Source organism: Melopsittacus undulatus, chromosome 4 (assembly GCF_012275295.1).
Source record: "Melopsittacus undulatus isolate bMelUnd1 chromosome 4, bMelUnd1.mat.Z, whole genome shotgun sequence".
Lineage (NCBI taxonomy): Eukaryota > Metazoa > Chordata > Aves > Psittaciformes > Psittaculidae > Melopsittacus > Melopsittacus undulatus.
In genome coordinates this window covers 2,799,932-2,869,549 of record NC_047530.1, presented here as the reverse complement: position 1 = coordinate 2,869,549, position 69,618 = coordinate 2,799,932, and the positions used below count along the sequence as shown (strand labels likewise).

The 69,618-nt window shown below is 48.4% G+C and overlaps 4 protein-coding genes across 7 annotated transcripts; 1 reads left to right on the top strand and 3 right to left on the bottom strand.

Moving 5' to 3' along the window:
• Positions 1-10,787: 10,787 nt before the first annotated feature.
• RAB3IL1 (RAB3A interacting protein like 1) lies at positions 10,788-27,985 on the bottom strand. Of its 4 annotated transcripts, none has more exons than XM_034061973.1 (12): positions 27,861-27,985; positions 26,044-26,095; positions 23,558-23,792; positions 22,976-23,071; positions 21,380-21,457; positions 20,852-21,067; positions 17,610-17,738; positions 17,398-17,510; positions 16,309-16,332; positions 14,572-14,671; positions 13,370-13,436; positions 10,788-12,975 (listed from the first exon to the last, which is right to left on the bottom strand). In XM_034061973.1, the coding sequence occupies exons 2-12, from the start codon at positions 26,055-26,057 to the stop codon at positions 12,893-12,895; spliced, it is 1,155 nt and encodes a 384-aa protein (XP_033917864.1). In that variant the 5' UTR covers positions 26,058-26,095; positions 27,861-27,985; the 3' UTR covers positions 10,788-12,892. The 4 variants fall into 4 exon arrangements, with proteins under 4 accessions (XP_033917864.1, XP_033917865.1, XP_033917867.1 ...); XM_034061974.1 differs by having other exon boundaries at positions 27,857-27,979; XM_034061976.1 differs by lacking the exon at positions 16,309-16,332.
• A 9,845-nt stretch (positions 27,986-37,830) lies between these two features.
• LOC101871705 (bestrophin-1) lies at positions 37,831-46,493 on the top strand. Its single transcript, XM_005154249.2, has 9 exons — positions 37,831-37,982; positions 39,178-39,272; positions 39,848-40,081; positions 41,091-41,245; positions 42,016-42,093; positions 43,679-43,831; positions 44,022-44,102; positions 44,821-44,972; positions 45,311-46,493. Exons 1-9 carry the CDS (start codon positions 37,831-37,833, stop codon positions 46,491-46,493), a joined length of 2,283 nt encoding a protein of 760 aa, XP_005154306.1.
• Positions 46,494-48,146: 1,653 nt separating this feature from the next.
• On the bottom strand, positions 48,147-52,746 carry FTH1 (ferritin heavy chain 1). The gene is made up of 4 exons (XM_005154173.4): positions 52,430-52,746; positions 50,506-50,652; positions 49,435-49,560; positions 48,147-48,492 (listed from the first exon to the last, which is right to left on the bottom strand). The coding sequence occupies exons 1-4, from the start codon at positions 52,538-52,540 to the stop codon at positions 48,328-48,330; spliced, it is 549 nt and encodes a 182-aa protein (XP_005154230.1). The 5' UTR covers positions 52,541-52,746; the 3' UTR covers positions 48,147-48,327.
• On the bottom strand, positions 52,747-68,550 carry LOC117436152 (olfactory receptor 5V1-like). Its single transcript, XM_034062425.1, has 2 exons — positions 67,974-68,550; positions 52,747-52,871 (listed from the first exon to the last, which is right to left on the bottom strand). The coding sequence occupies exons 1-2, from the start codon at positions 68,488-68,490 to the stop codon at positions 52,747-52,749; spliced, it is 642 nt and encodes a 213-aa protein (XP_033918316.1). The 5' UTR covers positions 68,491-68,550.
• Positions 68,551-69,618: the final 1,068 nt, after the last annotated feature.

Sequence of the window (69,618 nt, the reverse complement as noted above, 5' to 3'; positions counted from 1 at the left end):
GAGCCACCCTTGCCTCAAGCATCAGTTCTTTAGCACAATTAGACAGCTATGCAACTTACCGGCCAGGTGCAGAATTAGTATCTGACAATGAGAAGATGACTCTCAGTAATTGCTTGTGATTGCACACAGCCCAGTTGAAATGGGTGAGGCCTCTTGACTTGTCTCATTCACTTATTTCATTTCATCTTCAGCTTCATTGCATTAAGCAGTGACCTGCTTATATAAAACATAGGAATCAGACTGCACTTTCTCTTCTGTGATTCCCTCTCTCACCTTATTTCCATAACAACCAGAACAAAGCCAAAGCCAAAGCCAGCGTGCATGGTTCTAATTATAAAGAATGCTTGATAGCTTTTGGGTCCAGCCCAAATCAACCTGCTTCACTGGGAGCCTCCGTGGGTTTCATGTCTGCCCTTGTCTGCATTTCACCACCCTTCTGACAGAAGTCTTTTGTAGCAGCTTCTGAAATTGTTTCAGGTCCTTTCTGTGCCAAACATCATCCCAGATCAGGAAAGCACCTCTGGTGAAGAGATCTGTGAGTGATCTGGGGAGACACTATGCATGGAGATGTAAAAGTGTCAGCTGAGACCAGAAGAACATGCTTAGCAGAGTGTCATTATACTGATATCAACATTAGGATTAGTCTAGGAAAACGATACATATAAAAATAATAATCCTTGCTTAAAGATGCCTGATGAACCTGAAAATTTGTTTTTTGAATCTGCAGAAGATGCTGTTCATTTCTCAGCTAGAGAAACCAATAGCATCTCAGGTGGATTCTTCTAGCTGGTCCTATAAGCATCTCCAGATAAATCATTCTGAGTTGATATGATCACCCATTAAGCCAATGGACCTTTAGGCCATACTCATGATCCTAAATGGACCTAAGCAGCAAAGCCTGTTCTTCACTATCACCTGGGGAGGGGGGAATAAAACGTGAACAGAAATAAAGGTGCTGCTTCCAAATCCAATCCCAGTCCCAATCCCTTGCTCATTCTTGTCTCCTGATGAGAGAGATATGATACAAATTCTGAAGCTCACAACATGCTATAACCAAACATCTGATTTGGTAAAGGTATGTAACTGAAATGCAATCCAACATCACTAGAGGGCAAGGATGACTTTAGAGCTCCAGTGTTCATTGCAACATTCCAGCTCCATGACTTCTTCCACATCCCTGAAAAAAATCAACAATTTGCCTCATAACAAAATGTCTGGGCTTGAATGAGATCCTGTCTCTCACCTTGGGCAAGTCAGGAACTAGATGATCCTTAAAGGACCCTTCCAAGCCAAACCATTCTATGGCTCTATGAACATTTCTGTCTAACTGAATATCCATAAGTAAGAAGCAAAGAAACATTGCATCAGTCTGTGATGCACAAATGAGTCACATACAAATATCCACACAAATGGATAGAGATTAAGAAACAATTTCCTTTCTGCAGTGTTTCTGGGACCATTGCTAAACAGAAAGGGACAGTTTTAAGGTATCTATTAAATACTTTGTAAATGCACCTCAGAAAGGCTGCCACAGATGTGTTAAGATAAATCACGGCGTGGTAGTGTACATGCTGCAGAAAGAGAGCTTAAGGTACGTGTGCATTTACAGTGTGTAAAGCCAGGCCTTTAAAATCAATGTAATGAAGAGAAGGTAGTGACAGTGCGCCTGACAACAGCAACATTACTCCTAGGTTTTTAAACCTCAGTTGGACAAAGCATTGACTAAGCCTGACCTAAAACAAGACTAAGCCTGACCTAAAACAAGTGTAACCCAGAGACGAGCAGGGCTCAATTACCTCTGGAGTTTTCTTCCCTCTGTGTAAACATCCTGTGATGTTTGCATCCCATGTGAAATGAAAGAACCATCTGCTGCAAGGAGGGAAGCTTTAGCTCATCACTCAGTCATGGACCCAGCAGCACCAGCCCAAGGGAAAAGAAATGGAGGACTATGAGCCACAGGGAAACTTCCAGGGCTCCACAGTGACACTGAGGGTTTAAAGAGCTGTAGTGACTGATATGTCTAAATTAGTTGTGGCATCTCGTGGTGAATTCTGCTTCACAATGATAGGAAGAGCCAACATTGAAGGATCAAAAAGCAACGTTGCTATGAACACTTGGCTGCCACAAGCCAGTTATCCCTGTGGTAACATTTCTGACACCTCCTGCTTAAACCCCAAAAGCCAGAAGGATCGTGAGGCCCCGCTTTCACAGTCTGTACTCGTACTGAAGATCAAGATCAAGTGAGCTTTTACCCTTCTGCTCCGCCGGAGGTTTCCGTCCTTCCTGATCTCACCCCAGGACACCTGCATTACGCTTGGACAGGTGGTACTGCCCCATTCAAACTCCCCACCTGCCGCTGTCCATGGAGTGAGTTGCACCCAGTGCATGCCGGGTGCTTGGTGCCAGAAGCTAGAGCCCCCCCAGGGCTTGCCCCCCGCCTCAGCAGGTAAGAGACAGAATGATCAGAGCAGGGGTATTTCACCGACGGCCGGGATGCCCTCAGGTGGGTCTCCCCACGCTGCTGAGCACGCACCCGGCCTCCCACTTATTCTACACCTCTCATGTGTCTTCACAGCGCCAGAGTAGAGTCAAGCTCAACAGGGTCTTCTTTCCCCACTGATACCATCAAGCCCATTCCCTTGGCTGTGGTTTCGCTGGATAGTAGGTAGGGACAGTGGGAATCTTGTTCATCCATTAATGTGCGTCACTAATTAGGTGATGAGGCATTTGGCTGCCTTAGACCATCGTGAGACAGGTTAGTTTTACCCTACTGATGCTGTGTTGTTGCAATAGTAATCCCGCTTGGTACAAGAGGAACTGCAGGTTCAGACCCTGGTGCGTGCGCTTGGCTGAGGAGCCACTAGCGTGAGACTCCCATCTGCGGGCTTATGACTGAGTGCCTCTAAGTCAGAATCCCACCTAGACGTAGTGATACTGCAGCACCGCCTGTGCCTCAGTGGGCTCACGATAGCGGTCACTGATTGAGATTGACCCAGGAAATGACAGTCTTGCTCAGAACGTAGGGGAAGGAAAACTCCCATCTTCAAACCCAGGCTGATGGAGCTCATCCAACCTTGCATGGTCTGTCATCTAAGAGAAGGACACTCTTATAAAACCTATGACCTGCGGACTTTGCTGTCACCGTCCTAGCTTGCTAGGCCATGGCAGTTAAACCTCAAGTGTAACAGGTGGAGCCAGTTCTGCACAAGCTGAGCCTCACCTAAAACATCCACTGCAGAGGCTGGAAGGGCTTGCTCTTACTTGTTGGTATGGACGGGTGAGGGTCGAATCGGTAGGTCACAAGGTGCATGGGTAGCAGTAGATTCAACCTTGCATGCGGGTGGACCAGCGTATGGGTAGCTTGAGTTTACTCAGGAGATGACAGTCCTGGTGGGACACTCCCAGATTGCCTAAGCACCCTTTTCCAACCAGATTTGCATATCCCACTCGCCCTTGGTCATTGTGCTTGTAGTAAGCGTGGTTAAAGCCCTTCCCAAAATCTTCGCTCACAAAGCCAAGCCATCAGTTGTTACATCAGGAATCTGCAAAGTACTTCAGGAGTGAAGTATAACTAAACCCATGGACATACGATGGTCTGGTCAGAAGAACAGGGGGGCTGGAAAGACTATCTAAACAGTAAATGATGTCTTCTCTCAGGGCAATGAATATCATTTCAGTGTTATTGAACAGATTTGGTCCTCACACCCCTTCTGTTAGTTTTCCTGGTGTAGAAGAGTCTTTAAACCTGATGTTAACTTAATGAAGAAGTTCTTTACTGTGAGTGTGCTGAGGCAGAGGAACAGGTTGCCCAAAGCTTCTGTAAATGCTCCATCCCCAGCAGTGTTCAAGGCCAGGTTGGACAGAGCCTTGGGTGACAGGGTCTAGTGTGAGGTGTCACTGCCAATGGCAGGGGGTTGGAACTGGATGATCTTAAGGTCCTTTCCAACCTAAACCATTCTACAATTCTATGTAAGCCAGAGCTGTCAAGCTTTTTGGGTAGTCCCAACACTTTACCTGTCCAAAAGCACTCCTGTCATCCACTCCTGAGACCTTTGGGTCCTGCTGCAATTGCCCCTGAAACATTTGTCAAGCTCACTGCACCATCACCAGTTTCACTGAAAGTTGGATTAATGCCTCATTTCTTATCATTTTCACCCACTGACATTTAGGAGGTGGCCTGACAAAGGGTAAGGTCATCAAAGGCAATGGATAAGTCACCTCTTCCAGCCGCAGCTGAAACTCTGATGCAGAAAGAGCAAAGGTGTCTTTCAACCGTGACTAACTTACGTGTCTGTTGGCATGAGGCACCTTAAATGGCCACTAAGGTGATTAACAGAGCAGAATTAGCACAGTGAGCCAGGGGAATTAAGGGCAAAGAGCTGTCCTTAAGTAAATACCATGTCTACATTTGCCAGAGGAAAACCTGCAGACCCAGAACTCAAGTGGAAGCATAAGTAGGAAAGATTAACAAAGTCTCTGGTGCTGTACATTGAGTTAAAAAGCTCATAAGGTTCTATGTGCCCACATGGAGATCATTGGAAGCTCTCTGAGTAGCACAGGAACAAGTGCTAGAGTTCGTACTGCCAAGCTTTCTAGGGACCACCTCCAACATCTATTTCAGCTTCCTTTTCACAGCTCCCTCTGAAAGAGTCACACCTAAAAATCTGTTTCAGGGCTTACTACTACTCCTGTGCAAATTGCTGTGGACCACTTCCATCCTACAAGTAACTTCAGTAACCAGGCACGTATCAAAGAATCAGCTTTTCCTGTGCAGCTCAGTCCCATACCTTCACCTACAAGAGGAATAATTTCACACATAGAATATACTATTACTTGATAAGTAAGGGGGGGTTGATCTCTTTGGACACTTGGAATGAAGAGGATGCTGAAGATCCTTTTCTGCTTTCCAAGCTCCTCAGTGCACAGTCTTTGTGGCTGCTTTACCACATGTCCTTGTGGCATATATCAGCCCTTCTGGATGGGACCTCAATATCCACTGAGCCCTGTCAACCTCACCACAAAGTCAATAATGGCACACTGGAACCTCCTGCTTGACCTAGTCACTCCAGCAGCAGGGGCTAGGTCAAACAGCAGCTGTAGCATTGGTTATCAAGCACTGGAACAGGCTGCCCTGGGAAGTGGTGGAGTCACCATCCCTGGAGGTCTGTAAAAGACGTGTAGATGTGGCACTTAGGGACATGGCTTAGTGGTGGCCTTGTGTCGTGGTTTAAAACCAAGTCCGCACAGCTCATTCACTCACTCCCCCCCTCGCTCCCCCAACTCCCGGAGAGTTAGGAAGGAGAATCCAAAGAATGTAGCCCCCATGGATTGAGATAAGCACAGTTTAATAGCTAAGGTATAACGTAAATCACTACTGCTACTACTACAAATAATAATGATAAAGCCAATAACAAGTGAAGAGAATACAACACGTCACCAGCCACCGACCCATAACTCACCCCACCCTGCCTGACCGAGCACCGATCGATACCTCTTCCATCCCCCCAGAGCTCCAGCCCTTCCGGCTCTCTCCCGGTTACATCCTGGGCATGACGTGCTATGGTATGGAATACCTCTTTGGCTAGCCTGGGTCAGGTGTCCTGTCTCTCCTTCCTCCCGGCCTCCCTCCTTCCCTGGCAGAGCATGAGCTCAGAAAAAGGCCTTGAACAAAGCAAATATTTGAGCAGTAACTCAAAACATACTTGCTATCAGCAACCGTTCCCAGCCCAAAAGCCAAAACACAGCACTGCACCAGCTACCAAGAAGGAGAAAAAATGACTGCTACTACTCAGACCAGGACATCTGGGCAGTGTTAGGTTTATGGTTGGACTCAATGGTCTTGAAAGTCTTTTCTAACTTAAATGATTCTATCTCACTGTTTGTTGAGATAGAATATTTGTTACTTAGCTTAAATAAGTAGGTTTAAATAGTTTGAGTAACTTAGAGTTACAGTATAATGTACTGTTTGCTCAGCTTTACTTGCTTAGAATAAGCAGATAGATTTACTGAAGCCTTAGGCCCTAAGCTGTGACTTTCACCCAGATATGATTTCAGCTGGAATAGAGTTTGCTTTCATAATAATTTCCCTATAAGCTGCTGCAGTGCTGTGGTTTGTCTTCAGTGGGAGAAGAATGTTGTTAATACACTGATGTTTGAGTTGTTGCTAAGTCGCATTCCTCCTAGGTCTAAGACTTTAGTGTCCCATGCTCTGGTGATAAGTTAGTGCACAAGAAGCACAAACCAGAATATAAGAAAGCTACAGGCATCAGCAGAAGCTGCATCTCAACATGATAAGAACAAATAACAACCTGCCTGTATGAAGATACAGAAAAAAATCCAAGAAGGAGTTAGAAGATCCCAGACCAAAAAATCACTGTTGGACTAAAAAGTTGTGTGTGGTATAGGAGCATAAGGGTATAATTGCCCAGGGATTTCTTTCTTGAATCATGTAATAGTTTGGGTTGGAAGGGGCCTACTAGTCCAACCCTCCTGCAATGAGCAGGGACATCTGGAACTAAATGGAAAGCTTGGGCAGCAGCTTCTCCCCTAACACTGCTGAACTGAATTCAGTTCCAGCCACAGAGCAAGCAGGAAGGCATCTTGCTATTCAATTTCTCTCTTAAAAATACAAATGACCCCCTCTGGGGACTTCTTCTGGCTTCTGACAGTCCTGCAGATGTTATGCAAACAGTCACAAAGTCCATCTGCCTTAACAGGTTGGCTAAGGTCAACCTTCCATCTTAGTTAGCCCCATAACCCTTGCACAAACATGGACATATTGACATGATAAACAGCAAAACAGACCTCTTGGCTTCCAGCACCAGTGGCACCACAGGGATTGCTCCTATAAGGAATATCTGCCTTGGCAGGGCTGACCAGCCCTCAGTGCCACGTGCATGTTTATAGTTGTGCCAGGACATTGACTTCTTTCTGGTAGGGCCATGCTCCCTGAATGTCCAACATAAATGGAATTTCCCCATAGCTGACACAGAGCTGTAGTAATCCTCCCTGGTTTGGTAGGTTCACCATACAGGAAGCTTATTAGTTATCATGAAAGCTTTGAAATAGCTGACTTTTTTGAAGCCGTCTGCTTACCTTGTACCTACTCCCTGACTGCACCTGAAGCAAACAGAAATGTTTCACTTGCTGGTTCCTGGAACCATCCATCTCTCTGTGCATGAGGGGACAGCCTGACCTACCATGCAATGACAGCCTGATTTACAGCCCTCTGCAAACCTGGAGTAACTTTGAGGGCAGGGTAAAGGATAGGACCAGCAGACCCAGGAACTGCCATGAGCAACCAAATCTCTAGGTCCCTTGAGCTGGTTTCTCTCTTCTTGCTATTCAAAACTCTCCTAGATTCCGCATTAAGTGTGTATTAACTTCTAAGTATCTAAAAGCATCTCACTGTGCACAATACTAACCTCCATCAGAGGTATGAAACATCCCTTTTCTCTTCCAAATGCAAACTCCTTTGCAGTCCAGGTTAAGACGCCTCATCCTGGACCTGCAGACCCTTATCCTCCCAGCTATGAATACACTCACAAATGCTCAGAGCCCCACATACAGGTAGAACAAATATATCATGTACACACACACCCCTTGTCAGTCCTACTCAAGATAGAAGTGGTGGGCTTCAAATATCCATTTCATGGTGGAAACTAATCATTTCCCATTTTAATGGATAGGAGAATTGAAGCTCCAAGACAGGCAGCTGAACTGGCACCCACCAGGATAATCTACACTAAAACTGGGGCAGGAAACAGCCACAGGAAGATCTCTGGTTCCTTTTGCTGTAACTGCCAGGTTATCTGTGTTTTGGTGCCAAGCCAAATGCCTCACATCCTGCAAATTTGGTTACTGACAATACTAACAAGCAGCAGAAGCTGCTCATGAAGATGCTGGTTGCACAATGGATATACTATCAAGCTATATGTCCATTTGTTCTGGTGCATCTACAGTACTACTGCAAACCATCGTTTCTCAAGTTGGCCAAACCTCTCTGCATGAATTGTCACAGGGATGACTGAGCAGTACTGTCCTACACAGCACAGCCTTGCCTGGTCCTACTGTTAGCAGTTATTAAGGCATCTCCAGGGCAAACAGGCACTCTGCTCTCATTTGCTCTTTCCCTTATCAACTCCAGAAGGAGGTCAAGGTCACACAGATAGGCTTTTATGCTTACAGAGCCTGAGAACTCAAGGGGGATTGCATAAAGACTAGTTTATGGGCACAGAACTCCAGACATGTAAAATCACCTTTAGACTTTATGGCAGAGAAAGGGATATAGAAAGGAGAGAGGAAGGGAAGAAAATCTTCTCAAGAGGTTTTGCTCATTGTTTTTCAAGCAAGTCAAACACATTACAATGTTTTTTGAAACTCTTTGACACTCTTTTTTGGCCCAGGACAGGCTGGCAGACCCTACACTGTGAGGGAAACCGGCACAAGGAGGAATGCTGTTTGTACAGCTGCACATACAGGAGGACCCAAAGGCTCTGTTCAATGGACATGGACAGGGTCTGGCAACTGGACCATGGTTTATTTCTGAGAGGTAAAACAGCAGGGAGGCTCTGGTGGAAGAGGTGGGCAGGTGGGGATATGGGACAGGGTGATGTCTGCTTAGATCATAGCGGCTTAGGAGCCAACCTCATGGTTCAGCTCCCAGCCACAGGAAAGTTTCTCAACAGCAATCCCTACTGACTCCAGTGAGGACATTACACCTAAAGACCCAGAGAGCAAAACATTCACAGTCTCTTACCTGGTCACTGCTTTTTAATGTTGCTCTGGCCTATCCAAGCATCCCTTAAAGAAATCCAAATCCTTTCTTTCCACATCACAGACACATTCTTCAGTTACCTAAGGAAAACGGCACTCATCTAAGACCAGCTTCGTTTGCCAGCAGTGGAGGCAGGCTGCAGAAATACACGTATTAAGCCCCTGCAGAAGACAGGCCAGCGGGACTGATGCTTCCATAAAGGCAGGAGCAGAAGCAAAGCAGGTCCATGGAGATGCTCCATTCTAGCAGGGTGAATAGGTGGGGAGGATAAGCCTTGCCTGGTCTGCCTGCGCCCTCTTGTGGCTATATGGCCACGCTGCACAGGGTAGGACCAAACCAGAGAAGCCGGTCTCTTTCTTAAAGAACCAGAAAATCCCAGACTGGTTTGTGTTGAAAGGGACCTTAAAGCTCATCCAGCTCCAAACCAGGAACACCTTCCACTAGAGCAGGTTACTTCAAGCCCCGTCCAACCTGGCCTAGAACACTGCCAGCGATGGGGCAGCCACAGCTTCTCTGGGCACCCTGTGCCAGCGCCTCAACACCATCAAATGAATCATTTCTTAAACACTGTAAACAACTATGCTACCTTCAGTGAATGATGTTTCTCTAGCAACAGCTATTTGAAGCATCAGAGCTCCCTCTGTATCCATTCATGATTACCAGAAGTGGAGTTACCTAGCTTTCCTCAGTTCCTCCTCATCAGAGTAGTGAGGAAATTTATCACAAAAACCCAAGGGTTGGAAGGGACCTCAAAAGATCATCTAGTCCAACCCCCCTGCAAGAGCAGGGTAACCTAGAGTACATCACACAGGAACTTGTCCAGGTGGGCCTTGAATATCTCCAACGTAGGAGACTCCACAACCTCCCTGGGCAACCTGTTCCAGTGCTCTGTCACTCCTACAGTAAAGAAGTTCTTCCTGATGTTAACCTCCTATGCTCCAGTTTACACCCATTGTCCCTTGTCCTGTCACTGGATATCACTGAAAAAAGCCTAGCTCCATCATCCTGACACCCACCCTTTACATATTTGTAAACACTGATGAGGTCACCCCTCAGTCTCCTCCAAGCTAAAGAGACCCAGCTCCCTCAGCCTCTCCTCATAAGGGAGGTGTTCCACTCACTCAATCATCTTTGTATGTATCCTGGAGATTCTTGTATTACTTGTTAATAATAGACTCTGTAGGATTAAAATAAAATAAAAACAAAATAAAATCTATAAAGAAAAATAAAAATAAATAAAACCAATATGTAATAAACCCATTTCTGAACACAGCTCCCAATTCACAACCCAGCTGCTTAACAGAGTACAGCTCAGGAGCCGAAAAGCACAGAACAACTTTAGTTACCTGAGCACAGCAGCAGCCCATTCTAGACCCACCAGGGAAGGAATGTGCAGACACAGCTCTGAGCTTGGCAGAACAACCCTTCCAATAACTCTGTTCTATCAGCTGCTGGTCCTGGTGGCTGCCACCTCCTCCCTGAAGCCCCCCATCCATACAGGGTGCTCTGGCCCTCCTGGTGGCTCTGCTCACAGGTGGGATGAGCATACACCACCAGAGCTGTCCCTGCTCCACAATGACCAGTTGGTTTCCTCTTTCATGTCTGGATGACTTGGTTGCCCCATCCCTGCAGTGTTCAAGGGCAGGTTGGACACAGGGGCTTGGAGCAAGCTGCTTGAGTGCAAGGTGTCCCTGCCTGCGGCAGTGGGTTGGTGTGAAATGAGCTTTAAGGTCCCTTCCAACCCAAACCATTCCATGATTCTATGTAGAAATACCTGTAGAACTCTGCTCACTACCAAAACAATCACTTATTCCCTGGGTGAAGTCAGGGAGCAACCAGCTACAGAAGGGGCAAACAGATGAAGAGAAGCATTAAAACCCCAGTTCCTTGAGACAAATGGTGGCAGAAGTACAGAGCACAGTACCAGCAAACCTGACTCTTCTCTTGGCAACCAAACACAGGTGCCCCAACCAACCCAACCAAACCCTAGAACTGCAACCAGACTTTTAAAGAGGTTAATAGCAAAAGTTTATTTTTCCTGTAACAAAGAGCAGGGTGCAACCATCCCGCTGTTAACGGAGTGACTTCATATTAATCTACAAATTGCTCTGTTTTGTTTCAAATGGAAGACAACCTTATACAATGCTTTTCTTCAACTCCTTTCATCTCAAAGTGCTTTACAAAGTAACACCGTGGGCAGCAGGAACAGCCCTCAAACCAAAACATCTACACAGAAAGATCATCTCATTCCCAGGGCCGCAATGCAGCCACATCGGTGGTGCAATGCAGCAGTGAATGGCACAGGACACATAGAGATCAGATCAGGGGGAACAGATACAAGGAGAAACTGCCAGGGATAGGATTTACCTGAGCTGGAATCTGCAGTATAGCTCTAAGGTAGAACCCAGTACCATCCTGAGAGTGTGCTCAGTGACAGCAAAACTTGTGCTCATGGGGGTCTTCTGCAGGGAGGTTTTCTCAGCTCTGCTGTGAAGCCGTCCTCGTATTAGATTCCAAACAAGAACTTTCACCTTCCCTATTAATTCCTCCCTTTACTGAGCAGAAACACAGCAGCTCAGTTTTTCTCCACTGATGATACAGAGTTCCTACTGTAGCATCTCTCAGGAGAGGATGAAACTTACTGGAGCTGAGGATGGTGATGCGGTTCTGGACATCAACTTGCTAAGGTAAGAGTTATAATGATGGCAGAGGAAACAGTCAAGACTGCAAAAATGCCACATGAGATGAAAACCCCAGGGTAGGTGGTGGCTGAGCAGATTCCTGAGTCACTGACAAAAAAAAGCTAAACTGGCTACAAAACATTGTCATGGGCTTTAACACATCCCTGCATAAACAAGCCTAGGTCTGAGCTCAAGCTGTAGTAGGCCTCCAACAGCTTTAATGACATCCCTCCCAGAACATTGTGAGGCACACAGGAACCACAGCCACATCCCTCATGTGCACACAAAGATGTCTCAGTTTTCCTCATTGGGGATGGCAGCCCAGAAGCTGGGTTTCTCAGTGGACATGCATTTCTAGGTATTATGCCATACAAGGGAGGCCTCAGGACTGCCCAGCCTGGGCATGCTACTTCTGGAAACATGAAGAACCCAGCCCGGACCACAGGTTTTATCTAAACAGTGGGAACAGCACTGCCCAAAGCTCCCTCAGAGCAGGAACACCTCAAAGGCATGTTTGTGAGTGAGGTTTCTAAGAGCACCATGGGGGTACTTCTGCACCAAGGACTGACACCAACACATCAAGGTCTGCATCTGCCTGTGGCAACTGCAGCAGATTTTCTAGAGCAGGAGAAAACATCCTGCACTAACTGCAGCCAAGCTGAGTTATGGCTTTCCAAGCTCACTTTCTTCTGCTGAAGACCACAGGTGCACAGCTCTGGCCCCTGCTCTGGCTGTTCCCCCTGCCTGGATCACCCTGTGCCAAATCGCAAGCTAAAACCAGGAACAAATCCCTCTTTGTGACTCAGCTGGCAGAAAGCTTCTCTTGCAGGCTCCTTTCAAAGGAGCAAGGAAGTACTTGGAAACAGGCTGTTCATGGCTCTCCTTAAGATTATTTTGTGCTGCTGGCATTTACAAGGCCATTAGGGGAGTAAGTGGTCAGTAGGACTTAAGTATATGGCTGGGAACAGTACCCTCCACCCCAAGGAATAACTGGATCAGATGGACAGACAGCCAGCATCTGTCCTGAAAGACTTGCTTACAAAGAAGGTCCAGGACTCCTGACTTGCCCAGGGCTGGCCTTGGGTTATGCCAAAGCAGCTTGCATATAGAAATAAAAGTTTAAAAAAAACATATGGATATACACTGCATATAGGAGACTCCATAGAGGACAGTCTATAGGCAGCCACCCCAGAGCAGCCAGGCCCAGCCCAGCTCTGAGATGGTAGCATGGCAGCTACAGTCCGCTCACAGTTGGAGACGTGGGACAGCTGAAGGTGGAACTTGTGCTTCTTGCTCCTTGATCAGCTTCATGCAGAGAAAGATGGGGAGCAAGTAAGGCCTGCTGCAGGAGAGGCATTGCATTCTTCTGTTTGGCAGACTACGTTTGACAAGCTGTTCATGCAGGACCAGTTTCCTTCCATGCTTAGGCCTCTGCTTACATCTCGCTGGGATAAAACCCAAGCTTGGCCAGAGACATCTCCCTCCGGAGCCGCATGACCTCCCAGTACATCAGCTCCACTGCAAAGTAAAAAAAGTGTGGGGAAGAGAAGGAAAATCAACACCAAACACCAGTAAGCAATGCACAGCTGGACACCAGCTCATGTTATGCTGTGCAGCCCAGCCAGGCTCACCCCCAGAGTGAGGGAAGCAAACACCCAGCAGCACAGGCCCATCAGGTCACCCCCCCACCAACTCCACCCCAGGGCAAAGATCCCAACAAGCTGATGAGCAAGGAATAGGTGAATCTATTCCCACTCATGCTTTTGTCATTTAACTATTTCCAAAGACACAGGGAGATAAGAGTACCCCAAGTGGTCCCAGTTCCTGTCACACCTCTTAATAATAGGACCCAATTCTTCCCAATGGCCCACAGTAGGCACCCCCCCCATAGCCGGCTATTATCCCTTCTTACCATCTTGCCTCACCAAGCCCTGCTGGATGTAGCGAATGTATGTGAAGAAGTTGCACACTGCTGTGATCTGAGGGAGAGAAGGGAAAGAAGAGTCAGCTATAGAAGGAGAGCTCTTAGTGTTGAGCACGTGAGAAATAGTACTATGTACTACCAGATGGCAAGAGATAGGAAGAAAGCTGGCTTTAAACAAACCAAAACAAAAACTCTGGGCATCTGCAATCCCAAGCCAAGATAATACACTATCCATGAGATACACTGTGGAAGAACTCCAAATTACTGATGTAAAACATCAGTAATCACTAAATGTGGCAGCAAAGTCCATGACTTTCCTTCAGAGAGGACTTATCTGACTGCAGAAAAATCTTTGGAGTTAAAGGATTGTGCAGGGAGGTAAGGACATTAGAGACACATTATGTGAGGCACTGGTGCATGCTTCCCAAGGAAACTGTGGATGTCCCATCCCTACAGTGTTCAAGGTCAGGTTGGATGGGACTGGAGCAACCTGCTGTAGTGGAAGGTGTTCCTGACCATGGTAGTGGGTTGGAACTGGATGACCTTCAAGACCCTTTCTGATCCAAACCATTCCATGATTTTATGATTCTATGACTGCTAGTCTCTTTAGTGCAACAAAAATCATTCAACTGAAGTCCATGCACAAACCTGACTTTTTGACTCAGAAATAATCACATGTTGCAGGATCTCTGATATGTAACTGAAGAAAGAATAAACTTCCAAAATGCTCCATTGAATCAGAGCCTCAGCAGTAATATTAACAAATCATTCATCTTCTTCCTTCCCTCCAGAGAAAGGACAGCTTGTTCTCCCAACTATTTGAGTCACTGATCTGTACTGGAACAGTAACAAGGGCCAGCATTTAAAGAGCAGAAAATTACTGCGTTTTATAAAGGAGAATTAAAACAATAATAAAGCAAAACAATCAAAGCCCTGTACTGAATCAAACCATGGAAAGTGAACACACTGAAGGCAGATTGCCTGAAGGAACATAAGGCAGAGCACCGGAGTGTGAGGCAGGGCTGAAACCTGCACCCTTGTCATTGATCAAGAGCCACCTTGACTTCAGGAACAAATTCAGTTCCCACAGGTGTCTGCCAGTTTGAGGGCTGACCCTCAAGTGCATCTTCATTTCAGGGCTTGGAACACTGTTGGAGGGCTGAGGCACACTGGGAATGTGGAGGACTTACCCTGGCCCTGCAGGATGGTGAAATGTAGTAGTAATTCCCAGAATCCCCCAGCATGATGCGGTGCTTGCAGGTCCTTGGGAGGCCACTCAGAGCACATTTCCTGCAAGCAAAGGAAGAAACACTTCAGCCTTCACCAATCCACTGCACAGCAATTCAACAGCCCCATGACTATCCACAAGAGGAGGAAGTGGCAGCTCAGAAGCCAGATCTGTGTCAGTCAACTGAAGAAATAAAATCCCATGGTTGATACGAGCCTTTGGCTCCTAGAAAGATTCCATAAACGGCAAGTTTAGGAGGCCGTAGGCTAAATATCTGGAACCATGAATCATTCCACACCCAAGCAAAGGCTGTATCCTTTCCCTGGCAGACAGCCCAAGACAAAACCACAGAAAACATTAAAGAGATGAGGCTGGAGCAGAGTATAACAAGTGTCCTCCAGTCTTTGCACATCTCTGTGTTCCAGACAAGACGTTTGCTGAAGCAGCTCCACTCAGGTGCTTCAGCTTTCCTGATGGGGCACAAACATGCTGGCTGAGGACCAAACCTAGTCCCAAAACAGGTAAATCCAGCATCTGAGCAGAAAATGCTCATGCTGAGAGCTCAAAACAAGCCACACTACAGTTGTTATGCCAGACTCCTCTTTACTAACTTGGGCCTGATTTGAACCTGTTCTAGTTGAAGCCACATAAAGTGATTTTTCTACTGACTTCATGGAGACTTTCACTGAGGCTTGTAGTTCCTATGAACAAGCAATCCCTCCCTTCTTGCACAGACAGGGAAGAAGCTTAGCTTCACAACTGTAAGGAGATTTCAGACAGCAAAGAAAAGTCTTTTCAAGACAGCTCAGCTCCCAGGGAAAGAGATGTTACATCAACAGATGTAACCACCAAGGTTGCAGCACACCTCTTATTTTCTTGCCATTTCATTCCCCTACTTGCAAGTCAAATGGTTCCCAGCACCAGCCAGTTGTCCTCCTTTCATCACCACTTAAAGCAGTAAAACAGAATACTCTGCTGCATGGTCATCACCATGTTCCTCAGAGACTTAGTGGTCCTACCAGAAGTGGGACATCACTCTCCAGCTGCAAAAACTTGCTCTGTGGGCCATGGAAGAGGACAAACCACAGGGACAGATGTTTCGGAGAGCTTCTGAGCACATTCTGTGCTTGCTTTCCACTGCTAGCAAGGCAAATATTTAGCTAAGAGTGGAAGCGTGGGCTGTAAGCCACCCTCACAGTAAAAAACTTATTCCTTATATCCAACCTGATCTTCCCCTGTTTCAGTTTGAACCTGTTACCCCTTGTCCTATCACTACAGTCCCTGATGAAGAGTCCCTCTTCAGCATCCTTGTACGCCCTTCAGACACTAAAAGCCGTTCTGAGGTCTCCACGCAGCTTCTCTTCTCCAGGCTGAACAGCCCCAACTGTGTCAGCCTGTCTTCATACAGGAGGTGCTCTAGCCCCTGACCATCCTCATGCTGTTCTATAGCATGTCCAAAGTTGCCATATAAAAATTGGTGTTTTGCAACTGGGAAACAAAGGGGAACAAATTCCTTCTGGGCATTTATTGCCAATAGCAAAATTCCTTACTGGCCTGTGTCTGGGTGGAAATTAAACAGGGTTAAAAAGTTAGCTTAGCTCAGCTCCAGCCTCAATGCTTCTAAATGGCACTAAATTAGTAACTTGTTAATGGATTAGAGATCGTTGATCACTCACTGAAAAATAAATACTTCACTTACGTTACAATTTGTGACCGGAACCCACTGTGAAGACATAAAAAAAGAAATCAAAGGAAACCAATAAGGATAAACACAGGATGGGTTGTTCTTGGAACAGGCCTGACACATACTCGTGGAATGGTTTGCCTAGAGATGACAGAAAATGCAGAGGAGAGTAGTAGGAAACCTGCATGCAGCATTCACTGTTACAAAAACACCTTAGCTTAGAACATGCTTGAAGGTAAGGGAGGGAAGAACAAAGAGAGAGAGCCCTGACTGAACTTAAATTCAGTAGCTGAATAAAATCCCCTATCTTTATATGGTATATCATGTCATATCTGCTAAAGCTCCTCCTCTTTGAGTAAATCTCAAGTTGTCTGTCATATCAGATACAGTCACACAAGCTGTGAAGCGGCCATAGCCCCAGTTCTGATGGTAAAGTGGGAAAGATGATATGCAGCAAGAGGAGGTATCTTCTGACCTAGACTCAAACCCACCTGGTGCACCAGCAAGGTCAAGAGCATAAGGTGAGCTCAAACATCACAAGATGCAAGAACATGAGATAATCATAGAATCCCAGACTGGTTTGTGTTGGAAGGGACCTTAAAGCTCATCCAGTTCCAACCCCTGCCATGGGCAGGGACACCTTCCACTAGACTAGGTTGCTCCAAGCCCCAACCAACCTGGCCTTGAACACTGCCAGGAATGGGACAGCCACAGCTTCCCTGGGCACCCTTTGCCAGTGCCTCAGCACTCTGTGATTCTGACTTAATTCTTTCACCCTAAGTTATGCACAAACACACCTTTAGAGAATATTAAACAAGTTGCTACCTTAAGGGGAAAAAATTCCAAACCTATCCCAGGCGAAGGGCATTAACACATCACTAGGTTATCTCCCAAAACAGTCATCTACAGTACATCAAGTGAGCTAATTCCCATTCTCATGGAGCTGAACTACCACTGGTCATAGGCTAGAATACTCAGCTGAACTGTTGAACTGAACTGAACTGTTCAGCTCAACTGAATAAGCAAGGCCTGGCCAAACTCCACTAGACGGTACAAAAAGATGAGTAGCAGAGATGACAAGAGAGCATAAACATAGTTCCTTACTTTGGGCCACCACACTCTTCTGTTGAGACCTTCACCATAGGCAGTGTCTGAGAAGCAGCTGGCTCAATGGTGAGTGTATTCTGCTCCACAGCCACTCGCACCAGCTCTGAAAGCTGTGGCAAAGAGAAAAGAGTAGGAATGTGCAAAGGTCACATCCATAAAGGTGTAACTTTGATGCTGTGGAGTTTTTGTCCTCCTTTTCCAGCACTCACCTCCTGCTTAGTGAAGTCCAGACAAGGTCCTACATCTTCCCGATAAATTCTGTCCAGGAAGGAGCAGGATTTATCCAAGGTTGGAGATTCCTTCCAGGCCTGGAACTCGGCAAATAAAATGGAGTCGACCTGCAGCAAGTGTCCAAGAGGAGTGGGGAGAGGGAAAGTGAGCGGACAGACACAATATCAAAAGGTTTCTTTTACTATGCAGGTAACCTAACTACAAAGCATCTGCTTTGGCAGCTAGAGAGGCTCAGACACCACAGAAGTGTCTGAGGGGAAGCTGGTTTGCTCCAACCATCTTTCATCTCCCACCCATCAGGAGTTCTGTGCCAGACTGACACAGCCATAGTGGGCTTATTCTGCCAGGAACCTGCAGGCACCTCTCTATCTCATCTTTCTCCAAGATGAGGCAGCACCTCTGCTACAAGAAAGCCACAACACAACCACCAAACAGACCAAGTGCTCACTCAGCCCATGGCAGGAATGATGAGAGCAGCTGAATGACAAAGCATAGTGGCATCCAGGACTCAGAAGGCAGAACCCTTTTGTAAGGGAAGGATTGCTACAGAAAAGGATGAATTGGAAAAAGCTATGAATAAACAGCCATCAGCAGGACTGCATTCAGTGAGCCCAAGAACGAGCTCACAGGCTATGCCAGCCCTTTAAAGACCAGTTCAAGCCCAGAACTCTGGTGTTTGTGGAGCTGCAGAAGTAATGGGAACACTGGAAAGCCATACAGGCTTGCAGAGGCAAGCTGAGTGTAGGAAGAGCTCTCTCAAAGGGAGCTCAAAGAACAGGAACAGCTTTCCTCATTCTAATATCTGCTCATTGCCTTGGGCTTGCAAGCATTATCATTGCTCAGTGACATGGGACCCAGGACAGAGCTTGCTCCCATCCCCTGTGCCAGCATGAAAGTTGTTTCCTCCATCTCTGGATGGAGAGAGTCTCTGGCACCTGGCATTTAAATCCCAGATGGATCAGCAGCCAAACCACCAACCTGACTGACAGGGCTTCTCCTTAAAAGGCCAGCAAATCCTGTTAAAGCTGGTGAAAGGAAAAACAAAACTAAAGAAACCCTGCTGAGCAACACAAAGAACATGAGTGAAGAAAGCTGAAAATAGGTCTGAGTTCTAGCACATTCATTCTATGCTATGGACACTGCTCACCTGGCACCAGGAGACAGCTTCAGAGCCACAAGATGGAAAAACAAATGGAGAAAAACAAAAAGAAAACAAAATATGGAGGTTAGCATAAAAGGAAGCTGGAACTGAAAGGCTGGAAGTGTGAGAGGTAGATGTATCCCACCCATCACCAGTGCTGACCAGAAAGGTTACCTGCTGCAAGGACGAGGAAGCATCTGCCCCCAAGGCCTGCCAGCTTGGTTCATAGGTGATGTGGATTGCCTTCCCAGGGATGAAACAGAAGAGCAGAGAGAGGAGAGCAGGTAACCCAGACTTTGAGGGCAGAGAAAGAGATAGACAGTGAAGGGAAAGGTTTAGAGAGACAGGCAAGAAAGGGAAGTAACAAACATGAGACAAACCAGAAGATACAAAGAAAGGCTCAAGTCCTCCCTTCCAGGGAACTAAGCACACTGCTTAAGAAATCACAGGATCACAATCCTCACCTTTTGTCTTCAGCTTGAGGTGGAAAACCAGAACAAATTCTGACATTTTTGGGCTCAGTTTAAGATATGGCATGTGCTTTCCATAGAGCACCAACTCTTTGAATGCCAGGTTCCCTTTTACCACCTCTCACATAGGCTATTAAGGAGTTTGAGAGACAGAAATTAGCAAGTTAAAAAAAACATGCATCCCATCCTGGATACATAAAATTAGTAGTCACTTTGGAATTGGCATTTTAAAGCTCAGGCTATCTGCACCATGTGGAAGTTGCCTACACAAATGACAAGCCCAAATCTGTTCTGACTGAAGGAATGGGTAGCACTGGGAGAGCTCACAGGTCCTTAAAAATACTGAAAACTTTTTCATCCCATCCCTCAAAGTAGCTTCTAACTGACTGCATTTGACTGCAGCTTCCAGCATACCTGGGCTGTTCCACGTTTGACCACTAGAAACCAGGCCTTCACAGTTATCAGACTCATTTTCCTTTGGCTTCCTTTCTCATATAACCTTTGCTCCTCTCTGTCTGTGAATAGTTAAAGGATCTTCATCTCTCATGGCTTTTGCTATCTCAGGACGATGACTATAGCCAATGCTGCTTGAAGCATTTCAGCCAAACTTTATCAAGAGCACTGTGCAGAAGCTGACAAGGCACATTCACTGAATCCACTGTCAAAAGCAGACATTAATCAGTGCTGCCAGCACAGTCCTGTTTGGTGAGAGCCTTCATTTCACAAGCGGCCACTCTGCATGTGTTCTCACGCAAACCAAGTGACTGGGTGCCTTTGTGTTCCCTCAACAATTTTTCAGGCTGCAGCACCCAAAAAGTCACTAGGCAGACATGTTCCCCAACCACCTTCTCATTCATTTCCTTTCTTGCTTCCCAGGACAGCTGCAAATACATCTAGCTAGTGGAAAGTTCCCAGATGGAAAGGTCCTGCTAGCAGGAAGAAGCATTACTTACACCAATGGTCACAGCAGATGGGGGACTATCAAAGGATCACCAAAGGGAATTAAATAGGGTTTGTTTGAAGGATATTCATAAATGCTTTTTATACTTCCCTGCCCAGTTCCTCCAGTGAGGAAGGAACTAAATATAATTCCACTGTGCTCTGCAAAGAAGAGTAAGAACAGTGAAATGCCCAAGAAAAGAGCAAGTGACAGTGACCAGAAGTTGATGGAGGTGTCTTGGTGTCCAAGCCAAAATAGGTAGACAGAAGAAACAACAGCAAATCACACCAGAACAGGCAGTGGACTCAACTGCCAAGGTGCAGCAAGCAACTCTCTTCTGCCCAGCAATTCCTGACACATCCACTCTCAGCACTGGTAACTCCTGAATCTGTCCATGCCCTACAGGGACCTTCTGGCTGCTTCCTCCAGCAGCTGTCCTGACGCAGCCTTCAACATGCTTCTCAGAAGAGGAAATCTCCACAAATGGAAACCCTCCAGAGCTTGCCTCAGCACAAAATAAGGGAACAAGCCACATTACTGCACAAACAACCTCTCCTAACACTGAAGCCACAGAGCTCTCCAGGAAACCCAAGGCAAAAGCCACACAGCTCCCTGTGCACAGTGACAACAGTGGCTCCAAGGGCAGTGCAGTGAATGGCCCTCACCAACCTCTTTGCACTCACGGCTGACAGGCTCTGGAGTCACATTCTGGCTGGCAGCTGAGATCATTGCACTGCTGGTGCTTTTGTTTCGTCCATGGCCCTTCCTGAAGCCAGCTTTAGAAGGGCTCTGGAGCTGAGGGTGCAGCTCCCGGTTTGGAGAAGAAGGTGTTGATGTGATGACCAGTGTCTTCAAAGCTGTTACCTCTGCCTGCAGCATGTCGATCTGAGGGAACAAGGCAAGAGTCAGCACCTTCAGCACCTCCTGAGCTTGAGCTTGCTGTACCCCACCAAACACTAAAGTTATAGGGATCCAGCTACAATTCCCTGATCCATCTCTCAAAGGGGAGCTGGATCAGCAGTATGCTGCAAGGATGCCTTTACCCCCCTCAATCAGCGTCTGCTGGAGAAGGAACAGAGCAAGTGCAGAATCTCAGACAGACTTTACTCTCCTCCAGCCAAACAGCACCATGGCCAGGCTGGGCAGGGATGGCATCAACCTAGCACAGAGATAAGACATAGAGAGTGGAATTCTTACCTTCCCCCGTGCCTCCCTCAGCTGTTTCTCTGATGCCGCCTGTTTAGTGTTTGCTTCTCTCACCATCTTGTGTGCTTCCTGGACCAGAGAGAATTTGAGTCAGCTTGTTGCAGCCCCAACTCAAAGCCACCATGCCAGGCCAAAGCTCTGCTGTATCACATGCTCAGGGCAAGCAAGCAGGTGGACAGACATCACCGTCACAACAAAGGGTTTTACTCTGCCATCTGTGCAGAGCCTTCTCCCAGAATTTCCCAGAGAAAGCTCTGAGTGCCAGAGTCTGGAGTGCATAGTTGACTTAACTAAAGAGTTTCGCTGTCCAAATCCAAGGTCATCTCTTTCACCGATATGAGGTGCTATGAAGAAAGGGAGAAGCAAGTGCCTGCCCCTCCTTGCCCTTGGGAACTGTTTAAAGCTGAGGCTTTAACATTAGTACCCATCTGTGCTACATCACTGCTGTGGAGCAGTTGTGTTTGCACCCAGTCCAATACCTCTGCAACTCTGAACTTGGCTCAGCTTGGTTTCCTGACTCAACCTCATCCCTGTGCTGTCACTGCAGTCACAGCAGACTTGCTGGTTGATCACTGGACTGTTTTATGACCTTGGTTTCTGTCTGTGGCACTAATCCTGATCCAGACTTGTGCTCCACATCTTGGCTCCTCACTGGTGAGGTCATTGCTCTTACTTGTTACTGCACTTTGCTCCCACTTCCCTTGCAGACAGGCCAGCTCTCACTGCACTGGGCATGGCTGCAACACAGCAGAAGCTGTAGCTCAGGTGGAGACCAAATGGCAGAGGCAGCTTAAAAGCATCTCTCACAGGATGAGGGGAGTGGTGTGAATCCCAGCTGGAGCCTCCCTGCTTTCCAAGGTCATCAAAGGAAATGAACAACCCTCAACTACATTACCTCTATGTTTACCCTGAGCCCAGGAAACCAAGCCTCCATCAGGGGATGCTCTCCTGGCCCTCACACTCGGCACCAGCCTGTGTTTCAAAGGTACAGATGGACTCTGTTTTTTTCCTTACTGCTCAGTCAAATCCAGACATTAGAGCTGCTGGTAAATGGGATCTTGCCAGGAAAGAGCTTGGTAAGAATCATGTTACAAGAAATACCCAACCAACAGGCCTTCTGAACAATCACTGGAGCAGAGCATATGAGGACATCCAGCTTGTTCCCACCCCAAGCAAGGACTGACATGAGCCAGAGAATCATCTCTATTATACAGCAGCTGCTTCCCAGACTCAGAGCATGCATAGGAGAGGGGCAGAGAGCTATTCTTGGCTCCAGCTATAACCATCCCCACATCTGTTTTTGCTACCAGATGGAGACCCATACCTAATGTGCTCTTTATGCCACCCCATGGCTGCTGAAAGGGGAAAGAAATGCAAGTAAATACTCCCCAGGAGAAGTTACAAGCCCCTGCTCTGAGGCTGTGCCTGCAGCACTGCCCAGCTCCACTTCTCAACATGGGAAAAGGAAAACAGGAGAAAGGAGGAAGCTGTGGGAGGAGATGGCTGGAAGTTCAGGGAAAGCCTGTCTTAAAGGAGTTAGATGTAAGCTTAGTTTAAGAAATTATGGGAAAAGGAAGAGGGTGGGACCTCAAATAGGCTAGCTGTTAACTCCTCTAGTTCCTGCTCCAGTTGTTCTCTGACTTTTGATAATCTCTCACATTCTTTGTCCTTCAGCTTCAGCTCCTGTTGAGGAAATGGAGAGAGACACATGAGCTCACAGCAGGCCCCAGTAGTGCTGTGCCTGCCTGGCCCAACTTGTCAATCATAACCTTTCCTTCCACCACAGCATGGATCCCTGGTCTAAGACTCCTGTGTACACCACTCCATGTCCCTCCCCAAGTTCTAGCAGGCTTTTTAGGCTGGAATTGCTTATCTGCCATTATCAGGGAGGCTCCACAGTAAGCAATGCCTGCCTCCAACTGCTTTCTGCAGCAGATTTCCAGGAGGAAATATGGATGTTGGCACAGAGGCTTCGGGTCATGCAACTCATGACCTTGCTTCAAAGCACTTTACGGCCACCTCAGCATAATCTCTGTCCTTTTCTGCCTGCTCCAGACTGCGGCACAGCCACATTCAGACCCTGTTCCCCTTAGCATCACCTCTAGGAACATCCCCACTGCTCAAATCTATGCCACCATCCTCAGTATTCTCACAAACTCTGTGCCCTACCTTTTGTGCTTTGTGCAGCTCTTCCTTCAGGAATTCAGATCCTTTTTCACGGATTTCCACTGAAGAGCTGCGTAGACGTGACATGTTGAGCTGCTCAGTGGACTGGGTTTCATCCACACCTCCAGCATCCTGGCATCCAGTCTCTGGCTCCTCCTTGTTCCCTTTGGATGGCATTAGTGGTTTCCAGTGTCCAATAGCTGGTTGCTTCTGGCTGTCTTCCTCAAAATTGGCCTGGCTGTGGGTTACCAACACAGTGAAACTTTATATGGGGGTGATTCATAGCCTTCTTCTAACACTCAACACCAGCCTCCACCTCCAGCCTCTCACAGGCACTCAGGTGAGGCAGGGAAGGTGATAGTGGACAAAGAAGGCAGAAGCAGCTGCACCAGTTCTTTACCCTTTTGGCATGGATTGCTTCCCGCCTGGCAACAGAAGAAATGATCTAAAATAAAGACTTTAGGGGCAACCTCCACTCCTAGCCTGAGACCTTTAAGAATCACACCAAGTCTAGTTTGAGGTGCCCAGCCTGCACTCCTTTTAAGAGGTCTGGTTTCTCAACAGTGAGTATTCCCTCACAAGTAATACTGGACGCACCAAACTTAACAGGCAACACAGTGCTATTAGTAACTCCTGCCGTAATCCTTCTCAACCAGCATGTCTCAGATACTATTAACTCAGGACAAAGCAGGAGAAGTAAGGCCAGCTACTCCAGGAATCCCATTCTCACCGGCTTTAGAGAGCAACCCTCTGCAGCTGGCTTGTTTAGGATGCCAGTATACACTCAGCAGAGCTAAGTTCAGAGACACTCTGAAGCAAAGTAGTAAGGAAAAGTGAGTACAACTCTCCCATTCCCTATCAATGTACAGATCTTAATCCCCTCACTACAAACCCACTTTCTTCTCCCTCTTGCCCTTGTTTTGCAGGAATCGGTTTTTAACCAGTGGTTTCCCACCAGAGTCCTCCACAGAGCTCTCTAAACCAGTGTCTTTCCATTGAGCTGAGATGAAGCCCTGTTTTTTTTTGTTTCAGTGGCTGGCAAGTAGAGATGTACTAGAAAGAAGAAACCAGAAGAGTCACTCAGGATATCTTTTTCCCTAGTGCTCAGCAGGACTTTGCCAACTGTCAGACTAATACAGACCCTGGAAGAAGCTTGATGAATTTAGTAGGCTTTGTAGTTGATGGGGTCTTATGAGAGGAAGGTATAGGCTTTATTTCCTGCATGACAGGGCACTGCAATATTAGTGTTGTCTTGAGCATGTGCATCACCCCTTCTTCATGCACTAAAATGTCCTCATGCAGCCATTTGTCGTTTGAAGTCAGCGATCAAGTCTTGCACACATGGAAGCTTTCTATCGTGCCCAGCCACTCAGCTTGACCCACACACTGCACTACAGATTAACCTGCTGCTGGTTATCTCTGGGTCACAAGCCTTAGCTGAGTGCTTGGAGGAGCCGTCTGTCCTTTTTCCTCTTCCATGTACAGCACCAACCCCTCCTCCTGCACACTCCTTCTGGCTACTGCTTCTTCTCCACTGCCTTCTCCTGAAGAGAAGCTATCACCTTCTTTTGGTTAGGTTCACTTCCCCTCTTCCCAATCTGTTTTCGTCTCCTAAATTTGCCCTACCTCTTGTATTCAAGCCAGGCCTCCCTCTTCCTCCTCACTCTTACTCCAGCCCCACACTGGGCTTATCTGCTTGGCCATGGGCAACTCAAAAGAGCCTTGTTTTCCCTTATTTCCCTTTCTACCCCCCAAAGCTGTCCATGTGCAAGTTGTCCACAGTCATCTTCCAAAGAGGGAAAGAAAAAGCAGCTTGCAGCTAATTCAGCTCAGGTACCACAGGAAAGCACATGGAAAAGGACACACAGAACACTATTTGAACCCTTGGAAGACAAAGAGCACAAGATCCCTGCTGCAGTGTGATGCCAACTGATACAACAGAAGGATAGTCATACATCAGTGTTCAGAATATAGGAAAGAACAGAAACTAACTAATATCCCATTGACCTCACCTGCTTTCACTAAACATTCACTGTGAAGATCCGGAAAAGGAGGCTCATCCCAGTGATACTACTAACTTTGGAAGTATGGAAGATAACATGAAAGGGTGTGTTGGGGAAAAGGCAAGAAAATAAAATTGGTTTTGGCCAGAGGAAAAAGGACAGACAGCTCCTCCAAGCAAAGTTCACCTTGAGCTATTCAGCATGCTGGCACTGCTTGATAAAAAGTGATATGCACAAACATGGAGGGATAAGGCTGACTGAGCAAGCCATGACCAACAGGAACTCCCAAACTGGGCAGGCATCTACAGTTTGAGGTGCAAGAGACTACTGAAGTGAGAACTACATGGTGTCCAGGGCATGCAGTGCCTGCTCCATCCAGATAGGCTGTTCTGTTGGCACATCTGGTTAATCAGAGGAAAAGCAGAACTGCACAGAAGAAATGAAATGGTTTAGAAAGGTCAAGATTAGCTAACACACATCACTTACCTAAACAGTGACATCGCTAATGGGATAAGGAGGTCTCCAAAGGCTCCAAACACTAGGAAATGGGAGAGAATAAGTAAAAGAATGACCCAAAGGAAGGAATGAAACACACTACAGGAATGTGGAGATTTAATGAGACCAATTCATGAAGTGGATCTGCCATGGGGCACAGGAAGCATGGCAAGCAGAGAGGTCTGTTCAACACTTAAACCATCTCTCAGCTGGCATAGTGGATGCTCTCACTGCTGTGGACTTTTGAGATTATACAGAGTAAGCTGCAGAGAACACATCCCTCCAGGTACTTCTGCATTAGAAAGGAAATACACCAGAAGGGAGCCAGCCAGTCCTAGCACCTCCAGCTTCTGTGATCAGAAGGAAGCAACAATCAGAGCATGGAGGAAAAGCCAGATTCAAAACCAAGCAGCAAGGAAAAGGGACATTTCAACACTCCACTAAACTACTAGGACAGCCAAACTAACTCATACATAACAGGAAAGAAAAAAACCCCCGTTGTTTCATTATGACTCTCAAGTTCTCAGATGAAAGTTGTTTGTCTTGGGAGACAGGTATTCCAGTGTATTTCCATGCACTGTGGAAGAAAACTGGAGGATACTGAGGAATGAAACAGTCCCACCCACACTCTGTAATGCCAAGGGACTTAAAAACCTATCCTGAAAAATCATTTCTATTATGGAATAGTGCATTCTCTGCCAACAGAATCCCCACAAGGGCCTTGGCTACACTGGTTCCTGCCCAGCCAAGCCCCATCTCCAGTATCAAGCTGGGGCTTTGAACTACAAACCTCCAGAGAGCAAAGGACCACCGTGTACTGGCACACTTTTGCTACTGCTGCTCTGTCAGCTGTCTTTCATGGAAAAATATATCCTAAATGTCCCATACAGACACAACAAATGCAAACTTGTACAAAAAAGAAAAAAAACCCCTAAAACAACCCAAACAACCTTCTGAAGTCAGTTTCTGTAGAAAAAGCAAAAAAATGTGCAGGATCTGCACTTTTTCCAGCGGGCCCCACATGTTCCTGCAGTGCTGATCCGACGGGGTTATTTCCCTTACAAACAGCCCCGTGAGTCTCTCCAGGTTAAACTCTTGCCCTCCAGCTTGCACAGAGGACCTGAGTGCTTCATCCAGATGGGACAGATCCCTGACTGCTGCCATCCTGCACCACCATGAACCAGCATCTCTCACCACCCCACTAAGAGCTCGGTAAAGGGTCTCCCAGGAGCTTTAGGCAGAGTATATTGTAGCATTTTATTTTAGCTTAACACATAACTTCTATCTCTTATATCTGCCTCAGCAATCACCCACTGTGTCCTTACACCTGAGGGCTGCTGATGGACACGGTATGTCCTTATTCTGTCACAGAACCCCAGACTGGTTACTGTGGGAAAGGACTTTAACGCTCATCCAGTTCCAACCCCCTGCCACGGGCAGAGACACTTCCCACTGGAGCAGCTTGCTCCGTCCAACCTGGCCTTGAACACTGCCAGGAATGGGGCAGCCCTTCTCCTTTCTTGACTTCCACACAACCACAGCTGCAGAGCCCCGAGACCGGAGAAGCCGTCAGGTTTAGGGCTGCAAGGACACGAAGCGCTAACAACAACCACAGCAAACCCAATGGAAGCCCGAGGGGACCCTCAGACACCCCAGGTCTCAGCAACCCAGCGCGGCCCCGCGGAGCCACCGGCTCCCCCCTCACCCCGCTCGGGGGGCCGTAGGCCCGGGTACCCCACACCGCAGGCCCGCAGCGCCCAACCGCCTCCCCCCAGGCTCCACCGCTAACAACCGGCTCACGGACCTACCCCCGCCGCATGCTGGGTCCCGCAGCCGCCGCTCAGGGTGGAGGAGCCACTGCTGCTGCCGCCGCCTCCCCCATGCCCGGAGCCGGCCCCAGCGCTCCGGCTCCGCCTGAAGGACGCGCTCCCGGGAGTGGGGGGGAACCGGGATCGAGGTGCGCTTGCGCAGTGCTGCCCGGCGGGGCCGGGAGGGAGGAGCGGGGGGAGGCCCGGGGGGAGGCCCGGGAGGGGACGTGGAGTTGAGAGATGGTTCAGGTTGGAAGGGAGCTTAAAGCTCATCCAGCTCCAACCCCTGCCATGGGCAGGGACACCTTCCATTAGAGCAGCTGCTCCAAGCCCCTGTGTCCAACCTGGCCTTGAGCACTGCCAGGGATGGGGCAGCCACAGCTCTCTGGGCACCCTGTGCCAGCGCCTCAGCACCCTCCCAGGGAAGAGCTTCTTCCTTATATCCAACCTAAACCTCCCCTGTTTCAGTTTTAACCCATTATTCCTTGTGCTGTCACTACAGAGAGACACCGTCGCTGCGATGCTGAAGCAGTTGTATGCAAGTGGATGGAGGTGTGTGCTCAGCCAGGGGTTCAGGCTGAGCCAGCTCCCATGAACACTCCATCCCTCCCTGGCACACTTCATCCCTCCCTAGCACGGAGTGTGCCCACCTGCTTCTGCTGAAACAGCTCAGTGGGCTCAGTGGGTGGCTGGACAGGGGTGAGAAACCATAATGAAAGGCTGTTGGGTCAAGATAAGGACAAGGAGAGCACTCGGCGGTTACTGGCATGGGCACTATAGCCTTAGTTTTGAAGGGAGCTTAATTTATTACCAATCAAATCAGAGAACAGTAATGAGAAATAAAAACTGAATCCTAAAAGACCTTTCCCTCATCCTTCCCTTCTTCCCAGGCTCAACTTCACTCCTGATTTTCTCTGCCTCCTCCTCCAGAGCAGCACAAGGGGATGAGGGTTGCAGTCAGTCCATCACACTCTGCTTCTTCTTCCTCCTCACACTCTTCCCCTGTTACAACACTGGGTCCCTTCCACAGGAGACAGTTTTCCATGGACTGCTCCAACATGAGTCCTTCCCACAAACTACAGTTCTTCACCACCACAGGCTCACAAGTCCTGTCAGCAAACCTGCTCCAGGATGGGCTTCCTACTGGGTCACAGCCTCCTTTGGACATTCACCTCCATCCCCATGGAGAGTCCTCCATGATCTGCAGGTGGGTATCTGCTTCGCTGTGGACCTCCATGGCCTGCACCATAGGCTGCAGGGGATTCTCTGCCCTGGCACCTGGAGCATCCCCTTCCCTCCTTCTGCTCTGGCCTTGATGCCTGCAGAGTTGTTTCTCTCACATATTCTCACTCTCCTCTCCCATTGCAATTGCTTCGTGCAGCTTCACCCCCACTTCTTAACTATGTTATCCCAGTGGTGCTACCAACTTCACTGCCACTCAAACCCAATACAGTGGGGGAACCTGGGATGTAAAGTGATAATACACAGGAAGGTGAAAGGATGGGAGAAGCCTGGCTGAGAGGAGAAAGGCTTCTTAGTGATGAGCAGCTGCAGGACTGGACCAGGATTCCCCATTCATGAAAAGCACTGGGTTAGGCTTAGGGTTAGGGTGTGAATGAGACAATTCAGTCTCTTTGTTACTGAGCTTTGAACACTGGATCCTGCAGCTCTGATTTTTAGTGGCCTCATCCTTCCAGGAGGCTGTGGGAGCAGAGCAGCTCTCCCAGCAGATGAGAGCAGTCATGTGTCTGCACTGATTTACACCCTCTCTGCAAAGCAGTGGGAACACACCATTCCCTGCCCACCCATTTTACTCCCTGCATCACCAACTGCGTATGGAGGAGCCTCATTGCTCAGGGCACACTCATCCCAAAAGCTCTTCCCTCACTTGCCCTGCTCTGCTAGCACAGAGGGGGAAAAAGGCTCAGCTCCAGGTGATTCCTGGGGCATGTGGAAAAGATTGATCCACTCCACAGCCTGTTGCTGAAATCAAGACGAGCTACAGTTCTAATAGTCACCTGGGGCATTACCCACAGGCAGACAGACAACTGCCCCTCTCAGTGCTGTGAGGTTCCCACCTCCCAGCACGTGCTCCAGGGCATGTCTGCCTGCTGGGAACAAACCAGGTAAACCACTCCTGCTCTTACCCCAGTCCCACAGTGGATCCCACAACCACCTCTGGATTCACTGCAATTGGCAAGGCAGTGCCTCCAATAGGCCAAAAACTGGTCCCATACAAGCCACCCATGGAATATGTTTGACTGGTCCTTCCCCATTTTTCCCATTGTGTCCTACCTTGCCATTGCCTTGGGCTTTCCTCCAGGTATCTCCTCCAAGCCTTCACACACAGGGGCAGCTCCCAGCCTGGTGTCAGCTACTCCATCCTCTGCCTCACTGCCAAAGGCAGGCAAGTTAGACGTGGAGGTCCCTGTACTCATTGCAAAGTGCCACTGTAGATACCACACGGGGAGCAATTTCCTGTCCCAGCCAACCCCATGCTCTGAACTAAATGTTTGAGAGGTTTGTGTCAATGGCTGTAACCTTTGTTATCTTCAGGGAACTTTTGGGAGGAGGGGAAAGATCTTCAGCTTTGCAAGACAGCAACAGAAGTAATTAATCTTAGTAATGATTAACTCCCTAGGCCTGGCTGGCAGGGACGGAGGGTCCTCAGATTAGAAAGGTAGAACTGCTCCCAGGATCCAACAAAGGCAGGAAGAACCAGAAGTGATAGCGCAAATGGGAAGCATGAAGAGGGGATGTGCTGGAGATGTCAAATCCCAGCCACTGGCAAAAATAACTTGTTGGAAGGTGAAAGTGGACCTACTCCCCCTCACTCCCAGCCCCAAAGGGCAGGCAGAGCTCCTGAGGAAGCCTGAACAGACATGAGAGTTCTCCATAACCAGATGAATGGGCTGGCCCTGCAGAGCAGAACCTGAGCTGAGGGTTATTGTGCAAGCTGCCTGGAGGCAAGAAAAGCTGCTGCCTTCTCTGTGCTCTGCACAAGGCTGGCTGTGTTGCAAAGCATCCCAAAGTGTCCATCCCAGCAACTGGTGAGGCACAGACCCATCTCTCACCTCTGCTTCCAAGAGATAACAAACCACCAGATAACCTTCAAGTCTCAGTGCAGTTGCAAGCTGTGAACCAGCACCCTTGTCTCACACCATGGATGTACTCACATAATTTTCTAGTTACATTTAATAGAAGCTGAACAAATCACCATATGTAATGAAGTGTTATGAAATCCACTTTGCCTCCTGCAAGTCTTCCAGCAGGGCACATACCTATTGTGAAAGCCCTGACATGGAACCTCCCCACTTCCACAGGCATTTTTAGTCATTCTTTTCCCCTCCTATACCTTCCCCATTTCCACTGCCTTTGCTCCATTACTTGTATCCACTCACCCCCACTCCTCTCACATCCCTCCTGCAGATCCACCGTCCACCTAGCCAAGCTACCCACCTCCCTGACTCTTCACCTTTCATTCCTCATCCTCCCATCTCCTCCAGCCAAAGAAGCATCTTGCTAATGCTTTCTGTGTCTTCTTGAGAGTCAGATCTGGTCCAGTCCCTTGTTCTCCATGGCTCCAAGTATCCCCCCAAATCCTTCCTCTGGGTTTCTCAGATCAGGGATATGCTTGTGGCACCCCACTGGGTCCTCAGACCCAGCTCCTCTAGCACCATGAGAAGTGATAGACCCCTATCACTGCTGGAGTCCCCCCACATTATTCGTCTTAGCACAGGCAATGTGGAGGCAGACGCATTCCCTGAGCAATCAGGGAACCCTCAAAGCAAAGCAGAGGCTCCCATTTGGTGGGCTCTGTTTCTGGTGTCCTAATTGCCTCCTGTGGACAGCAACCTCTCTGCCTCCACATCATCCTGATCCTTCATATTCCCTCCCAGAGTGCCCACGTCTTCCTCTGAATGAGTCATAAATGAAAAGCAGGACTTAAAGTCCTGAGTTTGGTTCAAACAAGGTGAGAGACCACCCTGAGGAACAGAATCAGCTCTTGGCTAGGACACCCTGCCCAGCACAGATGCTTCCCAGTCATGGGAGAGTGTTCAGGCTTCCTCAGGGCTGCCTTGTCTGCTTATGGATTCAGATTCTACTACATTAAATTAACAAAAAAAGGGAGGAATAAAGGAAAAACCAGAGCCAGGGTGGGAAGGGAAAGAGAAACAGGGATTATCTCAGACTTGGAAAGCAGGGCTACACCCCTGACCCAGCAAACCCAGTCCGGATGTTATTGCCATGAAAATGGGAATGAAAACAAATGGCCTAAAGCTCGAGGCTTCATCCACCCACTTTCTCCCCTCCCTCTTGCCTGCCTCAGCTGTGCAGCGTGTTTGCTCCACTGCCTGGAAGGGCTTCAGCAAAGGTCCTCTGGGATCTCCGGGTGTAAGATCTCCAATTTCATGGATCTGCCTTGATTCCCCAGCAAAGTGCAGCCCCTGTTCCAGGAAACAGGGTGAAAAGATGGAAAAAGCACAATGCTCAGCTTGTAAAAAAGCCGGAAGAGCAGGGCAGAGGGGTCCTGTATTCCTCAGATGCATGCTGCAAAGGGCAGATGCATCAGATGCTGCTTAAGGGCCGCCACATCATGGCCCTGAGCAGACGCACTGCTGTTCCTCAGCTGCACACAGCTAACAAAGAGCAACCTCATGCTCAGCAGCATCCTTTGAAGGAAGGGCTCAGCCTGAACCCAGGGGAAAAGACACCAGATGGAAAAGGAAAAAGAGCAGCTGGGAAGCTCAAAGCAAAAGCAGGGCTGCCCCTCAGCTCTTTAGGAGGGTATTACCTTCTGCTGGCTGATTTATCCACAGAAACTTCTTAGTCCTGCATCTTTCCCACAGCATCAGCAAGGAGGTAGCAGGCAGTCCCTAGAAGTGATACCCAGGACCAACACAAATGGAACTTGATCCCCACCACGGTGGCTAAGGCAAGAAAACGGGGACCTTGCTAAGGATTCCTTCCTTCTTTTCATGTCTTACAAACTGAACTGTGCAACATCAGAGGTAAAGGTAGAGATTTATCACCCTCCAAGCCCCTGATTGGTCCCTGACTTGGGTTTGCAGGGAGATAAAGAGCTTGGCACTGAAACTTCAGAGCACTAGAGGGATGTCATGCTCATATACTGATCTCTCCTAGGCAAAGACATATCTAGATGTGTCAGGGAGTGATGGCAAATAAAAGGCTATGAGATACAATCAGGCTGCCTGTGTACTGAGTGGTTTGTCCAGGATTCCCAGGCATCCCACAGCTTGGTCTGTGCCATCCCACATGGCTGCTTATACATGAATATGCCAACTCCGCCTCGCAGGAGTAGGGAGCCCAGTGCTACCAGATGGCTGTAGATTAGCCACAGAGCTGGAAAAATACCCCAAAGACACTTGTAAAAAGCAGTGAGGCTGGCAGGGATGTGGCTTCTTCCAATAGAGCAGCAAGATATCCCCTCCTTGTGTCAAAACAGCACATAGTGCTTGAAGAAAGAAACAACTACACTGCATCCTCTTCAAACATTCATAGCCAGCTCAAAGCTCAGTAAATCCTGTCTGTGCCAAACAGCCCCTCCTCAGATACTTTCCACTTTTCTTTTTAGTTACACCAGATTCCAGGGTGGAATGTCAGTTTGAGAGACATCTCTGGTGCCAGTGTCCCTGCTCATCTGGAAAACGGAGAACATGAGGATGGTTCCAGGGCTGTGAGGCTGAGGAGGGATGTCAGCACCTCCTTGCTTCCTCCCCTGCTTCTGCACAAGGTGGGCTTTCAGACCAGCATCTTCCTCAAGGACTGAGGCCCCAGAGGATATGAAAAGAGATCCAAGCTCCTCAGTTGTTCACATCCATATTAAATTCCACAAATACTTCATGTTGTCCTCAGGGCAGCTTTGAACCACGCAAACTGCCAGCTGAGCTGCTCTCAGAGGAGGGCAGCAGAGTCCCCAGATGCCAGCACATCCTGCCATAAAGAGCAAGACATGAGGTTTCATTGGTTCATGTTGGAGTCCTCAGGAACACTCAAACTGTTCCCAACAGCTCCAGCAAATGTCTCACCTGAACCGTTTTTGTCCCCTGCTATGGTGTAGAGATGAGGGCTCAGGCACTGAGCTCTCTCATGAGGTGCTGATGTTTCTCGTACCGGGTCTGGATCTCATGCTGTATAAGCATCATGCTGCCTTTTCTGCTTTGCCATCTGCCCACCCAGAGCAAGTCATCTGTGGCAGGGGGACTCCAGGGCCAGGGAGCTGCAGCACATCCCAGGGATGAAGAGATTTCCTGCAGGAAGGATCTTGGTAAGGCCAAGTGCTCCAGGGCTATCATTCCCCCTTGCAGTTATACCCATTCTCCTAACGCATAGTGTGGCAACCTCCCAGTTACATGGCCAGATGTGATAGCTTACTCCCACCAGATGTGTCCCCATGTCCTTCTGCATATCATGGGATACAATACAGAGCAGCTTCTACCCAGAGATTAGCAGAATTCAGATCTCCATAGGTCTTTTTGTCAGAAAGGAATCAGGACTAGAGGAAGCCCCACATACCAGAGCCTATCAGAGTTAAAACTGGATGTCACTGGTGTGACTTCCTCTCCCTCTGAGCCTTTGCTGCCTGCTTCCTGGAAAGAGACGTGATAAAAGCTCACAGAGCCTCTCAGAGGAACCTGAGTCTTATCTGCATGGATCAGACCTGAGGTCCCTGTCCAGTGTCCCACAGCTGGCTAAGGGATGGGGGTCAGGACCACACTTATAAAGTTGGGTCTGGGTGGTGAGACAGGACTATGGCTTACCTTAAGCTAACAGTTTTAGATGGGCTCTTAGGCAGAAGCTCTTCCCTGGGAGGGTGCTGAGGCGCTGGCACAGGGTGCCCAGAGAAGCTGTGGCTGCCCCATCCCTGGCAGTGTTCAAGGCCAGGTTGGACACAGGGGCTTGGAGCAAGCTGTTCTAGGGGAATGTGTCCCTGCCTGTGGCAGGGGTGGAGCTGGGTGAGCTTTAAGGTCCCTTCCAACACAAACCATTCCGTGATTCAGGCTCAGAGCAGCAACTAGGAAAGAGAAAAGGGACTGAGACCTGACAGAGGCAAGGAGTTCCCTGGCTTGGTGGATGCTTAAGGACAAAGGCAAGGAGCAGTGTTTCCCAGGATGGCGTGCAGGAAAGAGCAGTGCTAGAGAAGCAGGTGGAAAACAAAGTGAACACATGGGAAGAGTCTCAGGGAGGCAGTGGCAGGGTGGAAGTCCCCAGCATCCAAACCACAGCTGGAAGAGATAGCAAACTCATCCAGGGACAGTGAGGAGCTAGAGAAACATCCACTGGCAGCCAGGCAGAGCATGGACCAGGAGTTTCAGCCACCTAAGGAGCTAGGAGCTTCCCTAAGGAAGAGAGTTGTGCAGCCCCCAAGAGCCACACGCTTTATGGCCTTTGTGGAAAATTCCATCCCTGCTTAATCTCCTGGGGCTCCTGTGAGGTTGTGGCACGGGGAAAGGGACCAAACAGGAAAGAATTAGAGGGAAAATGCCTCTCTTTTGGCAGTCCCCATGGCTGTGCCAGGAGTTAGCAGCAGCAGCTCGGAGCAGCCAGCCCTGCCTCCCCCTGCTCCTGCCGCCTCTATAAACACTCAGAGCTTACTCAGAAGATTAGAAAGGAACAGGGCAAAAGACAACAGAGTCTCTTTTGTAACGAGGAAGGATTATGGCATCAAGTGACCGGCTGCAGCTCCCAAGTGGGTTTCAGGCTCCTTAACACACCGTGTCTGTCAGGTTCAATCCCCCCCATGAGCCAAGGGGGGACGAGGAGGTGGGACGTGGCATGGGCCACAAAGGACCCAGCGAGGACACGTGTGGGACCAAACCTCCACAGCCTCCGATGCAGCTCAGGAGCCCATGACTGTGAGTATCTTGTCCTTCCGAGAGCAGGTAGATTCCTTCAAGATCTATCCTTCTGTCTGTCCACGACCTCTTCTCACTTAATCTGCTTGTTCCCCATCTCTGCTCATGTCTATCTGCTGTCTTGTGTGGTGGGTAATGCACCTGATGCAAGCTTGCTGTTGAAGTCTAATTAATGTCAGTCGATCTTCAGGAGCAATGGTTAGTTCAGACATAGCAGGCAGTGGCAGACAGCAGCTCCCTGGGGTACTGGTACCACACAGTGGATGGCTCTTGTTGGTTCTTTCTCCCCATAGCTTGCTGGTGTGGCAGTGCTGTGGCTGCAGTGAGTCACATCCCCTCACGTACCTCGACCCCAAATGGTGTTTTGAGTGTGCCAGTGGCATTCCAGGGCAGTCCCACAGAGGTAGGCAGGGAAGTGCCTTAACCATTCAGAGCAGGAGGAAAAAGCTCTGGGAAAAGCCCCGTATCCCACACTGGAGCAGAACAGCAGAGAGGTGAGTGACATCCATTATTTACATGGACAGGAGCTGAAGTTTCCCATGTTTGGTAAAAAGTGAATCTCTATTTGACTTACGCAACAAAGAGTCTCCCTGAGCACTTCCAAGACCCAAAGTGTTGAGGGAAGAGCCAGCTTCCTTTAAGCATATACATATGTGCAGTCTCTAGGTCTAAGTCCCATGCACTGGCCAGAAATATGTATGGAAAGAGGGCAGGGTAGGTACCAGCTCTACTCTTCCAATATAACCATGGGAGGGGACTTGTGGGGAAGTTAAGACAGGGAATCCCAAAGGAGAAGCAGCACCAAAAAACCAAAGGCAGGACAAAGATGCTATTTGATATAGGCTTTGCTGGTTTATTTCACAGCACTAGCTCACTGGGACCTGAGTTTTCCCCCTGCTAAGTGTAGATCTTTCACTAAAATGCTTAAAAAAGGAGTATGGACACAAACTTACCTGCCTTCCACTGTTCCTACAGAGCAGTAAGGTCTGGTCTGTGTAACGTCCTGGTAACCTATTAAGATGTAGAAATACCAATAGTCTCACACTGGATAATTATTTCTAAACCAATGGATCATTCACCTCCCTGCCTGGCATGGATTAAACTAGTGATTTATATTAACTGGTCTGATTGTGAATTGCTGCTAAAGAATTATTTGGTTGCTCTCCTGGTATAATGGTTGGACTTGATCTTAAAGCTCTTTTCCAGCCTAGCTGATTCTATGACTCTGTTCTATTTATCTGAGGTGAAACTAGAAGTGAAATGGGGATGCTGTAATGGGGATTGGGAAGCATTTCACAAGCCTGAATGCCTTTTTTCATCCACTGTGATTTGTTGCACAAAGGATGGTTGAAGGAAACAGGGTGGAGCTCATGGAATCTGTGGCCAAACTCCATCCCTCAGCTCTCTAACAGGGAGAGCTGCTCTGCCTGCAGGAATGGGACCAGCATAGTCCAGGTAGAGCCCTCAGCCTATATTTAGCAGCTATACTTGTTGGGCAAGAACTACACAACCTATCAGATCTCCAGGGGTACCTTCATCTGGTACCAAGAAATCTCTCCTTTATGGATTTTTTTGCTTTCATTTGGTGTTTTTCTGGGTATAATTTTTTCCCCAATGAGTTACAGAAACAACATATTTGAAGCAAATACCATAAGAAAAATAAATAAGTGGGGTAAGAAACTTTGGAGTTTGTGATGTTGAGAATTAGTCTTAAACAGCTGTGGGAGTGGGATCTGTGGGAGGGAGTTATATGTGGGCTTTATCCCCTCCAACCTCCCACCCCAACTTGGATGCTGACCATCAAACACTAAGAACCAAGGACTCTACGAGAAATTGTATTCTCCATCACTATGTCCTGCCCACATGCAGCTCAAAGACAGGGAAAATGATGGCAAGCTCATAAAATCCATCACATACCATAAATTTCCTCCTGGTTCTCTATGTCACTGACTTTATCTTACCTGTCTTTTGGTCCTAACTTGTTTCTTCCTTTCTTCCATCTGTCTTGCTTGCCAGTGTCCCTGTTGCGTCCCTTTATGCAAGCTTGCTGGCAGCTTCATCATCTGCTCACTCTGTGTCCACTAGGATCTGTGATGACAGTGACATATACCAACCGTGTGGCTGACGCCCGCCTAGGCACCTTCTCACAGCTCCTGCTCCAATGGAAAGGAAGTATCTACAAACTGCTCTACTCAGAGTTCCTTATCTTCATCTCTCTCTACTTCACCATCAGTCTTGTCTACAGGTACGCATCCTTGTACATTAACACTAACACAATCCCTCACTCTCAGCTTGTCCTGGAGCAGGACAACTGAGCAGTGCAGGGTTGGGATAGTGATCCTGCTGAAGAAGAGCTGGCAACCTGCTCACCAACTTCTGTGTACAGCAGGAAAGGTGCTTCCTCATAGCTCCAATGCTGCTTGGCAGCTGATAAATCTCCTTTTTCTGTCATGGGAAGTAACACAGTTTCTCTTCTCTGTGATTATGAGGTGCATGTGATGGTTACCTATAGAATGAGAATGTGTAGATCAGTGGAGACCATGACTGAACTGGTCCTGGAGATGGCCCACAGCCAGGGGCTTCAGGCAAGAGTTTCCCTTGTTACACAACAGGCAATGCCTTGGGTACATTTCTGAGAGCTGACATCAGCCCTGAGACCACAGATCTGTAATGGGGCAACTGTGGACACTCTGATTTTCATAGAATCATGGAATGGTTTGTGTTGGAGGGGGCCTTAAAGCTCACACAGCTCCAACCCCTGCCACAGGCAGGGACACCTTCCACTGGAGCAGCTGCTCCAAGCCCCTGTGTCCAACCTGGCCTTGAGCACTGCCAGGGATGGGGCAGCCACAGCTTCTCTGGGCACCCTGTGCCAGCGCCTCAGCACCCTCCCAGGGAACAGCTTCTGCCTAAGAGCTCAGCTCAGTCTCCCCTCTCTTGGGCAGGTTCAAGCCATTCCCCTTGGTCCATCCCTACAGGCCGTTGTAAAAGAAAACCTGGTGAGGAAAGAGGGAGCTCTGTGCTGATCATAGATGCAGCACAGAAGCAGGGAAGTGGCTCTAACAAAGAGGCAGGGACTCACGTAAGTGCAGAGCCTGGGCTCACATTTTGTGGGGTATGAAGTGAACTGCAGTGCACATCCAAGCTCTGTGTCAAACCCTTGGTACCAACACAGCACTGAGTACAAAAATAGTGGTAGTCCCTGACATCAACCTGCATCACTTGCTCTCTGTCAGTGACCCTTTTTGGCTCCTTTGGACTGCTCAGCAGGGTATTTTGGGAGGTGGGCTCATGAGGGGCATTCACTCCCAGCATCCTCATGGCATGGCAGTGTTCTGACTACACATCCTTGGCTTCCTTTGCCAGACTCCTGTACCTCAGCAGGCGCAACAAGGCACAGACTCTTCTTTGAGGCTGATGCTTCTGTTTCTTCCTTTTAGGCTGATCCTGAATGAGAGCCAAAGGCTGATGTTTGAGAAGCTGGCACTCTACTGCAACAGCTATGCTGAGCTAATCCCTGTGTCCTTTGTGCTGGGTAAGGAGCTCTGTCTGTGAACACACAGGGAGGGGAAAGAGGCAGCACTTCTCCCTGGTTTGCTATAGCTCTGCAGGCAGGCAAGATTCACTCAGCAGATCCCTCCCTCTGCCTTTGCAAACTTCTTCAAGCATCATTTCATGTCACAGCTATGAGGTATGCTCCCAGTACACAGCTCGCACTGGCCAGATGTGCTGGCATGCCCTGGGCTCTGCCAGGACGGCAGGCACCAAGTAGCACCAAATAAACCATGAAATCCAGACTCTAACTTCAGCATGGAGATCTGAATTGCACAGAATCAGAGAATGGTTTGGGTTAGAAAGGACCTTAAAGCTCCTCCAGCTCCAACCCCAACCCCTTCCACTGGAGCAGCTTGCTCCAAGCCCCTGTGTCCAACCTGGTGTTGAACACTGCCAGGGATGGGGCAGCCACAGCTTCTCTGGGTAACCTGTGCCAGTGTCCCACCACCATCATGCCTGCATCCATCCCTGTATGAGCAGAACCAGATGTCCTATACACAAGCATTGACATCTCCCACCCCTTCAGGGCAGCTAATGTGCTCAGCTCACCTCTAGGTTTCTACGTGGCTCTGGTGGTGTCCCGCTGGTGGGCTCAGTATGAGAGTATCCCATGGCCTGACCGGATCATGAACTTGGTTTCCTGCAATGTGGATGGGGAGGATGAGTACGGGCGGCTCCTGCGTCGCACCCTCATGCGCTACAGCAACCTGTGCAGTGTCCTGATCCTGCGCTCCGTCAGCACCGCTGTCTACAAGCGCTTCCCCAGCATGGAGCACGTCGTGAGGGCAGGTCAGTGCTGGTCCTGCCTTCTGCACCACACAGCATCACCTTGGTGCTGGTTTGGGGGCAAAAAAGCCCTGAAAAGGCCTTCGTGACCTCCAGACTGGAGGTGGGAGAGTGCTGCACTGTGCTCAGCTGATGTCTGCAGTGATGCTCACTCTGCTCTAGGGAAATCGTCAATGGTTGATGTTTTCCTATTTCACAGCATGCTCCTAAGAGTGGCTGGAAGGTTTGTTTGAAACATGAAGTGTCTCTACCCAAGCTTTTATACGTAAGGAGAGTGCCAAGATCCTGTTTGTCAATGTAGATAGGCTGCAGGTCACAGGGTAGCCCCGGCTGGTCACATTAGGGTAACATGGTGCAGCAACTTCACTAGGAGCTGCTCACCCTGCTCTGGAAGTGGGAAGAGTTCTCTGTAGTAAATGACCCTGTGCACAGATCTATAGCAGAGCACAAGCAGATCTTCCCAAGTGGAATGTTTGTCCTCCCTCAGGGCAACAGTTTTCCACTGGGTAGGTGAGAACTGGAGCCTCAGACCTCAAGGGCTGGGCTCCCTGAATCCTCTCTGAAGATGCTTCTCAAGATATGACATTTCCCTCCTCAAAGGGACATGTCAATTAGAACCCTAATCAGATGGTTTCCCTTTGCAATCCAGAGAGAGAAACAGGCACTTTTAGGACATGAGTTACCCCATTCTCAACAAACATCTATGTACACCAAGCAATTGCACCCTCAGCAGTACTTTATCTCCCTGCTGATTGTGACCTGGTCAGATGTGCTATACACTTCTGAAATGAAATGAGATAAATCCTGCCCTTCACACTTCTATAACTCAATGTTTTAACAAGACTCATCCTCTTCTACATGTCTCCCAAAAGCTCAGTGCTTGAGTATTCCCTGTTATTCTTAAGGAGAGCCAAGGTGACCACTTGAGAATTACATGTTTTCATTTCAGACCAGATCAGTTCCTTTCTGCCCTTTACAGCCATCCTTCTCCCATCTACTCTTTTCCACACAGGCCTCATGACACCAGAAGAGCACAAGAAGTTTGAGAGCTTAAATTCCCCACACAACAAGTTTTGGATCCCGTGTGTGTGGTTCTCCAACCTGGCTGTGAAGGCAAGGAATGAGGGGAGGATCCGGGACAGTGTACTGCTCCAAGGCATCCTGAATGTGAGTGCCAGGCAACAGGCAGCTATCTGGGATCCTCACCTGGGCCCCTATGTGGAACTACAGGGATTTCCAGAGTCAGACAAGGAATAGGAATGGTGAGGTAGGACAGTGAGCCAAGCCTGCCCCTAGGGATATTACACTGGAGGTCTCTAGGATACAGATGGAAAGCCACAAGGAAGCACGTATCTGGAAGAGACCAGGAGAGGTCAAAAACATCCCCAAAAAACAAGGTCTCTTTGGAAAACTTCACTATTGAAAACTCTTGGATAGTCCTGGGATGCTCCACATAGTGTGGGCTTAGTGTGATAAGCTGGATAGTGTGGGCATGCTCCACAAGATCTGGCAACCATCCCTGTGCAGCTGTAGAGAAAGTCCAGAGCAGCTCATCCTGCCTGGTATTCATGTGCAAAGAAGGCCACGTTCTTTCTGTTACCTGCAGTGAGATGTCTCCCTCTGGGCTATTTATCCAGACTCACTGTACAGTCAGGAGAGAGAAATGGATGCTCCTGAGTTATTCTTTGCTTAACCTGTTGGCTGCTCATTTTGGGAGGAGATAATCTCTGCTATGAGTTCCTCAGGGCAAGTCTGAGACTCTCCTGGTGCTCTGCTGGCGTGAGGCTGAGCCCCACCTTCCAGAGGAGGTGTGAGCAGGAGGGAATGGGCTGGAGCAATGAAGGCTCATGAATGGAGCACGAGGCTGGAGATGCTCAGTGTCCCCAGTGAGGAGATGCAAAGCTATACTGACAGGCTTTTCCTTTTCTGCACTGCAGGAGCTCAACACCTTGCGCAGCCAGTGTGGGAGACTCTATGGATACGACTGGATCAGCATCCCCTTGGTCTATACTCAGGTGAGAAGGGATCCCCACACCTATTCTAGAATTTTAGAATCAAACAGGTTGGAAAAGACCTTTAAGGTCATCACTTCCAGCCATTACCCCAGGACTGCCAAGACCATCACTAAACCATATCATATCATGGCTCCACTGCCTGCTTGCACATACTGCCCCATGCCCCATTTACACCCATACCCGACCCACACATGGACCATCACCTACACACATTGGTGCTCTCGCATATGTACCTCAGCAACACACACTCAGCCCTTATTTCCCTAACTCAAAACAGCCCACTGTCCAGGAGTACCTAACCATGATGTGTGTGTGCCACATGGGTGCATGGAAACCACAGATACACACAGACCCATTTCCTGCACCATGCTGCAGGGATCACATCCCTGAATCAGTTTCTTCCCACTCAGCAGAGCTGAGATGCATCTGCCAAGCAAAGCTGCTCCAAGCAGGCAGGGCAGCTCTGATGGAGTCGTGCCATGTATGTGAGTGCTGCGTGTATGTTCTCAGGTGTCTAATAGTTCCCTGGATGCCAACCCAGACAGACGCTTTGGCTCCTTTGTCAGATACAATCCAGCTGCTCAGATAACACTAATGCACTACACAGTGAAATAGGAACAGCTTCCATTCACGTGGCACTGAAGGTTAATAGGGAACACGCTGGGAAACTATTTCTGCACAGCCCTTTGTTCTGCACATTAGGAGCAAAAAGCAGTATCATAGCACATCTTTGCAGTACACAACCCATCTGCGTGTACTTTGCAGTGCACAATCCACACTGTCATTCCAAGCACTCTCTATCCTGCCCTTCACAAACAGCCCTGCAAGGAACCGCGTGGCTAGCTCTAGAGTCTCGTGATGCTGGGTGCTTTTGTTTTGAGCCTTCTTTCTCATAACATGTAGAGACCATGCAAGAGCCTCAGCTGCTTTTAATCTGAAAAGGGGAAGTTTCCAGTCCCGTGATTGCAGAGAAAAGCACAAAGCTCAGTGAAATCTGGGCATGCAGGCAAGTGAATACACAAAAGGTCCAGCATGAGGGCCAGGAAGGAAGGAGCAGCCCTGACAGCACGGGCTGAGCCACAAGGGGATCGAGATAGCTTTCAGGAGAGGCAAGGACAGGAATGAAAAGAGCTCACAGCACCCCTTACCTCAGCAGCAGAACAACCACAGAGCCACGTGTCAGTCCTTTCAGCTCTTTCCATCCACGATGTCACTTGCTTTCTTTCAGTGATACCTACACAGGTGTCATTCCAGGGACAGCATGGAATGACATACAGTGTATTTCATGTTACATATGTGTATTCCATATTACATAGCAACGTAACAGCTAAAGGGCAAAGAGCATATTTAAAGTCAAAATGCCTCTTCCTGCAGAAAGCAGAGGAGAAGCTTGTCATAAGCAGATGCTCTTTAAGGTCCCCTCTAACCCAAACCACTCTGATGCTATGATAACTGAATCCAAGGCTTTCAAAAGGCTACAGATCCAGCAGCAGCTTGTTGCTGTTTGGAGATGTGTGGGGTGGAACTGAAGAGAAAGGCTGGGAACTCAAGCTGTGAACTCAAGCTCCTCTGGCATCCTTCCCAGGTGGTGACCGTGGCTGTTTACAGCTTCTTCCTGGCTTGTCTGATCGGGCGGCAGTTCCTGGATCCAGAAAAAGCATATCCTGGCCATGAACTAGATCTCTTTGTGCCCGTCTTTACGTTTCTGCAGTTCTTCTTCTATGCTGGCTGGTTAAAGGTAAGTCCAAGAAAATACATGTGGAGCTGGAATCTGACCCAGCCTCCTGCTTTAACCCATCCCTTTTGGGAGGAACAACATTGCTCTGTTCAAGGTATATAATGCTTGACTGTCCAAAAGGTCTTCTTCCAGTGGGGAAAGGGGGCAGGGATGACCATGGTGACCTTTGCTATGTGCTCTCCATATGCAGGTGGCTGAGCAGCTCATCAACCCTTTTGGAGAGGATGATGATGACTTTGAAACCAACTGGCTCATCGACAGGAACCTGCAGGTAAAGTGAAAGCAGGGTCCTCTGACGAGCCTCACCTGCAGAGGAACACCAAGGCAGGAGGACACCTAAGGCTTCAGCAAGCCCTGTCAGTGCAAAGTTCTGCAGCCCTTCACCATCCACTTCCCATGCCTGCAATGGGTGGAGAAGCAGTGCCCATTACCCTTGTGCTTTCCTGAGGTGGCTGCATGTTAAGAAGGGGCCTAGGATTTCCAAACTGAGATGTCAAGGAGAGCAGGAGAGTGTAAAGCTTCCCAACAGATATAAAGGTGAAGGAGGACAGCGCAGTGTTCCCCCTCAGCAGGAAAAGAGAAGGCTCCTTAAGAGGGGAGACTTTAGAGCCGCTCCAGTGCCTAAAGGGGCTCCAGGAAACTTGGAGAGGGGCTTTGCACAAGGGCCTGTAGGGAGAGGACAAGGGGAATGGCTTTAACCTGCCAGAGGGGAGACTGAGATGAGCTCTTAGGCAGAAGCTCTTCCCTGTGAGGGTGCTGAGGCACTGGCACAGGGTGCCCAGAGAAGCTGTGGTTGCCCCATCCCTGGCAGTGTTCAAGGCCAGGTTGGACACAGGGGCTTGGAGCATCCTGCTCTAGTGGAAGGTGTCCCTGCCCGAGGCAGGGGACTGGGACTGGATGAGCTTTAAGGTCCCTTCCAAACCAAACCATTCCATGATTCTATGTGTAATGCTGCTTACCCCATATGACACTTCTGCTGTCCCCTGCAGGTCTCCCTTATGGCTGTGGATGAGATGCACCAGGATTTACCCATTCTGGAGAAGGACCTATACTGGAATGAGCCTGATCCCCAGCCCCCCTACACTGCAGCAACTGCTGAGTACAAGCGCCCATCATTCCTTGGCTCAACTTTTGATATCAGGTGAGCACAGCCACAGGGTGTCAGAACATTCCGCATTTACACCTTAGAGCAGATCTCACGCAGGAGAGTAAGAGCAAGCAATAGTATTTTCCTCCATAGTCTGAAATCCCACCCTAAGAGACTTGTCCAAAGACAATAGCCAACATTCTCCACTTACAAGGATGCCTCTGACATCTTTTCCACACTCTCTACCATGAGCATCCCTATTGTGGGGGGCCTGACACATATCTAGTGGCAGCACAGGAAAGAGATGCTTGCCACTGGCAGCAGCATGCAGCTTCTCCCCAAACCCCACCTCTTTTTGTGGCAACCTAACAGCCTGCTCTGCCTCCCCCCAGTATGCAGAAAGAAGAGATGGAGTTCCAGCCCCTGGAGCAAATTAAAGAGAATGAGGAGGCCAACCACTCCACACCATTACTGGGGCACCTGGGCCGCCTTCTTGGTGTGCAGTCACCCAGCTTCTCCAGGTCCTCTTCCCGGATGAACCTGCTGCGCAGGAGAGAACCCACGTCTCCTTTCTCCCATTACACATACCAAGACATGGGCAGGGCTGGAAGCCCCTGCGGCGTCAATCGGCCAAGGGGAGACTCCAGCTCACAGGAACAGTGGGACAGCGAAGATGGAAAACTAAGAGAGTTTGATGCCTTCATGTCAACTCCATTCTATGAGAGACCTGGTTTCTACAGCGCTCCACAGACACCCATAAGCTCCATCCCCATGATTTTCCCTTCTAGACGCCAAGGCCGCAAGAAGCCTCCTGCACTCTCTAGCATTGCTGCGTGCTCAACTTCTCTTAGGGATGTTGTCAGTACCTCCCCTTCCAGAGTCAGTGATGTGTATAAGAGCCAAAGCTCCATTGGCTCGGGTGCAAAGGAAACATTTATTTGGCCAACAGACCGGAGCAAAGGTTCTGACTCACTGATTGTAACAGCAGAAGAAAATAGCAACTCTTACGGTAAAGGCAAAGAAGGTACCACCACAGGAAGCCCAGGAGCTCAGTCCACAGCATCCGACAGCCCTAAGTTCCCCTTCTTGGCAGAGTCCCCAGACTATGAGAAGCAGGGTAGCTTCAAGAGCCTGAAGAGTTTGAAAGCTTCCCACCCTCCCTGGCTATCCCTGGAGAGCACAGCATCACCTACTCCAAATTCTGAGCACTTTCACACCCCCAATAACAAAACCCCCGGAGGCAGCACCTCTTTCTGCTTCTCCTTCACTCCTGTAACATCCCCAGTGCTGCAGAGGTCCCACAGGGGGAATATGGGTCCTGATGCTTGCAGCTTAAGTTTAGAAGATGCAGCCAGTGCTCCAGACCAGCATCCAGCAGAGGTTTCCAGGAACACAAGAGACAGTGGAAATGGAAGCACTAATGCTCCCCCTACAAAAGAGACAAAACGAGCTGAGGGTCCATCCCCCAATGACTCTGGCATCTCTCTAGCTGAAGGTGACTACGTGGGGCTGATGGAGGTGATCATGGAGACCAGTGAAAGCACAGGTGAAGAGCAGATGGACCAGTATGGCTAGAGAGCAAGAGTCACAGTTCCATTGAAATACTGCAGTATCTTTACACTTGGCCATGCTGGCACTCATCCAAACAGGGCAGCACAGCCAGACCTACTGCTGGAACATAGAGCTAAAGCCCAGCCTAGGCTAAAGCCGGCACTAAAGACTCACTGTCACTGACCTCAGGTACAGCAGCAAACACAACTTCAGTGCTGCACCAGTAAAACCACCAAAAAAACCCTCTACATCTGTAGCAAAAGACCTCTGAGTGCGACATATTGCAGATACACAACAGCAGAGCAGTATCTCAGCAGGTACCAGCCTTAAGAACCTGAAGTGCAAGTGTAGCCCAAAACAGAAGGACATTAATAAGGACGTATCTCCCTCCTCACCACAGCAAGAATTAGAATGTTAGCTTTATGTTAGTGTGTCACAAGGCCCATTACAAGTCTCAGGCAGGACTTGCACTACTGACAAGATCCTCCACAAAAAGGGACTGAATGAAGCAAGGCTCACTGTGATGCACTCACAGGGCCTCAATGTCATGCCCAGCAGTGTTTTCCAGTTATGGAAAAGTAATGGAAGAAGGCAAGTGTCTACTGAACAGACCAGGTGGCTGCAGGCAATGGGATTTGTCCTACACATTGCTTCCTTTTGAAGTTCCACATCACATCTGCCACTGATTAGACAATGCTCAGAGTAAGTTGTCTGGATGGCAGCAGAAACCATAGAGCTTTGAGGTTTTACTGTCCTCCCTAACAAAATAAAAGTAAGGCTGAAGCCTAGGACCATCTGCTTCATTTCCTCATTTTAGTTTCCATGCAACAATAGGAGTTAAGAATAGAAAAAACACAAAGCTTTTCTACTTCTGTTTTCAGAAACAGCTGAAAGCATCCCATTTCACAGGGGGCATGTGACAAACTCACTTCCCACATCCCTCCCCAACAGCTGCCCACTCACTGCCTTCCCAACACTGACAAACCTTGGCAAACACCACCACCACCTGCTGCAACTGCTGATAGTGTCACCAAGGCAGTCCCTCCAACACTGCTGTTCCAGCACAGCCTGGTGCCAGTACACAGCTCAGCTCTGGATTCACAGGACATTTTCCCCACTCAGAAGCATAGCACCATTTGGCAGGCAGGCACAATGCCAAGTGAGGCACTAACATCCTCCTCCCCCTTCAGTTACTTCATCTAAATTCACAGGGACAAGCTCAGGAAGCCCAGATTTTCAAGCTTTCCCTTCCTTGTGCTTTATGGCAACAGCTTTGAATAAAGCTTTTAAATCACTTTCATCACCAAGAAACTCCTGCAGTGGATCACACTAGATTGGAAATCCAGTTATTTTTGTAAGAGCACTAAGCAAGTAAAATCTGATCCCTCCAATAAGAGGTAAGAGAATGAATAGGAAGGAATATATTATTCCATCCATGTTCCATCCCTGGCAGTATTCAAAGCCAGGCTAGACAGAGCTTTGGGCGATATGGTCTAGGGTGAGGCATCCCCGCCTGTGACAGTGGGTTGGAACTGGATGATCTTAAGGTCCTTCCTAGCCTTAACTATTCTATGACTCTGATTCCTTCATGCCCAGCTTAAGCCAACTGTCACAAAAGAAACTAGAGAGCACAATCCCACGAGTGCAGGCCTCTTGCTACCAAGAGAAACAGCAAAATCCAACTTGAACCAAGTCACTTTATTGGATGGAGGGCGATACACAAAACACAAGAGAAAAGAGGGGTGATATTTGGTAAAGAGTATAAGAACTGTTTATCTAGATAGCTGGAAATGCATGCATGGCTGGACAGTGAAGTAGGAGTCCCACTGAAACCCAGAGGGTAGCTCTTGGCATGACTTCAACTGTCACGGTCACTGTCCCCGAGGGTGTGCTTGTCAAAGAGGTACTCCGCCATGCCATACTTTGGTGCCCCCATCTTCCTCAGATTGGTCACATGGTCACCCAGCTCCTTGATGGCTTTGACCTGCTCATCCAGGTAATGAGTCTCAATGAAGTCACACAACTGAAAGGGAAACAAAAAGATTTGGAATTTAGGCCTAGGAACAGCTTATCCTGCTGCAGCAGCATCTGAAATCCTACCTATCCTCTCTACAGACACAGAATGGCATTTGAAAGCTGCAGCCTTTAGCTGTGCCGTGGTAAGGCTGGAACAGGACCAAACCTTAGCTAGCACACTTGCTCCAGAACTCTGCAGTACATCAGCTCTAGAAGCCTCCCCACGGGAAGCAATAGCAAAGTTACTAAACAAATTTAGAAACCCCCACTGCACATCACTTGAATTCATCGTATGAAGATTTACATATGTAGAATGGTTCCACTATGTTATTTCCTTTTTAGAAGTCCCTAAAAACTTAGGCAGGACACTCCTAAGAGTACTATGACAAATCCCTTCCTGATACTAAGACTCAATCCAGCCTTGCCAATAACTTTTATCTGTGAAAACACAGCTTTCTTCAGGCACTGTGTTCTTAAGTGTCAGGGCTTTTAACACTTGGAAGAAGCAGCTCCAAAATTTGATGACAAAAAAGCCTTATGACAGAAAGCCTTTACAGGCATCCACTGGTTTAAAGCATCCCCCACAAAAGCAAGAATTTTTTTTGTGGAGCTTTATATACTTCTCTTCAAGATGCTGCTCATACAAGTGCTCTCTGCTCTGAGAGAGACAGTGGGGTTTGCACAAAGCCATGCACCCACTGTTCTGTAAGGTGGGCCTCAGGCACCCTAACAAACTGCAAGCAGTCCTCCTGGAAGAAAATGGCAACAACCCTACCAAATGGTTAAGGTACAAGCGAACACCTCAGCGTTTCCCTTTGGAAAGGCTATACCATCAGGTCACATACTTTTTCCATCTTCAGTAACATCAGGGACACAAAACTTCCCCCCATACCCACACTATCACACAGACAATTGCAGAGCTCCATTCTCAGCTTCAGCATCCACTTACATGTGGATCATTCTTTTCAGTTGCCAGTTTGTGCAGCTCCAACAGTGACTGGTTCACATTCTTCTCCAAGTGCAGGGCACATTCCATTGCAGTCAGTCCATTCTCCCAGTCATCACGATCTGGTTTCTAGAAGGGAAAAGCACATGACCATAATTTCTCTTAAGTACCCAGAAACCAGTAAGGAGCAATGTCTTTCAGATCAGTCTCAAAGCCTGTTTAGAGCAAGTTCAGGCATTTAGGCATCTTCAAACATTTGGCAGGTACACACTGCACACTCAGAACAGGACTGCATGTCCCAGATCTGTTCCCATTCCCCAGGTTCTCTTCTTGTAGGCAAGACAGCTAACAGAGCTACTGCTTTCCTCCTCCTGTTAAAACCTAATGGCTTAAGCATTTGCCTATGTAACTAGGCAGCAGCCACAGTCACAGAAACAAAGCAGTTAAGACACCAGGGCAGGCAAGTCTAACTTTCAGCTCAGAACTGCCTAGTAGAGTCTGGTGTTTCCAAGCAGTCACTTACTAGTAAAGCAAGGGAATTCTTCCCACAAGCCTATCACTTGTTTTGTTTGCCATTTTCCCAATGAAGAGTTATGTTGCACTAAACTGGCTTCACAACACTGCTTGCTTTCTGCTGTTCCAAATTATCTCATTAAAGTAACTTCACAAAACCTTTCAGTGAGCTTAAAAAGCAATGGCAGACTTGACATTTCATGTTCCTATGACAAGGCAGTTGAGTTCTCTACAAAACAAGCATAGCTAACACCACTAAATCTAAGGTAGGTGAACCAGTTGCGCTCCTAGTTACCCTCACCCCACAGCAAACCACCTAGGGCCAGGTATCCTCCTCTCACACAAGTACCTTTTATTGGCCAATCAGCCAATTATCAATTTACTAGCCATCTCTAGATTTTGGGCTGAGTGCCACACAGATCACAGCAATGCAGTATGTTTAGGTACAGTCAGCTGCTTCTGGGAGAAGACTCACAGGGAAATTAATCCCCTTCCAGCATAGAGACAGGCCACAAGCCTGGTTCTGGATTAAACAGGACAACCCATAGCTCCACTCCTTACCTTGATGTCCTGCAAGAAGATGCGCCCGCCCCTCTGATTCTGCAGCTTCATCAATTTCTCAGCATGCTCACGTTCCTCGTGGGACTGATGCAGGAAATACTTGGCAAAGTTTTTCAGAGCCACATCATCCCGGTCGAAGTAGTAGGACTGAAAAATAAGAATTCATACAGTCAAGCCCCCAAGCCTCACTCCAGCAACCACACAAAGTCAAATGCACACTGCAACTTCAGATCTGCCCCCTATCAGCCCTGCTTTCAGGGTAGCTGGAGTCCAAGGCCAGCAGCAGCACTGACATCAAGGGAGCCTGGCAAAACTCTTCCCTTAGGGGAAAGTTATGTTCTCCTGACCAGGATTAAATCTTAACCTGTATGCCTACCATGTACACAAATAAATGTTATTTCTGGTTCAGTTCTGAAGATACAGAAAACCTCACACCCCACAGATTACTGTTCTGAGCATCACTCAAATGCCTGAGATACAGCAGACTTGAAAAGCCTTTTTCAAGGAGGAAGAATATTCCTGCTCCTTTTGTTTGCCTGAGTTTGTTTACAATGATCATAAGTTGATGCTTTGACTTGAAATGCCAGATAAAGGTGACCAAGTGCAAGGTGACTTGCCACTCCTGTGGCTCCCCATGCTTATCAGGGATTAGGTAATGAAGTACAATTCCTATTTTTTGGGGGGAGAACACATCTAAAAGACAAAAGGAACTAAATAACATATTTCAACAGCAAGTACAAGACTGCTTGTTTTTGAAAGCCAAAAACCTGTAAAAGCAGTTAGAAGACATCACACTGCTTGTCTGTTCTTTGGTCAGAGACATTAGGGAGGTTCAATGGGAAGCTTTGTATCAGATGCCAGTTATTTAACCAAACTGCTGCAGAAATCTCTGCTTTTACACCAGAAGCTTGCCTGGGAGGTTGGAGGAAACACATTGGTGTTTGTGCACCACTATCATCCACCAACATAATTACATGCAACTCCTGAGGCTCAGATCTTCACAGTGACAAGAGAAGCAAGCTGTGAAGCCCTACAAATCCATGTCACAACTTACTACCGTATCACCAGAAAGTCTCAAGTTACCTGAACATCTAAATCACAAGGATTGCTGCGCAGAGCTGCTGGTTGCACCGAAGTTACTCATTTCTGCTATGGCTAAAATGAGAATCTCACACCACATGAAGCATGTGAGCACAGAGCCAAGGAAGCCCCGGATTCCTACTAATTCACTTCGAACTATGGACTATGAAAAACCTCGCCTCAAGAGACAAGAACGCCTGTGGGAAAGGTGCCAATCGCTTCGTTACTCAACTCCTGCTATCCAGCCCAGCCCCAAGGGCAGCGCCGCTTGGAAGCTGCTGAGCTGTGCTGATAACGAACCCGCCAAGGGCAACAGCCGGAGCGCGGTTAACGTGTAACTGCAGCCCGGCACCGAGATAAAGGCCTCACCTATAGGAAACAAGCGGCCGCCCCACCTCCAGGGAAGGCTGAGAACGCCCCTCAGGCGATGGGGGGAGGAGGAGCGTGGCTGCGCCCGCAGGCACCACCCGGCACTCGGAACCCCGCTCCCCGCCAGCCAACCGGGGCACCGTGCGGGACCCCTGGTGTAGAGCGGGCAGCGCCGGGGGTCTGCAGGCTTACAGCCACAGCCTTTGTCCCTTCCCTCATACCCATCCCCTTCCCCAGGGAGGCCTCACACTGAGGTTGCGAGGTTTCTCCCCGCCTCCCCCCCCCCCCCCCCAGCAGGGCCTAAACACAGGGCGGGCTCGGTGTCTCGGGGGAGAAGCCGCACCGGGCCTGGCCTAAGCCCCCCCGCACCGCTACCAGCGGCGCTCGAGTAGGCCCGAAGCCCCTCTCTTCCCATTAACATCCCCTCTCCCTTTAACCCCACCCCGTCCGAGCTCCTCTCCGCCGATCCACTCACCATGCTGAGGTACACATAGGAGGCGTAGAGCTCCAGGTTGATCTGGCGGTTGATGGCGGCTTCGCAGTCCTGGTGGTAGTTCTGACGCACCTGAGAAGGAGGAGCTGCCATGGCGCTGGCGTTCGGTGGGGTGTGTGTCGGTGAAGTCCGGCGGGGTGCTGAAGGTGGTTAGCGGTGGCGGCAGGCCCGAGCGCGGCCGGTTCCGTCCAAGCACTGTTGAAGCAGGAACCCGCTCCGCTCTGCCTCACCGACGAGCTCTGAGAGCCTGCAGCGACGCGAGGACGCTTTTATACCGGCGCTGTCGTCATCGCGCACGGTCACGCTCCGCCCTTCCGCATCTCTTCTGCTGGTCTAGCGTGACTCAGCAGGTTCAGCGGCTGCCACCGCGGCCTCGGGGCAGGCCGGGGTCCTAGCGGCCAGACCACGTCGGTGTAGGTGACCCCTGTATCGGACCAAACGTGGAGGCCCGGGGTGTCTGTGTGCCAGAACTCGGGGCTCTGGCCTCACCTGAGGGAGCAGGCCTCACCCAGAGGTGCGCCCTGCGGCCATGTTGGGGGGGGTTGGCTGGTGGCACTGGGGAGGAGTGCCATGGGTGTGAGCACCACCGCAGGCACAGAGGCTGGTGGGAAAGCAGCGTTTCTTGCCTTCAGATAAGATGTTGGCCTGATGGAGAGGTGTGGGATAGAAGGTTATAGTGAGTTCAGACGCTGCTATACATCAGCAGAGGGGTTTGTGTTGGAAGGGACCTTAAAGCTCATCCAGTTCCAGCCCCTGTCTCGGGCAGGGACACCTTCCACTGGAGCAGCTGCTCCAAGCCCCTGTGTCCAACCTGGCATTGAGCACTGCCAGGGATGGGGCAGCCACAGCTTCTATGGGCACCCTGTGCCAGCGCCTCAGCACCCTCCCAGGGAAGAGCTTCTGCCTAAGAGCTCATCTCAGTCTCGGGCAGGTTCAAGCCATTCCCCTTGGCCTGTCCCTACAGGCCATTGTCCCAAGTGTCTCTCCAGGTTTCCTGGAGCCCCTTTAGGCACTGAAAGCTGCTTTAAGGTCTCCCCTTCAGGAGCCTTCTCCAGGCTGAACAACTGAGTAACCAAATAAAGAAGTCATTGATAAAGGTCAAATGGAACCTTCTGATAATGATTATTTCAGCCACTTTTAGTACCACTGCAGGCACTCGAGTTTGTGTGGTTTATTTTCAATAAACATTGGATTATTCTCCTTTCTGAAATATCAAGTAGATTATTTGAATTTGGGAGTCCTGGGGCAATGGTTTGACTTAATGATCTTAAAAGTCTCTTCCAACCTAGCTGATTCTATGATTCTGTAAGTGGAACCTTGAAGGCTAGAAACATCCTGCTTAAACCAAGATTATCCCATAACATCAGGCTCACAAAGTCTTGGCTTTTACTAAGTTACTTCTTACTACAAGTTACTGAGCCGGTATACTTGGATTAAACAGAGTTTCCTGTAACCAGTTCCTCTTTTAAGCTATTATGGGTGTTTAAACCTTCCCGGCAGTGCATGGTGTCCTTTGCGTGACTGCACAGGCATATGTCTGTGTGTGAAGGGCAGCACAAGGCTTGTGTCAGCATAACAGCGCTTCTCAAGGTTCTCTGAACGCCTGAAGCAACCACAGGCAATGGCTTCATTTGCCTTCCTGTTTTCAGTTGCTTCTGTCAGTTAACCATCAGAAGTAATTAAGATCTATAGGTTAACTTGGGGCATACCTATCGCTTCAGGCTGCCAGGTACATTTGAAATCTCCTGTTCTCCTCCCACACAAATGCTTATGTAAAGATAAAAAGTCTTAATGGCTGGGCAGACTTGCATTACTGTTTTCATACTGTACTATTTCTACCAGCTTGCAGGTAATTCAAACAAACCTTGTGTTTGGCTGAAAAGGCTTGCCAGAAGCTTGGAGTTGTACTCCTGAAGCACAGACTCATGCTTAACCTGACATTCTTTATATATAGATTTGTATATATGTGTGTGTGTATATACATACAGGCTGGGGGAAGAGTGGCTGGAAAGCTGCCCATGGAAAAGGACTTGGGGGTGCTGACTGATGGAGCTGAGCAGGAGCAGCTTGTGCCCAGGCATCCAAGAAGTTCCCAGCATCCGGGCCTGTACCAGCACCAGTGTGGCAGCAGGGCCAGGGCAGGGATTTTCCTCCTGTACTGGGCACTGGTGAGTCTGCACCTTGAATCCTGTGTTCAGCTCTGGGCCCCTCACTGCAAGAGACACTGAGATGCTGGAGTGGGGCCAGAGAAGGGCAACGGAGCTGGTGCAGAGCCTGGAGCACAAGAGAGATGGGGATGGGCTGAGGGACCTGGGGGGTTCAGTCTGGAGAAGGCTCGGGGGGACCTGATGGCTCCCTACAACTGCCTGAGAGGAGGATGGAGCCAGGAGGGGCTGGGCTCTGCTCCCAAGGAACAAGGGATGGGACAAGAAGAAAGAAACAGCCTCAAGCTGCACCAGGGGATGTTGAGACTGGAGATTAGGAACAATTCCTTCCTGAAAGGGTGGTCAGGCATTGGAACAGGCTGCCCAAGACAGTGGTGGAATCACTGTCCATGGAAGTGTTAAACCATGTAGACAAGGCCCTTATTGACACAGGTTAGTGGTGGCCTCTGCAATCTTGAGATAACAGTTGAACTTGATGATCTTAAAGGTTTTTCCATCCTAGTTGATTCTGTGATATTGGTGGTTCACTGCAGAGTACATCTCAGTATTCCAGAAAGACTAACCTTGGACCTACAAATTGTTTTATGACAAGGCTGTGCAATGGCACAGTCTGTAAGCAAAATAACAGAAATTGCATTAATAATAAGGATATTTCCTGTGTAGCTTGGACAGGCTGAGCCACCCGTGATTTAATGTTAATAAGATTAGGGAAGTCCTATATTCTGCTTTCTGGATCAGCTGCAAGTTGCACAATGCACATTATCTTTGATGACAGCAGATTTATGTGGCCAGAAGAGGAAACACTGGGTTGTGCAGCCATGTGTCATGGTATCTTTGTGACCGAAGTGAAGAGTTCTCAGTGTTCTGGTCTTATAAGAGTTTAAGTTCAGCCATAGCCAGACCTTTTCTGTCAACTGCAACTCACTCTCTCAAACTACTGTCACATTGTGCTTTAATTTTTACTTTATTTCATGCTGTTTTCTTATGGTTTGGTTTAAGCCACCTTTTATCTCATGCTTTTTGTGCCTTTATAAGCATTCTTAGGAAGAAGGCTGCTAACAGCATTGCCACACTCAGGCTGGACAGCACGTCAAATGACATTCACATTAATGGCAAGCTCATTTGTTGCACCTTATAACACTTCACACACTACTATCATATTATTTTCAGTAGGTAGTAGTTAATTGCATGCCTGACTGTTATTTATTAAACTGTCAGAATTAGAGGGAGGATCCCGGCCTTTCTCATTGAAATCCAGTAGACTAAAGATAGGAAAAAGAGCCTGGTAATTCAAATTCTTCTTTCAGTACACTTTCACATACCAGCTTGCAGCTGCCCAGGGACTGATCCATCCTCTCAGCTGCACACACAGCAGTGCTTTGAACTCATGCTGGCTCTCAGCTGCTTTGTCTGAAGTAGAGGCATCCTTCATGCTGCCCACAGGCAAAAGTCAGAGTATTGTCTGCCTACACAAGCTTCAAATTGTTGAAGACAATCTCTGTTTTCCCTTGGATAACATCCCATTAGAGACAATGGAGCAAGCTCTCTTGTTTACAACTTACAAAGCATAGACCCCAACACCAGCCAATTTAGAGACAGTAATGCTTAGCTTCCTCACAAGACAGCTGGAGACGACAACTGGAATGTGCAAAAATCATCACAGCTTCTCTGATGAATGTTTCTATATAAAGAAGATGATTAAGTTAGAGAACCAGTGGACAGTGGACAAGGTATACCTAGATGCAGAAAAATCCACCAAGATTCTGCTTGTACACACCTCAGAGTATCTCAGCATCATGTGTGTGTTTATCAGAATCCCAGACTGGTTTGGTTTGGAAGGGACCTTAAAGCTCATCAAGTCCCAGTCCCCTGCCTTGGGCAGGGACACCTCCCACTGGAGCAGCTTGCTCCAAGCCCCTGTGTCCAACCTGGCCTTGAGCACTGCCAGGGATGGGGCAGCCACAGCTTCTCTGGGCACCCTGTGCCAGCGCCTCAGCACCCTCCCAGGGAACAGCTTCTGCCTAAGAGCTCATCTCAGTCTCCCTTCTGGCAGGTTCAAGCCATTCCCCTTGGCCCTTGTCCCAAGCTCCTCTCCAGGTTTCCTGCAGCCCCTTTAGGCACTGGAGCTGCTCTAAGGTCTCCCCTTCAGAGCCCAGCTCCAGAGGAGAGCTGCTTCAGCCCTCACAGCATCTCCATGGCCTTCTCTAGAAAGTTACAGTTGTTGCCCCCAGGGCTGCATGCAGTACTCCAGGTGGACTCTCAGGGAGTAGAGGGGGAGTATCCTCTCCCTTGACATGCTGTATGCGTCCATCCGTCTGTCTGTGAGAGTCCCTGCCTTAGCCAAGTGTAAGTAGTTAGTTTGGGAGCCTGGACTGGGGTTTAAGAGGTGAAGACATGTGGTTACAGCGGGTTTCCACATATAGGGCCATGCACAGCACCATGTGGCAAGAGCATCTGAAATGGGTATGGTGTAGGGTACGCTATTAAAAAAGGGGAAGTTTCCATGACTCTTACACTCACTTTAGTATCATTCTGCTTGTGCCTATCTTTCCAAATGACAGCAGTGATCTTACTGTGGGCTGAAAACATGACTTTAAAACAAATGCTGAATAGTATTTGCCCAAAGTAAATTCTGAGCTTGGACTTGATGATCTTAAAGGTCTTTTCCAAACTCATTGAGTCTGATTCTGTGAAAAACAGAAGCTGGATTTTTGCTGATATCATCCTTGAACTAAAACTTAGCATGTGACTTAGCCAGCCAGCTGGACCTTCAGCAAGAGGGCTCCCCTGATATGAGCAGAGAGAGCTTGCTGCAGTTGGGCAATGCTCAGGAATGCACTAAGTTTTATTTATCATCCATATAAATGGTTCTCCTTGAGCTTTAAAATGCTTGGGTTTTGCCATTGCTAGTTTTCCGGTTGGAACAGTAACAGATCCCAGTTAAACAGCAACTGTTCCACATCCAGCAAGCAAGAGAAAGCTGGATATGTCTCGAGTATTATATCAACAAATATATAGTAACCTTTCTGCAAAGCTCAAAGTCCTGTAAATAAGATAAACTGTACATCCAGTCAAATATTTGCTATGGAGACCTCCCATTCCACCCACAAACAGCAGTGTAATTCAGCTCACAGACTTTATGTAAACACAAAAGCAACCCTAAACTTGGCTCCGAGGTTGGTCATGTGCCTGGAAACTTGACACTGATCTCAACTGTGAGCTTGGAAAGCCAGTTTGTTAAAAACATCTGGGTTCCACTTGTTCTTTTAAGATACCCTGAAAATGGAACCACAATTAACTGCAAATTCCCCCTCTAGCTCTTGGGGAAAAACATTTTATAGTAATTTCAGTGCCTGGATTTCTAGATGAGGGAAATGCAGGGTTTAGGCAATAGGTTTGCACTGGGTACTCACAGCACGTAATACAAATGCCTGGGTTACACAGAACTGCTGGTTCCTGGAAACACAGTCCTAGGAAAGACAAAGGATACTTGAAGTTACTTTAAGAAACGTGCTTAGAACACTGAGCTGTTCTGCTAAAGGAAATAAGCCCTGAAGACACAATCATCTCTACGGGTCTGTGCTGCAGGGGTGTGTAGAGAAGTAAAATAGAACTCATTTTAGACAGTTTCTAAGCTGTGTTCCAGTTCTCTTGGGAACATTTTGCACACAGTGTGTCTGAATGAGGTGCTGCAGGAGATGATTTGTTCAGGATACACTTGGAATTCAAGTTTTCTTCTTTAACATGCCTCTAAAAAATGTTCTTAGAGGCGAGAGTGAGGAAGAACCATGCTAATACAGTAACTCCATTTCCCTGGCATGGCCAGAAGGAGAACTTGGTGAATTTACTAGCATGTTTCAGCCCCATTTAACCCAATTTCAAGCCTAACTCTGCTCCCTGTGATTGCAAAGCTCTGATGCAGTGACAGCTGCGTACTAGGTGAACATACCATAGCTTTCACAAGACAGCTTTGTTAAGCTGCAAAAGCCACAGTTAGTTCAGCACTGACATTCCATAATCCACAGCATTTGCTATACTGTCATCAGCCTCTTGTAGTGTGACCCATTTCCTTCCCCTCTCAGATTTAGAGTCTTAAAAACAAGGGGGTGAGCATCATTCACATTCCCTGTTTCTGTTGTACTTAATTCTTTTCCACAGATACTAAAAAGCTGGGGAAAAAAACCCCAGTGCTTGCAAACAGAACCACCCAACTAAAGTCAACAACCGCAGGGAAATTTCTCAATACACCACAAATCACCTCCTTCCTATCATGAATTTCCCTGCAAAACACTGGTAGGTGTTCAAGCCTTCATGAATGATTGCGCAGTTTCATTCCAAGCAGGATACATAGGCAAAATGTAATGTTTCATAGAATCATAGAATGGTTTGGGTTGGAAGGGACCTTAATATAAAATTCCAAACCCCTGCCATGGGCAGGGACCCCTTTCACTGGAGCAGCTGCTCCAAGCCCCTGTGTCCAACCTGGCCTTGAACACTGCCAGGGATGGGGCAGCCACAGCTTCTCTGGGCACCCTGTGTCAGGGCCTCAGCACCCTCCCAAGAAGGAACTTCTTCCTTATCTCCAACCTGAACTTCCCCTGTTTCAGTTTGAACCCATCACCCCTTGTCCTATCACTGCAGTCCCTTATGAAGAGTCCCTTTCTGTCATCCTTGTAGCCCCCTTCAGACACTGGAAACTGCTTTTAAGTCTCCATGCAGCCTTCTCCAGGCTGAGCAGCCCCAATGTTCTCAGCCTGGCTCTATACAGGAGCTGCTCCAGCCCCTGGGCATCCTCGTTGCCTCCTCTGGACTTGCTCCAACAGCTCTGTGTCCTTTGTATGTTGAGGACACCATAACTGCACACAGGGCTGCAAGTGGGGTCTCATGAGAGGAGAGTAGAGGGGCAGGATCACCACCTTGGACAAGGTTCAAACAGATATCTATCCCCTCTATCCCACAGGCTCCCAGTACAGTGCCACAGCACGTTGTAGGGTTATCAAACAAGAATTAGTGGGGGCCCTGCACTTGGTCAGCAAGAAGACAGGGATTAGTGGGGGAAGTAAAGCAGCAATACAGAATATTTGAGATGGAACCATGCAGCTTTCAAAGCTTCCCTATCCCGTGATTCTGTCTAGAAACCAGGCTCTCCATCTGCCATTACATGCTCATATGTGTAATTATTGCTCATCCCCAAGATGCCACTTTGGCAGTTTGTGCAGCATCAAGTTGGAACAGACATTCTACAGCATTAAGCCTTCCAGAGTAGGTGGTGGTTGCTATTATATTTAGCCACCCAAAAAGGGGCAGGCAGGCAAATGCTTTCAAGCATGATGAGAAGAAACAAGCTTTTACATGGAACTGGCAGTTAAACACCAGCTTAAAGAACAAACACCAGCTTAAGGAACATGCACCAGCCCGATAAAGCACCAGCTCCACCAGAAAAACAAGCAGTGGCCCATGGTATGATCTCTCTCAGGCAGGACATGCTGATGGGGAGGGCACCTCCACACTGCTGATGTTGAAGAGGTCTCTCCAGGAACTCATTTCATGGCTTATTTAGAGAAAGCAAAGAGATTAGATTATTTTAGTGGCTTAGAAGAACCAGAAGCATGTTCTCTACAGAGGCAAATCATAGGTTGGTGAGGTTGAAAGAAGAGGGAGTTTTCTCTATGGGAAAAGCTGGTTCCTGCTGTGGTGCAAAGGGGCACTGAAGACACCCATGTGGTTTATGCAGCTGAGATGCAGCCACAACTCCACAGGCTCCACACACACAAACACACACCTTTCCTGCTGGGTGTAGTGTCCTCCTAAGCCACATCCAACCCCTTGGCAGCAAGGTGAAATTTGGCAGCATGGTCAAATTCACGTTGATGCTGCATCTGCTCCTACATGGGCTGCCTTTGGAGCAATGAAAAGGACAGAGAGAAATACATGTGAAAGATGGTCAGCAGGGTCTAGTGGGGCAAGACCTGGCCTTGGTATTAACACACAGGATCAGATATGAAGACCATGTCTAAGTTGTCTTCAACTCAGCAGATGTTGGGCCATATCCACAGATAACAACATTCCACCAACCAATAAAGCAGTTACAGAACAGACCACCCACTCCATGCAAGCAGCCAGATAACACAGAAGAACAGCTCTAGGAGTATGTATGCTATAGAAAGAGGTATATAAACTCCTTCTTAATCATGTCTTGCTATTTCAGATCATAGCAAATGTTCTGCTGAAACAGGAAGAACCCCTAAACCACTGGCCTCTTAAACCTTGGCCATGTGCTAATGCTGCCCTGTGGTTTTGGTCAGCTGGAAAGATACTCCTGCTAAAAGCTGCTATTATCAGTAGCAAAAGATGACAGTCTGCAGCACACCCAGATTTTTCTAGGATAGCAGCAGGCTCCATTTTAGGTTCAAGACAACCAGAGGAATGCTCTGTCTGGTCTAAGGAATCAGTTCTTCCACCCAGTTGCTCTATGTTATGAGCAGGCTTGCTCAGTCATGCATGGCCACACTGCCCCAAACCTGCCTAAATAGGCAGTGATGACCAAGACTGAAACCACTCAAACTGGGAACTTTCCAGTGCAACAAGAAAAACACAAGATTTCCCCTCCACACTTGTTTAGCACAGGCTGAACTTCCTGCTTTCTATTCAGTGCTCTTGGTTGATTCTAGAAGCCATTGTGAAGGAAAGGAGTAAGCTTGGAGTAAAGCTACAGCATGCTGCTGAAACATTCACACAGCTTAAGGCTGTCAGAAAGGGGAGACAGCAATCCTCACACTCACACAGAGACCTACACACACCTTATTTGCCTCTTTTCCCTGTCTCCAGCTACCTGGCTTACACCACACTAGCTTCATCAGTGTCTCTCTAGGCCAGCTCAGCTCATGAAGAAGAAGAGTGAAAATCAACCATTTTGGGTCGTTTTCTAAGCTTGGCTTTGCTAATGGATTGATCTAACGGCTCCAGACTTGGGTACAGGGTGGGAGAACAGCAGGTTGGTCAATCAGCTCAAGCATTCAGGTTATGCTCTCATGCTGGGAATGAGGGGTGGTGGCCCAGCTCCATAGCAATGGGAAGCAGAAGGAGAGGGGAACAAGAAGCGAATTGTTTCAAATAACTCAGACAGATCCATGAGAGCTATATATACCATATACACCACAGTATATGGTTTATATTTGAGAGCTAGAAAACACCCTTCCTGAAAGCAGAGGATGCTTCCTCACACCTGCAGGGCCAGGGCATATGTACCCAAAACTGCATGGGCTATAAAACCTGTGCCTAATTTGAAGATATTAAATCAAGCCCAGAAAGGAATTGTCTGCAGTGAGTTCTCTTACAAAGCATTTCTGAAGTCAGGAGGTGCAGGTTGAGCAACAGGCTGACATCAGCTGGAACAGCAAGCTGGAGGGAGTGGCTCCGATGCTGAACCACGAGGAGGTTTCCAAGGTCACCGTGTAAGACATCACTCCTGATTGGGATGAAAAAAAAGGAGGCAGAATTGCAGCACTGTTACCTAAGGCAGGAAACTTTGTCAGTAAAGTTCAATTGTATGAACTGGCTCAGCATGACCGTGCAGAAAAGCTATAAGCCTTTTACTGGAATCACAGAATGGTTTGTGCTGGAAGGGACCTTAGGATCATCCAGTTTCAACCCCCTGCCATGGGCAGGAACACCTTCTACTAGAGCAGGTTGCTCCAAGCCTCATCCAGCCTGGCCTTGAATTTATAAGCAACTGCATCCTGAGCCACAGTAAGGCTTAACTAGCAGTAAGCCTGCCTGACATAGGTGATTCTACTTCTTTCCCTTCTCCTGTAGCCTCACTGTAACAGATCTTCCCTGGAGAAGATGCTGTGTGTAGCCCAGGTCCTTGCCCAGCAAGGAGTATGCAGCCAGCCCTTCCTCACTTGTTATTCCAAGTGCCTCACTTCCAGAGGCAAGGGTCAAATGAATTTGCCGTCAGACCTCGTGATTATTTAACTCCCACTCTTATCACACTCCTCTTTGATCAGTCAGTTCACATCCATAGACAAGAAAAAGGCTCTCTCACTGCTCTGTTAAGAACCAGTTTTGGATCTAAGATACCCGTGAGCCAGAACTGCCCCTTTATATACTTTGCCACCAGTTGTGACTGGTCCAAACAGTTGGCAAGTGATATTTGCTGTGCCTGCTGTTTAGCCATAGAGTAGAATTAGGCCTCCCTGTAAATGTGAACAGTTCAAGATGAACAGCGTGAACCAAACTAGTAAAGGCATACATCCACTTCCAGTGTTTTCTACTGAAAAGCTTTTTCCTTTACATCATCACCTTTGTCCTGCTTGCAGTGCCCTGTGTCATCATGTGGGAAGGGTTCAGCACCTCCTTGCTCTATTCCAGGGACCAGGAAAGCAGCTTGATCCAGAAATGGCTCAGTCCAGGTGAAATGAGTATTTCCTAAGCTATTTCAACCTAAACTGGCCCGTAGTCACTCACAGTCACACAACCACACAGAGGCCTACAGTAACAGCTGTCAACCCAGGAACACAGCTAGAAACTGAAGAAATTGAAAAGGAAGGAGGAATGGGACTGAGAATCTGTTTCTGCATCCACATCCAGCATAAGAAACACCAGTGCATGGAGAGACTGAGGAATGGGAAGAGAAAGTGACATCATCATTAGTTTAGATCATCTGGAAACCTTTCTCTTCTTGTACACCAAGTCCTTCAACAGTGCCTTCCTTCAGAAACAATTGCTAAGAGGCAGTTCTACCCCTTTTCCCCCTACCAGCCCCAAGCATACTCAGGTTTCTTTTGGTTTCAGTCTGTTTCTGCTTCCTCTTAGGTATCAGGATCGAGCAACAACACCTACGAAAGCAACCAAACCCTAAGGGCTGGGAAGTGGACATCACCTCTTCTTGACCAGTACATGACCTTTATTCATTGTCCTTCTTGAGAATGAGATGGCATTTCATTTCCAGGAGTGTTTTATTCAATACCTACGATAAACAAACTAAGAAAGGCAAAGAGCACGTTTTAAAGAACATCTAGCAGATTGTCCTTGCATTATAGCACAAGCTGGGGAGGGACATTAGGGACTGTAGTGATAGGACAAGGGGTAAGAGCTTAAAACTTAAACAGGGGAAGTTTAGATGGGATATAAGGAAGAAATTCTTTACTGTTAGGGTGGTGAGGCACCGGAATGGGTTGCCCAGGGAGGTGGTGAATGCTCCATCCCTGGCAGTGTTCAAGGCCAGGTTGGATGAAGCCTTGGGTGATATGGTTTAGTGTGAGGTGTCCCTGCCCATGGCAGGGGGGTTGGAACTGGATGATCTTAAGGTCCTTTCCAACCCTAACTATTCTATGATTCTATGATACCAAGTCAGGGGGTATGTGGAAGGTGACAGCACTTTTCTTGAACTCCAGAGTTCAGTTGTCTTGGGAAGGATCCTGTCATTTGCACCTCCTCCTACGAAGACAGCAGAAAGAGCCATCTGAGAAGCCAGTCACAGCTCCCAGCACTCCTCCCCCTATTCCCACTTCAACCCTTGCCCCAAAATTCAGAGGTTTAATAGCATTTGGGGAGGGTGGAAGAACCAGTATCAGTACCATTTGTATAGCCAACACACTTACCTAATCCTGTCATCACAAAGCAGGAAAGCTCATTTTCCTATAAATACTTTACACTCTGTTGGCATTCATATACATGCTTCCTCAATCTATATAACTGTGTCATAGCTTATGTGAATCTAATTTTCATCAGCAGAACCAGTCCAAGTGACACACCTCATTTTTTGCCTAAGGCTGTCTGTAACACCTGGGAATCTCTCTGCTCTCCAGCCTACCCAGCCCAGAACAACTACAGCTCACCATGACTTCAGCTTGCAAACACACCCTGCCAGCAACCAGTGAATGGGAATGGCTTGAACATGCCAGAGGGGAGACTGAGCTGAGCTCTTAGGCAGAAGCTGTTCCCTGGGAGGGTGCTGAGGCGCTGGCACAGGGTGCCCAGAGAAGCTGTGGCTGCCCCATCCCTGGCAGTGCTCAAGGCCAGGTTGGACACAGGGGTTTGGAGCAAGCTGCTCCAGTGGAAGGGGTCCCTGCCTGTGGCAGGGGTTGGAATTGGATGAATTTGAAGGTCGCTTCCAATTCAAACCAGTCTGGGTTTCTACAGGCTGGTTACAGGAAATTGAACACTAAGACCACACCACTGACACCTGCCAGCTTGAGGCCGTTTCCTCTTGTCCCATCGCTTGTTCCTTGGGAGCAGAGCTCAGCCCCTCCTAGCTCCATCCTCCTGTCAGGCACTTGTAGGTCCCCCCTGAGCCTTCTCTTCTGCGAGGGCTGGAGAAGCTCCGCTGTGAAGTCAGGATGGGAGAGCTTGGCTGGGGCAGCCTGGACAAGAGAAGGGGAGTGCCCAAGCTCATCCTGCCAGGACAGAGCCAACCCATGCTGCGGCACGAGCTGTACCCCTCGATGCAGGCCAAGGCGAACGCTATTGTGGATCCCATCAAGGAGAAGGAAGTGCGGAGCCTATGCGGGTTCTCAATACCCACTGAGGAGTCCCTGACACCTGACTCTCAGAAGAAACCAGCCATCCAAGCACCAGAGGAGGATACACTGAGGAAGAGCCTCCTTCATCTGATTAGGGGTTTGTCACCGTGGCACAAGGACTGGCTGTGGCTTTCCGGTTTAGACACGGCCCACCCTGCCCTTCCCAGCCTGGATAATGGAGCAGCAGGACCAGAAGAAGGACCAGCTTCCATGCTCCTGAAGAAAGATGCTGGCTGTCAGCTCAGTGTCCCCACACAAGGCAGGGCCCATGCCCAGGCTGAGGACAGGAGCTGGTGCTGTGACACTGCACCTAACAGGAACACAAGGCTGGAGCTGAACAGGAAGGTCCACAGCAAACTCTGGATCCACACAGCAAGAAAATGCCTGGAGATAAAGCTCGAAATACTTCCCATGGCAGTGCAGAGGTCCATGGACATGTTGCAGGGCCCAGTGCCAGGGCTCAGTGGACTGAGGCAGGCTGGGACTGGGCACCTGTGGCCACGCAAGGGCTCTGCCCCTGTGGCAAAAGCAAAGCAGCTCAGGCAGAAAGAATGGGTCCCACAGCAGCAGGTTCAGGCATCCCTCACCTGCACTATGGTCCCCATGACACCGTGCTCCTGCCTGGATAGTATCTCCTCCAACAGCCCCGTTCTAGGGCAGGAGAGAAGCCCGGCATCGCTGGAGGCCTGGACCCTGCACAGCACATCCTGCAGCTCTGGGAATGAGATGGACACAGACCCCAAGGATGCCCAAAAGACACCCTGTGGGATTGTGAAGGACTCAATAGGGCCAGCATCCACCCTTGTGTCCCCAAGCCTTTTCTCAGCCTTCCCTCCTATGGACACCAAGCCAGAGAAGTCACAGGGAGCACACATGTGCTCCATCCATGAAGGCTTCATGGAACAAGCCCGAGGAGCCCCACAGAGGCATTGCGCCTGCTGCAAGATACAAGGTAGACCTGCTGATGGCAGCTTCCCAAGAGGTATAGCCCCTCTGGAGAGCACCATGAACAGCAGTAGCAAGGCTGCATTTCTCTGAGTACCACAGAGATTCAGGAGTCCAAACAGGTCTTCGAGAACCTGAGAATTATTAAATGAGTGTAATTAAATGTGCAAGTAGTTTGGCAGTCCCTACCAAAGCAAAAAAAGACCTTATAGAAGCCTTCCAATACCTAGAGGGGCCAACAAGAAGGCTGGAGAGGGGTTTTTGAAAAGGGCCTGTAGTGACACGACAGGGGTTTTGCTTTAACCCCTGAAGAGCAGTTAACTGACCCCAAAAGTGGAATGGTGTTGTAGCCTATGCTTTTTGTCCACATTGATGCATATCTTGTGATTTGCCAGATGGCTTTGGGATAAATGGTTGGGTTTTTTTGAATGGTCATAGTTAAAGAACCACAGGAAACCCCATGAAAACATCTGGGGCTCTGCTTATAATAGAACCAGAGAATGGTTTGTGTTGGAAAGGACCTTAAGATCATCCAGTTCCAACCCCCCTGCCATGGGCAGGTATGCCTCACACTAGATCATGTCACCCGATAATAGAGCAACAGCAACTATCAGTAGAGAAATCCTGATCTTTTCATTCAGTTGGGGATTGATGATTTCTGGTCTCCCCAGCGACTCTGTCTGTATGGTTTATGGAGCAGGAACTAAGGACCAGGAAGGATACTTTGGGTGACCTTGTCTGCCATTGAAACTTGTGCTTACAAAACCAAATCCCAACTGTACCGTAAGTTACAGCATTGAATTCCGTGGGAAGCTCTATAGTGTTACAGCTACATGGGTAGTGAAACAAGGGGAACATAAAATCACAAAATGGAATATATAAACCTTTAAAATTAGTTGTAAGTAATGATAAGTTCGATGGCTTTGTAGCAGTAGCAGTGGAAAGTTACTGAGGTGCTTAGTACATAGAAGAAAAAATAGAGTACAGATAGAGAACATACTGGCATAAGATAAATCTTTCTAGTTGAGGTAGTTTTAAGAAAAACAGGCTAGAAAAACAGGATGCAGGGATAGGGAGTATCTGGGAATAGCAGGTGTCCAGGATGGGCTATGGGTAAACTAACTAATAAGTAGGAGGACAAGGGGACTGTTATGTCTCTGGTGCTAATGAACGAACTAACCTGGTGTAAACAGCTACTGCACATGCTTCAGAGGCTGCCAAGAGTGATGAAGATCGTTGGAAGAAGTAAACGACCCTCAGAGACCACCACCACAATTCTGTACGCATGCGGGGAGCTTTCTGGAAAATTATGTAATCCATACGTAGCCTCATGAATATGTATGTATGCTCAAGGGCTATATAAGGATGGCTTGTGTAGCAATAGGAGAGACACACGCTAGGTGGAGCTATCCCCCGTGTCTCTCGGCGCCGCAATAAAGAATACCTGCTTGTCAGCTTGAAAACTTTGTTGGCGAGTTTGTTCCTGGAGTTTTCTCCGAATCAGTAGCCCTGACTTCTTAGTGCTTGTCTTTGAAGCTGCTCTCAGATGGAGCTACATGCATCTTCTTAAGCTGCTGAGATATACTTTCAAATCAAAAGAAAACCCCAGAAATTCCTGAGTGTATTACCCGAAAGAAAAGCTGCTTGGTCATTATTGTTTACTTTTGAACCCGTTGTCAACATGACCAGCAGCTGAGAATGGATGAAGCTTAAGTGATTTCCATTGTTAATGTTAAGAATGTGCATTTGCTATGACGAAGATTGAAGTTCCTGCACTGAAACCATTAGCTTATCTTTTAAAACACCAAGCCAGCAGCCACAAAAAAGGCCACTGAGACAGACAGCCTTGACATGTGGTTTTAGTAAGTAGTGTGCAAGCAACAAAGTCACAGCAGTGATTTATCAGGGGAGTGAGGATTCCATAGAGCACGGAAACTATCCTGTCCTGATTAGGCAAGTAGGTGGAGGAAGGCCACACATATGGGAAAATGGTGGTTCCATAGAAGAGACATACTGCCATTGTCAAGTGGGACCCAGAGGTGGAGAAGGCTTTGTGCCTGCTCTCAGGAGACTTCATGCATAGGATAGTCCACAGGATGTAGATATATGAGACCAGAGTGACGGCAAAGGCGCTGCCCCCAATGGCTCCAGCAACTGTGAGAACTACCAGTTCCCTACTGTAAGTAGATGAGCAAGAGAGGGCCAGCATGGGAGGGATATCACAGTAATATTGGTCAACTTCATTAGAATCACAAACAGAGAGTGTAAAAATCAAAGATGTGTGCAACAGGGAGTTTAACAGCCCTGCTACCCAGATGCCAGTGGCCAGGTGAGCACACGGCTTCCTACTCATGATAGTCATGTACTGCAGTGGATGGCATATTGCAACGTACCGGTCATATGCCATTACAGCCAAGAGGAAAATCTCTGTGCCTACAACATCAAGGAAGAAAAATGGCTGGAACTCGCAGCCCTGTGATAAAATCACCTTGTTCTCAAGCCTCAGGAACAGGTAGGTGAGGGGTGCTCTCAAAAGACTCCTAGAAATAGTTCTTGTTTCCTTTAGAGATCAAACTGGCAATGACGTGGCATAATCAAAATAAACTTGGACATTCTTGAGTTTCAGGCCCCTTTTGGCTCATGAGCAGTGAAACTAAAATATGACAGCAATCATGAAACCCAAGTGCTTTTACATGTTGCTACAAGATAGAGTGAACCACTTCTTTCTTTCTCCTCTGTCAGCACATAGCTATACTGTCTGATTTTACCCTTAAACTCACAAATTATTCTCAAAACCACACTTGCACTCCTTCCCCACATAGAATCATAGAATAGTTAGGGTTGGAAAGGACCTTAAGATCCTCTAGTTCCAACCCCCCTGCCATGGGCAGGGACACCTCACACTAAACCATATCACCCAAGGCTTCATCCAACCTGGCCTTGAACACTGCCATGGATGGAGCAATCACCACCTCCCTGGGCAACCCATTCCAGTGCCTCACCACTCTAACAGTAAAGAATTTCTTCCTTAGATCCAGTCTAAACCTCTGCTCTTTAAGTTTCAACCCATTACCCCTTGTCCTATCACTACAGTCCCTAATGAATAGTCCCTCTCCAGCATCCCTATAGGCCCCCTTCAGATACTGGAAGGCTGCTATGAGCTCTCCATGCAGCCTTCTCTTCTCCAGGCTGAACAGCCCCAACTTTCTCAGCCTGTCTTCACATGAAAGGTGCTCCATTCCCCAATCATCCTCGTGGCCTCCTCTGGACTTGTTCTAACAGTTCCATGTCCTTTCTATGTTGAGGACACCAGAAATGCACACAATACTCCAGGTGAGGTCTCACGAGAGCAGAGTAGAGGGGCAGGATCACCTCCTTTGACCTGCTGGTCACGCTCCTTTTGATGCAGCCCAGGATACGGTTGCTTTCTGGGCTGGGAGCACACACTGAAGCCAGCTCATGTTCATTTTCTCATTGACCAACACCCCCAAGTCCTTCTCCGCAGGACTACCATGAATTTCCTTTTTGCCCAACC

Excerpts from the sequence above, each read along its gene's own strand:
- RAB3IL1 (XM_034061973.1), bottom strand. Across the intron at positions 21,458-22,975 it reads TAACAGCTAGCCTATTTGAG|GAAGCACACAAGATGGTGAG; the intron begins GTCCCACCCTCT and ends TCTCTGGTCCAG. Across the intron at positions 14,672-16,308 it reads TTCCGGTCACAAATTGTAAC|GAAATGTGCTCTGAGTGGCC; the intron begins GTAAGTGAAGTA and ends CTTTGCTTGCAG.
- FTH1 (XM_005154173.4), bottom strand. The coding sequence starts at position 52,540 with ATGGCAGCTCCTCCTTCTCAGGTGCGTCAGAACTACCACCAGGACTGC. Across the intron at positions 49,561-50,505 it reads TCTTCTTGCAGGACATCAAG|AAACCAGATCGTGATGACTG; the intron begins GTAAGGAGTGGA and ends TTTCCCTTCTAG. Across the intron at positions 48,493-49,434 it reads CTGAAAAGAATGATCCACAT|TTGTGTGACTTCATTGAGAC; the intron begins GTAAGTGGATGC and ends TTTCCCTTTCAG.
- LOC101871705 (XM_005154249.2), top strand. The coding sequence starts at position 37,831 with ATGACAGTGACATATACCAACCGTGTGGCTGACGCCCGCCTAGGCACC. Across the intron at positions 41,246-42,015 it reads TGCTCCAAGGCATCCTGAAT|GAGCTCAACACCTTGCGCAG; the intron begins GTGAGTGCCAGG and ends TCTGCACTGCAG. Across the intron at positions 44,973-45,310 it reads GGCTCAACTTTTGATATCAG|TATGCAGAAAGAAGAGATGG; the intron begins GTGAGCACAGCC and ends GCCTCCCCCCAG.
- LOC117436152 (XM_034062425.1), bottom strand. The coding sequence starts at position 68,490 with ATGGCATATGACCGGTACGTTGCAATATGCCATCCACTGCAGTACATG. Across the intron at positions 52,872-67,973 it reads TCCCCTGATAAATCACTGCT|GGGTCACCTACACCGACGTG; the intron begins GTGACTTTGTTG and ends GGTCCGATACAG.